Source organism: Spinacia oleracea, chromosome 3 (assembly GCF_020520425.1).
Source record: "Spinacia oleracea cultivar Varoflay chromosome 3, BTI_SOV_V1, whole genome shotgun sequence".
NCBI lineage: Eukaryota > Viridiplantae > Streptophyta > Magnoliopsida > Caryophyllales > Amaranthaceae > Spinacia > Spinacia oleracea.
In genome coordinates, this window is record NC_079489.1 from 52,334,295 (window position 1) to 52,406,383 (window position 72,089).

The 72,089-nt window shown below is 40.1% G+C and overlaps 2 protein-coding genes and 1 non-coding gene across 3 annotated transcripts; all 3 read left to right on the forward strand.

Annotated features, from left to right (window-relative positions):
* The first annotated feature begins 18,130 nt into the window (after positions 1-18,130).
* LOC130469690 (uncharacterized) lies at positions 18,131-29,598 on the forward strand. Its single transcript, XM_056839118.1, has 5 exons — positions 18,131-18,266; positions 19,573-19,702; positions 22,655-22,802; positions 28,963-29,182; positions 29,291-29,598. The coding sequence occupies exons 1-5, from the start codon at positions 18,131-18,133 to the stop codon at positions 29,512-29,514; spliced, it is 858 nt and encodes a 285-aa protein (XP_056695096.1). The 3' UTR covers positions 29,515-29,598.
* An 18,815-nt stretch (positions 29,599-48,413) lies between these two features.
* Positions 48,414-48,520, forward strand: LOC130471035 (small nucleolar RNA R71). Its single transcript, XR_008931729.1, has one exon. It is a non-coding gene; the product is annotated as a small nucleolar RNA R71 (small nucleolar RNA).
* Positions 48,521-67,188: 18,668 nt separating this feature from the next.
* LOC130469164 (uncharacterized) lies at positions 67,189-67,832 on the forward strand. The gene is made up of 2 exons (XM_056838123.1): positions 67,189-67,367; positions 67,449-67,832. The coding sequence occupies exons 1-2, from the start codon at positions 67,284-67,286 to the stop codon at positions 67,752-67,754; spliced, it is 390 nt and encodes a 129-aa protein (XP_056694101.1). The 5' UTR covers positions 67,189-67,283; the 3' UTR covers positions 67,755-67,832.
* Positions 67,833-72,089: the final 4,257 nt, after the last annotated feature.

Consider the following 72,089-nt stretch of genomic DNA (forward strand, 5'->3'; position numbering starts at 1 on the left):
TTATCCAAATGAGACACAAGGGTATTGTTTCTGCCACGAATTTTTGAGAACATAATGTTTGTTTGCTCGAAATGATGTCCTTTTGGAGATTCGTTTCCAAAATGACAAGTGGGAGAAAATAGACCTCGAAAGTCTTTGAGGCGAACAACAAACATAAACGGACATTCCGGAGGCTTTTCGAAGTGCTTTAGAAAATCCAAACACGTATTCTTTAAGGACTTTAGAAGTGGCTTTTAAAGAATAGACATCTCTTAGAAGACTTTACAAGTGCTTCAAGGAGAACAGAATATTCAAAGGACTTTCAAGTGGCTATTGATATTCTATCGTTTGATGTTCTATACCCTAGTAGGCATAGAGTTCAAGTCACTGAAACTATGAGATTCTTCTATTAGATAGTGAAGAAACATGGAGTTCAGGTCACTATGCAATTCTTCTATTAGATAGTGAAGAAACCTACAACTTACAGTCAAACTATTATCATGTAGATTAATGAGTTTGTGACTTGTAAGAAAGCTATGACGAAACCTAGATTCCCTAAAATGGTTAGAGACCGTATATAGACTTAATGTTTAATTGGTTAAAGGCCATAAAAACATATTCAATTTTTTGATGACAAAATTAAAATTTTGTTGATTTGCAAGAATAGTTTCACACCTATTGGTTGCAAGTTTGTTTTAAGGATAAAAACCATCAAACATGAAATTGTGTTCACACACAAAGCTAGGTTAGTTGCTAAAGGTTACAAGCAAATTCACGGTGTGGATTGTGTTAAAACCTCATGCAAAATCGTAATGCTTAAGTCTATAATTCAAGCATGATTGCATATTGGTACATATGGCAATTGGATTACAAAACGTATTCCTCAATCAAATGTTGGAATAAACTATGTACATGGTATGTCATAGGATTTGTGGATCCAAATAAATGCTTGAAAAGGAAAGCTAGTTTATGAAATCTAAGTACAGATTTAAGCAAGCAATTGAGAATTAGAAATGTATTTTGGTGAAGCTAATAAGTATTTTAGTTTCATAAAATGTACATGACTCTTATAGATATATAAGAAGTTTAGTGGGAGTACATAAAAACTTAATTGGTCCTATGTGTATCACACACATATCTCTCTATTGTGAAATAACATTCAAATGCTAATGACTTAGGTTGGAAATTATTCATCAATGATGGACCAAGGCGATACTTGGTACATACTGGGTATTAAGATCTATTTATAAAGATCTTATGATATTGTTTTGGATTAAGTAATGGCATTTACTAAATCAAACACGAAAGACTCCATTGGAAATATTCGACCCATATGAATAAATCTAAGTAAAGGATGTTTGAACTATGTATAAGCATTTACTAAGTTAAACATCAAAGAGTCTAAATGAGATTCTTAACCTATATTATATGTCAAAGAATTTAGCTGGAATTAGTATCTACTGAAACTAGATGAGCTAAAGTTACATGAATAGAATTCAATTGGGAATAATTCTGCAAAAGAATTTATCATGTATGATATAATATGAGGATCGCCAAAAACGTATCGTATGACTTTAGGCATGACGAACATATACCAATCTCTATTGATCTAAGTGAAGATCAACTAGATTGAGATCAAGAATACTTATGGTACTTGAAAAGGTACATAGGAATAGTTCCTGATTCAAGGAAATAAAGATATGCTAAATATTCATGCTACACGCATAAACACTGGTAAAGGATCAATCAAGATCCTTTTGGAGTTAACCATTGGCAAGGACGAGCTATAGATCATCGTGTTTTGAAATGGCAACATGGATTGGAGACCATGAGTTGTTGCGTGGGAAATTAAAATATTAATTTCTATGTTCTAAGATACAGCTGGAAAGTATTCCACATATCTGTGAACTGCTTGGATAAGTAAATCCAAACAAAGCATCACTAGCAACCTAAACAGTTGAAGTAAAATGACTTATTGCCTAAGAAGCAATAAAACAAAGTTATTTATATTAATGAGTTCTTCATTGAACTTGGGAAAATCACATGTTTGTTGACTTAATGGTTCTTCATTGCAAAATGCGTAGAACCACTATTGTAGCAAGAAAGACTAGATCACAAAATAAACATACTCAAAAGATCTTATCATCATATCTCGAAGAACATTCGATGAAAAAGGATATTAAGATTGGCAAAGCATGATAACTAAACCTATGCAACAAGTGAGAAGCAACACTCACATTGTAGCACTGGAAATCAAGCATAGCTTTGAATTCCATGAACTGTTCTAGAAGATGGGTTTGAGTCCCATGGTTGTAAAACATTGGGGTTGAACATTTATCATATATGAAATGTATTTTCATATTCCATTTAATCTTGGTTTAGTATTAAATGATGAGTCCCTTCAATTTGACGAAATATTCAAGATAGACGGTCAGGACCAGTCCTGTGACTAAGAAATGTCTATCAAGTGAACTTGAATGTCAAAAGTTGAAAATAGTCCCTGGTCGGAGTTTTCTATAAAGATGGACGCATAGAAAACGTTAGACGACTAGAATGCAAGATGACTAGTAGTTCTGTTTCTTGAACTATGTGGACATGGCAATGTCGTAATCATTTGCATAGATACTTACTTTGGGAAGACTAGTATCGGACAGACCTATGAAACTTTACTGTAAGAGATGAAAATCTGTCATAAGTAAATTTCATTAAAAATATTAGACACTAAATCCTCAATACCTGAGTGATTTGAGATTACTTGTTTGAGAACTGGTTACTTTGATGTTGACCAACCGTCGAACCGTAAAAGGAGGCTATAAAGGCAACGCTCAGGTAATCACCTATCAAACAAAGTCGAATCTCAAGATCGCAAGATTGGGATTGTCCTCCCATAAATCGGGATGAGTAGTTAAAAGTTGTACAAGGCCACTCAGAGAGCTAGAAACTGTAAAATGCATGGCCGTGCTCGGATGAATCATAGGCTATGATTATCTGTTTATTTTATCAGTTGAACTCTGAAACCGAGAAACACCTCTGGACATAATAAGGATGACGACTCTTACCTTATGTTCAAGAGCAAGCATCGAGCGACAAAGGAATTAGGAAATGCACACTTGTCCCTAAGGACAAGTGGGAGACTGAAGGAAATAGTGCCCTTGGTCCAAGAATGCATATAATATTAAGTCTAATAAATGCGGTTCAGTATTAATTAACAAGTTAATAATTCAGTGAGATCAAGTGAGCTGAATGCCTAGCTAGAGGCCGCTTCAGTTCAAGTGGAATTAATAATATTAATCCAAAACTTACTCTTGACTGAACCCGTAGGGTCACACAAATAGTACGTAAACGGATCAAGTATTTAATGGCATTAAATACTCCATCTATGGATATTCGAAATCGACGGATCTTGGTTTCAGAGGGAGCTGAGATCGTCACAAGCAAGAAATAAATACTCCGGAAACGATGATATTGCCGGAAACGGAAATATGGATCCTATCGGAAATATAAATATTATCCGAGTCGTAGATGTTGCCGGAAACGGAAACATGGTACGTATCGGAAAATATTAATGGAAATGGAAATATTGCCGGAGTCGGAAATATTGCCGGAAACGAAAATATTGTCTGAATCGGAAATATTATCGGAATCGGAAAATAATTCCGGAAACGGAAATATTAAATATTTGTTCGAAACGGAAATTAATTCCGGAATCGGAAATGTTAAATATTGTTCGTATCGGAAATGAAATCCGGAATCGGGAAATTAATCGGAAGCGCGTCGTACGAATTAGCATCGGACGAGCTTGCTAGACGAAGGCCCATGTAATCCCCCGTATATTTATAAAGCTTATTAATATAGTTTTACGAATAATTAATTATATTTAAATTATATTGGTGAATTTTAGTAATATATATACATATTTAATGAATATTTACTTATTGAAATGCATTTTAAATATTTTAAGAATTTTTGAAATCAAAAATAATTTTAGAATTTTATTTTGAAAAGAAATCGAATTACGAAAACGGATTGAATTTATAAAACGATCCTATTTAGTTTTGAATTCGAATCATAAAAACCAATTCTACTCCTAGCCCAATTGGGCAAAGCCCAAACCAATAAACCCAACAAATACTCCTTTCTCTCCTCTACTCTTACGTGAAACCAAAAGGAAAAAAAAAGAAAAAAAAAGAAACCCTCCTACTGCAATTCACGCACAACTCAGCCATCTCTCCCGCCTTCACTACTCGTCGTCGTCCCAGCCGCCGACCACCACGCACGGTAATCTCAGCCCTCTCCCTCCTCTTTCGATTCTCCTTCTTCCTCTGCTTTCGTACCTCCCCTTCCCCTCTGTTTTTCGTGCTTCCCTTAATCCTTTGCGTGTTCGCAGCAACCCCGTCCGCGCAGCAGCCACCGCACGCAACCACCGTGCCCAGCTCCTTGTCGCGCCGCCTTGCTGCACGTACGTCAACCACCACTGCCGCCCTACCGGCCAGCGCTCTTCCTCTCCTCTTTTCTTGGATTCCCATTTGCGCACCACCATTACAAACACGCGCAGCCACCGTTGCTGCCACCGCCGGCCACCTTGCGTCAGCCGACTATCTGCCTTGCTGCCGCCGTCCCTGACCGCCGGCCAGCCTCCCTCTCTCTCACTTTTGGTTATTTCCTTAAACCCTAAACTAATTAATGAATTTAATTACGTTTTAATAGTTTAATTATGTTTCTTGAATTTAAATTATAAGTTTTATGATTTGATTATGAATTTCAAGAATTATATGTTTGCATAATTAAATTATTAATTTTAGATTATATAAATGCATTGAAATATTGATTTTTAATTATTTAAAGTATGAATTTTAAGGTTTTTAATGATTTTAAATCATGGTAGGATGGTTAGGAATTATTAAAGTTATTGTTTTTATGCTTTCAAACATGTTAATTATGTTTTGGAGTAGTTTGAAAGTAGTTATATTGCTGGAAATTTAAAGTATGATGCTTTGAAGAGTTTTCAACGAATTTCACTAATTAATATAATAATTACGATGCTAGGAGATTAAATATTCAAGTTTCGATATTGGGAAATGTTCTAATTATGTTTAGGAAGGGTTTGAAGCTCCCTAATGTTGCTGAAAATTCAATATGAATTGATATGAGTCTATATTGGTTGTTGTTAGGTGGAGAATTCTCCGTAGGCGACTTTTGAATTATTAAAGTGGTCTTGCAGTTTGTGTACACAAGGTACGTACATACCTGTGTGCTTGGAATGTGTGCTAATTGTTGAAACCATGTTGAATTGTTGATGAACTTGGTTATGTTGATATCGTGGATGAACTTAGTCAGGTTGAAATTGCATGTTTAATACTGTTGGATGGACATGTTGAACCTATATTGCCCTTTGAGAATTATAACATGTTAGTATGGATGATTGATGCAAACATGTTTGATTGGGAACACTAGATTGCTTTGTATATGTTGATTCAGATCAGTTGATTGTTGTTCCCTTTTAGCTTTTCACTACTTTATGAGGGCCGAGGACCTTGTTTAGTAAGTTGAAACCTTATACCCATATAGAGGGGTTGATCAGTATTAAAGGAAAGGTTGGATTTAATTGGAATGAGTCTTGTTTGATACCTTTGTGATCACTTAATTCCAAGATAAAAACAGTTGTGAATAAATGTGGATTGTATGCCTTATGTGATTGTGGAGTCATAACAGGTTGTCAACTTGTAAATCATGTAAAGTGAAACTAAGTAGCAATAGCTTTAGACTGTGCACGTCTAAAGTGACGGACAAACAGGAGTTGGGGTTCATGGTGGTAGCCCATGGCCTTTATCTCGGACCGGATTGATCACCGTGTCCTATTTTTATTCAAACGTTCCTCGATATCGCAGGTCACTGAGGTTACGGAGTCGCGCCCGTACCTCATCTTCCTTAGTGAAGCCTCTAGGTAGAAAACTCGGTCCATTGCCTATTTCAATTAAAATAATATTATTGTTATAAAAGTCTAGTCCATTCTATCCTAGTCTAGTTAAGTATGGTCGTCAAATTATCATGTTTGTCTGCCCTTATTTATGTTCATTAGTATCATGTTAGGATGGTTCGTTTGATAGTATCATGTTAGGATTATTATTGCTTTTAGTATGTAGTACTCAGCTTTGCTGATTACGTGCTTTGTTTGTGTGTGTTGATCATGGCTATGCCTTATTGATCCTGTGATGACCCATCTTTGGTGAGCAGTCTCTAAGGATCAATAAGCGTTGCCCATCTACAGGTTTGAAGATGATGCATCATTGGGATCGGGATTAGAGAGCTTGTAGTTAGATTTGTTTTGTTAAGTGATTTGGTTTGTTAATTTGGATTTGAAATTTGTCATACTATTCGTATTTCCTTATTTCCGTTAATTGGTTTTGGACTTAATATGTAATCGATTATTTATAAACCTAAAAGTTAGTTTTATGTTTTCCGCTGCAAAATTCTGAATAAGCCGTTACGTTTTCACACGGGCGATAATGCCTTGATAATTCTCTATAGTTATATTTATAAAAGGTTATTTTAGAAAAAGGGAATTGTCGGGGTGTTACAAAGTGGTATCTAGAAGCTTATGGTTTTACTTCAATGATTTTTAGGCGCCTAAACTAGCTAGTTTCCTAAAACGAATTTCCTAGAATTGAGCTTCTACTTATTATATCATTAAAAATGCGTACTTCTTTTTGGGGGACCAAATTCTTTTTATTTTGTTTAAAAAGTATATTAATATTTCTTATTTAAGTTTGAAATTTATTTATTTATTCAAAACTTTACGTTTATGTGAATTAAGTACGTTCTTCTTTTCGAATTTAAATTAAATATATTCAAAAAAAACAAAAAAAAACAAGACCTTATTCTATTTATTCGTTATTATTTATTCGTTTAATAAAAATTTCTTTCTTATTAATCATTCTTGTTTTATTTTAAGCGTTTCAATGTTTACTTATTTTGATTTATTACGAGAGATGGGTAGTATAAGAAGGGCATATAAGATAGAATTACATGTGCATTAGTAGCTAGTTAATGCTAGCATAAGAAATTAATTGTTATGTACGTGCAAGTGTTTATTGTTTAAATGTTGTAATTATATGTGCATAATAGAAATTGTTTGCTTCCACCAAACTCATTGTGTTATCGAATTTTGATTATGATTTGGTTGGGAAGTCATTAGTGAGACCTGAAATTGTTTATTTCAGAAATAAAATATTTCTTTCTAAGTATACCAACATAGGATCTCTCGAGAAGGATTGATATAGTGATCACTGATATTTTTGTGAAGAAAGTGCTGTTTAGATGTGAATATCTTGCTAGGATTCAATAGCAACCCAATTGTACTAAGTGATCATGAGAATGAAATGGATTATGAGTTTGACATTAATAGTTACACCAGCTTTGAACGCACTATGCATCATATATTAAGAACAGGAGAGCCTGATAGTGATGAGGAAATCCTTCGTGAGTTTGAATCGTGCTAGAGGGCATACCAGAGTTGATACATATAATGTTGTTTTAAGGCCTGATAGTGATACTGAGCCAAAGGAGGGTGATCCTCGGTTTTAAAGACTGCGAAAATCCACAAGGACAAGAAAACAATCTTATTATTTTAATATTGAGGAAGATGATGAATTTAATACGAGATCTGTACTCTAGGATGCTATAAGGAATCAAAGGACAAGACCGATAATGTTCCCTCTAAGATTGTTTCATTATTTATTTATGTTGGGAATAATGTGGGATAAGTCGCCAAACGGTAGTTTAAATTTATTGCATAGCGCTTTTATTTCATTTTGGGGACAAGTACGTCATTGTGTTTTGGAAATTGTTATTAACATTCTTTTGAGGAATAAAAGTTTATTTTGAGGAATAGAAGTTTATTTCGAGGAACAGAAGTTTATTTTGAGGAATAAAAGTTTCTTTTGAAGAATTAAAGTTAAGTATTTAATTATCCAAGTGGTCAATCATTTAGTTTGGGCACGCGAAGAGGAATAATTTCTTTTATTATTATTCTTTGTGATGATTGCATTTGATTTGTTTCCCTCGATCGGATGTCCTTTATGTGAATGTCGATCGCGAATGATCGAGGAGAATTATTTTGCAATGATTGTTGCACCTTCGTAAATGATTTTATGTGAATATTGTTTATTGAGGCGATCTCTATGGTCAAATCAAATATTGCATGATATAGAATGGCATGTAAGTGATGTTTAGAACCTAAGATAGAGTATATTAATTCCAGGTCGTGTTATAGAATGGCCAACAATAATGATTTAGTTGTTGCTATTCGCCACTTGGCGGAAAAGCTGATCCAAGAGAGAACTGAGCGTCCCGATTCTGCTGAGGACATGTTGGAGAGACTAGCAAAAGTTAAGTCACCATACTTTAAGGGGGAAACTGATCTTACTTTTTAGAGAACTAGTTTAGAGTTTGAGAAATTGTTTGAGGCTGTGAACTGTCCTTAGAATATGAGAGTGGGTCAAGTTGTCATGTAGTTGAAAGATGGAGCTGATTTATGGTGGAGAGAGAATAGAGTTAGGCTTAGCACTGCTGAGAGATTCAATCAGGATTCAATTGTTACTGCCTTAAGGGAAAGTTTTACCCTACCTTTTATGAGAAAACAAAAAGTTTAGGAATTCATAAACCTTAGTATGGGGAGCATGACCATTGCCGATTACTATAGCAAATTTATAGCACTGTCGTGGTTTGCACCTGAGGTTGTAGCCACAGAGGAGATAAAGGCTCTGAGGTTTAAGCAAGGTTTGACTGAGGAGATCAAATTAGGATTAGGTGGGGAAACCTACACATCTTTGGATATTGTGTATGAGAAAGCTGTTCATATTTATGGTTTGCAGTCTAGAAGGGACAAGAAAAATATTATTCTTGGGGAGAAAAGAAAAGAGTTTAATGCTGGGGAAAACCAAGGGAATTTCAAGGGGAATATGAATGAAAATGGGAATGGGAATGGATATGGAAACTTTCAAGGAAGGAACAAACAGAGGCACAACAATAGGAACCAATCTGAGAGAGTGTATCAGTGTAAGATGTGCAATAACAACCATCTTGGTAGGAATTGTAAGGGAGAATTAATGAACTGTAACTATTGTCAGAAAAAGGGGCATAGGGAGTATGAGTGCTTTACTAAGCAGAAAAAGGAACAAAATGGTAATGAGAGTGGTAACCAGGTGAAGTCGGAATTTAACCAGTCAAGAAATTAGAGTTCGAAGCCTATAGGGTCGCAAGACAGCCAAGGAAACCTCCATAAGTCTGCTAATTAGAATAACAACCATAACAAGGCCCCGGGTAAACTGTATGTGATAAGTCGAAATGAAGCTGAACGACCTGTTGACTTAGTTTCTGTTACTTTCCTATTAACTCCGTGCTAGTTAGAAAGTTATTTGGTTCAGGGAAAGCTTATTCTTTTGTTTCGTCACCTCTTATTAAGAGTCCGAAGTTAGTAGATTTTGAGGTGATTGATTTACCCATTAGTATTCCTACTGTTGTAACCATAAGGTGTACCAAATTGTTTAAGAACTTGCCTTGTGAACTATTTTTCGGTTGTGTGAGCTAGATGTGAGTTAAGAAGTCGGAATGAAGATCGAGGATGTTCCAATTGTGAATGAATTCATGGATGTGTTTCCTAGTGAGATTGCAGGTATGCCACTTGCTAAGAGCCGTTGAGTCCCTATATACTTAGTTCCTAGAATGACGCATATATCTAGAACACCATATAGAATGACACCTCCTGAAATGAGCTAATTAAGACAAAGTTGCAAGAGTTGTTTGGTCAAGGAATATATATTAGGCCTAGTGCATCACCGTGGGGAGCTCCTGTGTTGTTTATTAAGGAGAAAGATAAGAGTATGGAATTATGCATCGAATTTAAGGAACTAAACACCATCAAGAACAAGTACCATTTTCCTAGGATAGATGACATGTTGGATTAATTGAATTAGGCGAGTGTGTTCTCGAAGACTGATTTGTGTTTGAAGTACCACCAATTGAGAATAGCTGATAAGGGCCTAAGACCTCATTAGGATTCGTATTGTCATTATGGGTTTAGAGAAATGCCTTTAGGGTTAACCAATGCACCTGCCATAGCATGGATTTGATGAATAAGATTTTCCACGAATTTCGAATTAATTAAGTTCGTTATTATGTTATTGATGATATCCTGATTTATTCAAGGAATGAGAAAGAGCATGACAAACACTTAAGGATTATTTGGAGACGCTTAGAAAGAATCTAGTTTTATTAAATGAAGTATACAAATCTTGAAGTCATGTGTGTATAAGTGGCACCGACGGAAAAGTGAAGGACTAAATTGATTGAAAACTATGTTACGTGAGGGAATAAATTTAAGAGAAGATTCGAGTGGTCCAGGATCGTTAGATATCATTTGGCGTCTTGAAAAGATGAAAAGAAATATATGAATTGGTGAAAGAGCTAGGAGTTGTGCCCAAAAGTTATACATCCATGAAAGGCATAATGAGGTTTGGTAAAAAAGAAAAGGTTGACCAGAAGGAGTCTCTGTAGATCCTGCTAAGATTAGAGCTGTGAGTGAGTGACCTACTCCAAAGAACGCGTCTGATATCTGAAGTTTTCTAGGCCTATTAGCCATTATAGGAGGTTGTGAAAAACTTTTGGAAGAAAGCAAAACCAATGACCAACTTGTTGAACAAGGAATCGAAATTCAATTGAAGTAAGAAATGTAAGGAAGCTTTCCAGATTGTAAAAGAGCGTTTGACCTCCGCACCTGTTGTCGCGTCAATTGAAACCTTATGAAACTAATTACCCTACCCACGAAAGTTAGTTGTTATTGTGTTCACTTTGAATGATTCAGAGACATTATCTTTATGGGGCACATTTGAGATCCTTACCGACCATAAAAGTTTGAATTTTTTTTGGCAAAAAGGTCTAGTGAATCTTGGGAATGACATTGAAAAGAGTTTTTCTTTCCACCCCGCAACCGATAGAAAGATTTAGATTCCTAACTGAATATATGTTGAGATCATGTGTTATGAACTTTAAGGGTAATTGGGAAGACCATCTAGATTTGATTGAATTTTCGTGCATCAATAGTTACCATGCGAGCATTACGATGTGACATGTTGAGGCATTGTGTGGAAAAGTGTAGAAGTCCAATTGTTGAAATGATTTGAGTGAAAATATAGTATTGAGAGGCAGAATTCGTTGAAGGAAATATATCCAGAGTTATTTTCTGAGGTGAGTTACGAGGGCGTAACTCGTTTTCTTTAAGAGGGGTAGAATGCGATAGAAATTCGCACTTTTTACGTATTTATTTGGCAATTTTATACATTTTAGGCTTATGTTTTAGCATCATATACATGTTGATGCAAGTAAATAGATTCTTCGCATAAGGAAAAGGTGTTCATGAGTAACATAAACAACTTTAAGTTGGCAAAAGAGTGCACAAGAGTGGCACAAGTATTTCTCTAGTAAGAATGAATTAAAGACTTTCGGAAAAAAAAATGTATGAGTTCTTGTGTCAAGTTTCGGGACGAAACTTCTTTTAAGAGGGGTAGATTGTAATCCCCCGTATATTTATAAAGCTTATTAATATAGTTTTACGAATAATTAATTATATTTAAATTATATTGGTGAATTTTAGTAATATATATACATATTTAATGAATATTTACTTATTGAAATGCATTTTAAATATTTTAAGAATTTTTGAAATCAAAAATAATTTTAGAATTTTATTTTGAAAAGAAATCGAATTACGAAAACGGATTGAATTTATAAAACGATCCTATTTAGTTTTGAATTCGAATCATAAAAACCAATTCTACTCCTAGCCCAATTGGGCAAAGCCCAAACCAATAAACCCAACAAATACTCCTTTCTCTCCTCTACTCTTACGTGAAACCAAAAGGAAAAAAAAGAAAAGAAACCCTCCTACTGCAATTCACGCACAACTCAGCCATCTCTCCCGCCTTCACTACTCGTCGTCGTCCCAGCCGCCGACCACCACGCACGGTAATCTCATCCCTCTCCCTCCTCTTTCGATTCTCCTTCTTCCTCTGCTTTCGTTCCTCCCCTTCCCCTCTGTTTTTCGTGCTTCCCTTGATCCTTTGCGTGTTCGCAGCAACCCCGTTCGCGCAGCAGCCACCGCACGCAACCACCGTGCCCAGCTCCTTGTCGCGCCGCCTTGCTGCACGTACGTCAACCACCACTGCCGCCCTACCGGCCAGCGCTCTTCCTCTCCTCTTTTCTTGGATTCCCATTTGCGCACCACCATTACAAACACGCGCAGCCACCGTTGCTGCCACCGCCGGCCACCTTGCGTCAGCCGACTATCTGCCTTGCTGCCGCCGTCCCTGACCGCCGGCCAGCCTCCCTCTCTCTCACTTTTGGTTATTTCCTTAAACCCTAAACTAATTAATGAATTTAATTACGTTTTAATAGTTTAATTATGTTTCTTGAATTTAAATTATAAGTTTTATGATTTGATTATGAATTTCAAGAATTATATGTTTGCATAATTAAATTATTAATTTTAGATTATATAAATGCATTGAAATATTGATTTTTAATTATTTAAAGTATGAATTTTAAGGTTTTTAATGATTTTAAATCATGGTAGGATGGTTAGGAATTATTAAAGTTATTTTTTTTATGCTTTCAAACATGTTAATTATGTTTTGGAGTAGTTTGAAAGTAGTTATATTGCTGGAAATTTAAAGTATGATGCTTTGAAGAGTTTTCAACGAATTTCACTAATTAATATAATAATTACAATGCTAGGAGATTAAATATTCAAGTTTCGATATTGGGAAATGTTCTAATTATATTTAGGAAGGGTTTGAAGCTCCCTAATGTTGCTGAAAATTCAATATGAATTGATATGAGTCTATATTGGTTGTTGTTAGGTGGAGAATTCTCCGTAGGCGACTTTTGAATTATTAAAGTGGTCTTGCAGTTTGTGTACACAAGGTACGTACATACCTGTGTGCTTGGAATGTGTGCTAATTGTTGAAACCATGTTGAATTGTTGATGAACTTGGTTATGTTGATATCGTTGATGAACTTAGTCAGGTTGAAATTGCATGTTTAATACTGTTGGATGGACATATTGAACCTATATTGCACTTTGAGAATTATAACATGTTAGTATGGATGATTGATGCAAACATGTTTGATTGGGAACACTAGATTGCTTTGTATATGTTGATTCAGATCAGTTGATTGTTGTTCCCTTTTAGCTTTTCACTACTTTATGAGGGCCGAGGACCTTGTTTAGTAAGTTGAAACCTTATACCCATATAGAGGGGTTGATCAGTATTAAAGGAAAGGTTGGATTTAATTGGAATGAGTCTTGTTTGATACCTTTGTGATCACTTAATTCCAAGATAAAAACAGTTGTGAATAAATGTGGATTGTATGCCTTATGTGATTGTGGAGTCATAACAGGTTGTCAACTTGTAAATCATGTAAAGTGAAACTAAGTAGCAATAGCTTTAGACTGTGCACGTCTAAAGTGACGGACAAACAGGAGTTGGGGGTTCATGGTGGTAGCCCATGGCCTTTATCTCGGACCGGATTGATCACCGTGTCCTATTTTTATTCAAACGTTCCTCGATATCGCAGGTCACTGAGGTTACGGAGTCGCGCCCGTACCTCATCTTCCTTAGTGAAGCCTCTAGCTAGAAAACTCGGTCCATTGCCTATTTCAATTAAAATAATATTATTGTTATAAAAGTCTAGTCCATTCTATCCTAGTCTAGTTAAGTATGGTCGTCAAATTATCATGTTTGTCTGCCCTTATTTATGTTCATTAGTATCATGTTAGGATGGTTCGTTTGATAGTATCATGTTAGGATTATTATTGCTTTTAGTATGTAGTACTCAGCTTTGCTGATTACGTGCTTTGTTTGTGTGTGTTGATCATGGCTATGCCTTATTGATCCTGTGATGACCCATCTTTGGTGAGCAGTCTCTAAGGATCAATAAGCGTTGCCCATCTATAGGTTTGAAGATGATGCATCATTGGGATCGGGATTAGAGAGCTTGTAGTTAGATTTGTTTTGTTAAGTGATTTGGTTTGTTAATTTGGATTTGAAATTTGTCATACTATTCGTATTTCCTTATTTCCGTTAATTGGTTTTGGACTTAATATGTAATCGATTATTTATAAACCTAAAAGTTAGTTTTATGTTTTCCGCTGCAAAATTCTGAATAAGCCGTTACGTTTTCACACGGGCGATAATGCCTTGATAATTCTCTATAGTTATATTTATAAAAGGTTATTTTAGAAAAAGGGAATTGTCGGGGTGTTACAGCCCAGCACGAAGCCAGGCCCACGTCCAGCAAGAGAAACGCGCGCCACAACGCACCAGCCAAGGCTGCGCCAGGCCCACCGCAAGGCAGGCCCAGCGCGCGCCCAAGGCTGCGGCAGCGTGTGGGCTTCGTGGCAGTGGGCTGTGAGTGCTCGTGGGCTGCGCGCGCGCGCATGGCGCCCCTCGTGGGCTGCTGTGCGTGCGTGTGTGTGTTTGTGTTCACATACGAAACCTAAAGCGTATAGGATTCATTTAATGATTAAATTCCTAATCCTAAAAGATAAATTAATTAAATAAGAGTTCTACTAGGATTCTAATTTAATTAATTCGTATCCTAGTAGGATTCCAATTCTCTTTCCATACCCCTATAAATATGTGGCCTGGGTTCACAATTTATAACGAGTTTTGAAGTATTCAAAGTGATTTTTGAGAGCAAAAATTCAGTCACATTCTTGCCCATAATTGCCGAAAATTATAGTACCTTAAAGGCGATTCTAGTTGGTCAATCTTAAGGCGGATCCGGACGTGTTGTGGACTATCTACGGAGGGACGACACTTGGAGTCCTAAAGACTTGTTCTTGTTCGGTTCGGGCGTAGCTAGGGAGGGCAAGCTACAAAGTGTATGCATCTGAATTATGCTAAATGATTATGTGTAAATAATATGTTTCCTGGCATTATGGTTTTTCCGCATGATTTATGTTTATTCATATGTATCATAACCTAACAACTGACTGCTTCATCAAAACGTATATTCCAGCTCCTTGATGCTTGCTTCAATCCATAAATGGATTTCTTAAGCTTGCATACCTTTTTAGCATTCTTTGGATCCTCAAAACCCATAGGCTGTGTCAATTATGAGAGGAGTCAATTCTGGCAGAATCCACATTCTTTCAGATGGTCAGCAAATTCATAGCTCAGATATTCACCGCCTCTATCAGACCGCAGTGCCTTAATCTTCTTGCCTAACTGATTCTCTACTTAACTCTGAAATTCATTGAATTTGTCAAAGGATTCAGACTTATGCTTCATTAGGTAGACATAACCATATCTACTGAAGTCATCAGTGAAAGTGATAAAGTAGCTGAAACCACCTCTAGCATTTGAACTCATTGGTCCACCCACATCTGTATGGATTAAACCCAATAGGTCAGTTGCTCTTTCTCCAACTTTAGAGAAAGGTTATGTTGCTTTTTTTCATTTTACCAAGTAAGCATGATTTGCATTTACCATAATCCTCTAAGGCAAATGGTTATAGAATTCCTTCCTTTTGAAGTCTTTCTATGCGTTTCATGTTAATATGACCTAATCGACAATGTCACAGATAGGTGAGATCTGAATCATTCTTTTTGGCCTTTTTGGTATTTATGTTATGATCTTGTTTGTCGTGATCTAGTAAATAAAGTCCATTGACTAATCTAGCAGAACCATAAAACATCTCTTTAAAATAAAACGAGCAACTATTGGCTTTTATTAAAAAGGTAAATCCCTTAGCATCTTAGCAAGAAACATAAATGATGTTTTTAGTAAGACTTGGAAGATGTAAACACTCTTCCAGTTCCAAAACTGGCCCAGAGGGCAACGACAAATAATATGTAACAACCCAGAAATTCTAAAAGAGAAAATAAGGAATTAAAGTGCTATTTATATTGACGGTGGAGAAAACACCGTCTTCTGGGTTTGTCACTACTAAAATAAAGAAGGGGTTTAAACACTAAATTGTTAAACCAACAAAATAAAAAAAAATGTAATTAAAATAAATATTTCAAATGAGGTTCAACATAGCATCAAAACAAAAGTAGAAAGTTTAAAATAAAATAAACTCCATTTGTTTTATTCTCACTCGAAGCCCATGACTAAGCCCAAATAAGCTAGGAAAAAAACATGTAAAATAAACAACGAATTTCCACAATCAGTGGGGAGTAACTAACTTCTCTCTGTAGACACCTACATTTGTCCCCATTCCCGAAAGGGAAGGTTCGATGATGAAAGCGTAAATCTCCACTTGACAACGCATCTCCTATAAAATAACGAATCTCAATTCCCCTTTTCATTTCACCCGAAACCTGCTATTTATGGAAACCTGCTAAAAATAGTAACTGCCGTAATGGGTAGTTGTTAAAAGTGGCAAGTCATAAAAGATAGAAACCTGTCAGAATTAGGTGTTGCACTCCAACATAAATCCTAAATGAGATAGAAATTGCGAGAGAATCCTATTCCTAATACGATTCGAAAGAGTCACGTATTAATTAAAATCCTAACGAGCTTAGAGTTCGTAACGGGCCCAGACCCATCCCGTCACAAGGTTAATACGCACTAAAAGACTCAATTAAATCTCAAATACTCTGGATTCTAGGAATCCGAATCTGACTAAGAAAAACAGCCCAGATCCTATTTTCAACGCCTGGCTCTGGGCGCCGAAATCTTCGGCGCCCAGGCCTGGGCGCTGAAAGTACCTGGGACGTGTTTTTTCCTAATTCCTCGAGGATTAGAGTTCTACAATTCTATCTTTCCACGAACTCTTTTCTATAAATATAGCCCAAGTTCGATGTGAAATCACAACAAGACACAATTCATATTCTGAGTATTGACTCCAACCCGTAGCCTAAGTGTTGAGCCAATATGGTTTTGATGATGACAAACTAACGTAATCAACTAACGTGGTTTTCAAGTTGTATGTGTGCAAGGATCATTAATGAATAGTTGTGCCCAAGTCATCAATAATAAAGCTTACTGGAAGTTGATGATTGTGAGATGCTTATAACAAAGAAGCATAAAATCCAGAGCTGGAATTGCAGAGCAGTTCCTAAGGATAAACTCTAGAGAAGCTGGGAGTTTTAAAGTTCATGCGGAAGAACTAGAACTCCAGATGAGCTAGAGGAATCCCGATAGAGATGGCTGTTCCCAAAGAAGGTTGTTCCCGAAGACGGCTGTTCCCAAAGACGTCTGTTCCCAAAGACGGTTGTTCCCAAAGACGGCTGTTCCCAAAGACGGTTGTTCCTAAAGACGGCTGTTCCTAAAGATGGATGTTCCTAGAGATGGCTGTTCCTAAAGATGGCTGTTCCTAAAGATGCTTGTTCCTGAGGATCAACCATTGTTCCCGAGGAGCACTTGTTCCCGAGGAACAACCAACATGCGGAGCACTTGTTCCCGAGGAACAACCAACATGCGGAGCAGCATGAAACATGAAGACAAGAAACAAGAGTTTATTTTCTAGGATTCATGTGAGTATGTGGAAACGTGAAAGGTAATGGAACAAGGTATTAAAAGGAACTCGTGGAACTCGTGTCTAGGAACTTGGTATGCATCCCAAGTATAATGTCAATATGCATTAATCTAATTGTCAGTAAGTTTAGAATATAAACGTGATTTAGGATAGTTTATTTAAGAGTTTTAATTTGATTAAAAGTCCTTAAATAAATAGGTAATTGACTAAGTCTAGGATTCTTAATAAGATAAATATGTTTTATATTTTGGAATTAATTAGTTAATTAATTAGAGTCTTGTTAAGTTGGGTATCTTGGAATTAACTAATTAATTAATTAGAGTCCTACTAATTTGGGTATCCTAGGTTAGTCAAATATTAATATACGTTTATCAGTAGATTAATTAGGTAGGTTCCTATTAACTTAGGAATCCTATGAAATCAGTTATTAAATCACGTTTAATATAACACGTTAAATATAACTGACATATTAGTTATTGATGTTAGGATCACGCCTAGAAACTAGGATGCATTACTTGGTATTAGCTTGTTCCCCAAGTACATTATATCCACGTTCATATACCACGTTCTCATCAACTATAGAGGTCATGGGTACATGCCTAGGAACATGGGAATATGGCTGATAGTTGAAGAGATTATGGGGAAAGCAGTTAGGAGTTCCAACACTATAAAAGAGGATCTTAGCATTCATTCCAAGGTGTCTGACTTCTCAGTCATTCCACAGAGTCTGGTTTACGTGGAAGGTAATTAAAGAAAATATATTTGTTCCACGTTTATGAGTCAGTTCCTGAGTTCTAAGTTCCTTCAGTTCCTACACTAAAGTTCTTGTTCCTTTACAGTTCTTCTACGCTTCTCATATATTGTAACAGGTTTGGGTTAGGAACTTGAGTGAGTTCCTATTGTATTTGGAAAGGCTTTGATTGAAGTCTTGAGAGAGTTAAACACAACTAAGCGTGAATGTTATACTCTTTGTATGGGATCCTAAGTTCACGGGGAACTTGGGTTGATAGAGTTTCCAATTAAGTTAGTAACAGGGTCGTTCGCTTGATGAATGAGAGCTCGTCGTTAAAATCCCCCGTGGTCGTGGTTTTGTCTTCTTGATAATTTTCAAGAAGATTTCCACGCTAAATTCTCTCTTGCATTATTTTCTATACTTGCTTTTAAGTTTCTTTTATAATTCCGCAAAAAGTTAGAAGCAAGTTCCAAATTACAATTCACCCCCCCCTCTTGTACGTGTTCCATCCGAATAACAGTTGGTATCAGAGCCGGAACTCGCTGATAAGCAGGCAACCCTGCTGAGTTAAGTTCCTGGAAGGAGGAACAATTACAAGAAACTTGACGAAAGGAACTCGGTCCTACATATTCAAAGGAACAAGGGAGATCTGAATTTCATTGTCAAATAAAGGCCAGTCAAGGTGTAACAGACAATCTTCTAAGGTAAATATATCTTCCTTTAGACTTTATTTATGTGCATACATTAATTTATTGCTTGTTCCTTGCATTGTTTCTAATGGAACTACTGTTTTATTTTGATTTAAAATCGAATTTGAAAAATCTAAAATCTATTTTTAATAGCCGATTTTTCAATTTATTTTTAAAACTCCAGTATATTTAAATTAGTTCAAGGAAACGACTTTTGAGAAAATGCACACAAGAATCTGTGGAACTTGAAATTTTTAATTTTTCGGCAACGTTATACACTGCTAATTTTTTTTTTTTTTTTTTTTTGCCTAAGAATTATTATTTTATATGCTTCATGAATATATTGAATATCATTTATATGAATGCATATTGTATCTTGGTAGTAGTAGTTGTTTTAATTATATTTTTAACAGTCATTACTAACAAGAAGGGACCCAAATCATGTTGGGTTCCCTTGCCTAAGGAATTGGTACAGGAACAAACAAAGGTGCACACTAATCTGTCAGAAACTTGACGCACCAGTTTCTTCCTTGTTCCTGCAAGTTCAAGTTCAACATGGAGGAACTCGCTGGTTCATTGATGACCCGTGACTTATGCTTAGGAACTCATGATGGTGCGGCATTTTAGATGGCATATTACATCAGCACCTTAAATGGGAATATAGATCAAAATCCGAAGAGGAACTTTCGGACAAAGGAACACTTCAAGATTCACAACTATGTTTAATGAAAAATTTTGACTTTAAGTCGAATCTGAGGTATGTTTATTTCAACAGTCTGTTATTTGTTTCAATACGGAACCCAAGAAAAGTAGTGTTCCTTGATTTAATAACTAGACTATATGAATGCTTAAGTGAGGGGGAACAACGCATGGCACTAGTTGTTCCTAGTGATTCATTAGCAATATATTTTATTCTCTCACTAAAAGGCTTCTTAATAATGTAGGAAAATCTTATATAAGTTTGAAATTCGTTGAATTTTCTTTGAATTTCCCTTAAGACTCATTGAATTGTGTATTATAGGTGTAGAGTTTATGTGAATAGTCTTCCTTATAAAATTGACACTACAATTTTTCTATGTCTTGTACGTAGTCATGAGCTAGAATTGAATTAAGGACTCACTGATGTCTTTGTAATATTACCCTTAGTTTCCAAACTGCTTATGCGTTAATAAAAAGGAAAAAGAAGCAAAAAGTGAAGTTCCATTTCCTTATGGAACAAAATAAGGCTTTTTCATTCGATCCATGTGCACTATTAAGAATGTCCAAATCCTGTAATGTGTGATAATTTCTTTCTTCCATGATATCCACCAATTAAACTCTTGTTCCTCACAAAAATATTTCCTACACTTTTCCTACCGTATCTCTACAACATATTAGAGATCCAAATCAATTAATATCACACATTGATTTATTTTCTTTTCATAAACATTTTAAAAAATTCATCACTGTATAAAAATTCTATACTAAATATTCCTCCTTTGTCACTTACATGATGTAGCAATTGTTGAGGGGGAACTAATGAGGAAGGTGATTAATAGAGATGTAATTTTGAAAGGTAAAATTAAAGGAGATGAAAAAAAAAGGAAGGCAGAAGAAAAATGAAAAAAAAAAAGAAAAAAGAAAAAGAAAAAGAGGGGAACAAAAGGAGAGCTATGTGAAGGAAGAAATAGAAGGGATAAGAAGTTCCTACAAGCAGTTAAGTTTCCAAGTTGAAAAACAAATGAAGGTTTCAGTATCTCAAAGAATTATCTTTAAAAAATATCAAGTTCTTTAATGATTCACAAGGGAACTTACACCATAAACGTAAGTTCCTACAAAAATTATCGAATGAAGGAACTATCAAAAAGCTTCAAATAAACTATATGAAGAAGAAAAGGACACTATGTACTGCTAAAGAAGAATAGAAAAAGAAAGAGAAGGAACAACAATGTATTTTATGAGGAGGAACTTCAGTTGAAATTGTGAGAAAAAGGGAGGCATGCTTGAGAAACAAGTGACAAAGGAATAAATCTATTCATCCCACTAGCCTGCTTATCTCTTCATAAATTTTTCCATCAATTATCTATTTTCTTTGGAACTCATTGGACATTTGACTTATTCTTATTAATGTGTTGCACTTTGGTGAAAATGAGATTATACTGTTGACAACTACACTTTAGCTTCTTTGACTGATTTATTGATGTATGCGTGAGGATGGCTAATATTACTAGATTGACGTTTGAGCAAATTAATACTTTCTTTTGCCTCATGTTTGACCATTAACTATATGTTCTTGGTGGTGTGGTGTCAATGTACATCTAGAAGATTGTTTATAAATCCTTGAAACGAAGTACACTTTTTGATGATGTCAAAGGGGGAAGAGAAAAGGCAAAGATACTTATTTCCTACTTTTATAAGATGATTAATAGTTATTTATGTTTTATTCTCTACTAAATAATGATCTTGCTACTAAGTTTCTGTTAGTTTTATTATTACTTTGCCTTGGTTTGTCATCACCAAAAAGGGGGAAATTGTTGAGCCAATATGGTTTTGATGATGACAAACTAACGTAATCAACTAACGTGGTTTTCAAGTTGTATGTGTGCAAGGATCATTAATGAATAGTTGTGCCCAAGTCATCAATAATAAAGCTTACTGGAAGTTGATGATTGTGAGATGCTTATAACAAAGAAGCATAAAATCCAGAGCTGGAATTGCAGAGCAGTTCCTAAGGATAAACTCTAGAGAAGCTGGGAGTTTTAAAGTTCATGCGGAAGAACTAGAACTCCAGATGAGCTAGAGGAATCCCGATAGAGATGGCTGTTCCCAAAGAAGGTTGTTCCCGAAGACGGCTGTTCCCAAAGACGTCTGTTCCCAAAGACGGTTGTTCCCAAAGACGGCTGTTCCCAAAGACGGTTGTTCCTAAAGACGGCTGTTCCTAAAGATGGATGTTCCTAGAGATGGCTGTTCCTAAAGATGGCTGTTCCTAAAGATGCTTGTTCCTGAGGATCAACCATTGTTCCCGAGGAGCACTTGTTCCCGAGGAACAACCAACATGCGGAGCACTTGTTCCCGAGGAACAACCAACATGCGGAGCAGCATGAAACATGAAGACAAGAAACAAGAGTTTATTTTCTAGGATTCATGTGAGTATGTGGAAACGTGAAAGGTAATGGAACAAGGTATTAAAAGGAACTCGTGGAACTCGTGTCTAGGAACTTGGTATGCATCCCAAGTATAATGTCAATATGCATTAATCTAATTGTCAGTAAGTTTAGAATATAAACGTGATTTAGGATAGTTTATTTAAGAGTTTTAATTTGATTAAAAGTCCTTAAATAAATAGGTAATTGACTAAGTCTAGGATTCTTAATAAGATAAATATGTTTTATATTTTGGAATTAATTAGTTAATTAATTAGAGTCTTGTTAAGTTGGGTATCTTGGAATTAACTAATTAATTAATTAGAGTCCTACTAATTTGGGTATCCTAGGTTAGTCAAATATTAATATACGTTTATCAGTAGATTAATTAGGTAGGTTCCTATTAACTTAGGAATCCTATGAAATCAGTTATTAAATCACGTTTAATATAACACGTTAAATATAACTGACATATTAGTTATTGATGTTAGGATCACGCCTAGAAACTAGGATGCATTACTTGGTATTAGCTTGTTCCCCAAGTACATTATATCCACGTTCATATACCACGTTCTCATCAACTATAGAGGTCATGGGTACATGCCTAGGAACATGGGAATATGGCTGATAGTTGAAGAGATTATGGGGAAAGCAGTTAGGAGTTCCAACACTATAAAAGAGGATCTTAGCATTCATTCCAAGGTGTCTGACTTCTCAGTCATTCCACAGAGTCTGGTTTACGTGGAAGGTAATTAAAGAAAATATATTTGTTCCACGTTTATGAGTCAGTTCCTGAGTTCTAAGTTCCTTCAGTTCCTACACTAAAGTTCTTGTTCCTTTACAGTTCTTCTACGCTTCTCATATATTGTAACAGGTTTGGGTTAGGAACTTGAGTGAGTTCCTATTGTATTTGGAAAGGCTTTGATTGAAGTCTTGAGAGAGTTAAACACAACTAAGCGTGAATGTTATACTCTTTGTATGGGATCCTAAGTTCACGGGGAACTTGGGTTGATAGAGTTTCCAATTAAGTTAGTAACAGGGTCGTTCGCTTGATGAATGAGAGCTCGTCGTTAAAATCCCCCGTGGTCGTGGTTTTGTCTTCTTGATAATTTTCAAGAAGATTTCCACGCTAAATTCTCTCTTGCATTATTTTCTATACTTGCTTTTAAGTTTCTTTTATAATTCCGCAAAAAGTTAGAAGCAAGTTCCAAATTACAATTCACCCCCCCCTCTTGTACGTGTTCCATCCGAATAACACTAAGCCTTACGCTGCGAAATTGTTCACGCGTTCTGTCGCAATCGATCCATAAATCGAACAGAACGTATCCTGTCCCATAATTTGAGATTCGTTAAATAAAAAGGAGAAATAGCAAAGTCAAAGTGGTTAGTTTCCTGAGAACCGTGACGCACCTCTCAAGGGTGCGTCGTAATGTGTCCCTTTTCGATGATTTAATTGCTTTCCTCGCCCTTTTTATGAACTGTTAAACTAACTAAATCTGATTGTTCTATCACGCCTAACAAATATAATATTTTTGGGAAATTGGATTATCATGCTAGGTCCCTTAATGCTATTTAAATTAGATAATCGCGATCGATCTAGTATTATATGTTGCATATTGCTAAAATCAACTCAGATTAGTTTAATAGTTAACGCATGTCCCTTCAATTATTTATGCTGAGCTAGTAAGGATATCCTGCCTCTGGAGTTATCGAAGAGCGAGTACTCCTCTCGGTAGTTACAGTCCCCCGAACCCTCAATCTCTACCTTGCGGGTGTATGTTGAGAGATCCCCACACAAGGGATCACAAGGGAACCTACGGCCGTCGTGGTCAAACATAATTGCACTCCCTTTATGTCACGATAACCGGGTTTTGTTAGTTTTTCTCATTGTCGTTAAAAACTGAATGGCGACTCCTATATTACTAGTCAATTGGGTGTAAACTCATAGGAAATCCAATTACACTTGATTGAATAAAAAGAATCGTCACACCCACGAGGGATTAGGTCACGCATTAGCCTCGTGCTTTTTCGACCCCCTCACAGTGGCGACTCCACTGGGGATAGTGAAGGAAATACTCGTGCTTGTAGGTAATCAAAATAGCCGAAGGGTGAAACGATCCTACCCCGCGTTTATTTCCCCATCAAGTTGGGACGACCTGAAAATCAGCATATTAATGTGAACGGGCAGAACAACATAACGAATCTCGGCTCCCTCGGGAGTTGGGACTAAGGATACCTTTTTTCGCCAATAGGAGGGTGCATACGCCGCGCATGTTGCCCACTCGGTACTTGTGCAGGTAGTACACCTATCCCGAACCCAATCGCTCGCTCATTAGGTCCCTCTCGCCTGCATGCCCCCTTGGCTTGCACTTGCGGGTTGGCCTCTTGAGCGAAATTCGTCTGTTGAAGACACTACCTTGACCGGGGCATGTGTTGGATCTACGATAGAAGCGGTACCAAGCCAGGCGCAAATAACTACCCATAGAAACCTATCATAAACTACATGACATGTTATTATCGCCTCATAATGAATGTTAGTTATGTGTAGCGAAATATGTGATTGTGTGTGACAAACTATCCCAGAAAACCAACGACCTTAAAAATTGTCCAAACATTCATAGACTAATTTTCCAAAGGGTTATACCGAAATACGTGTTCCGCAAACCCGAACGATCGCCAAAAAAATAAGCGACGCTCGGGATGGCCTGTAACGGATCCCACAACGCTGTAACGCGTAAAGGACGTTATTAGGCAAGAACGCAAAATCGAAGTCGCATACACAAAAAGTAGACGCAAACAGAAAACGAGAACCAGCCAGGGACGCATTTTCAACGCCCCTGGCTGGGCGCCGAAATTTCTCACGCCCTACCCTGGGCGCTGAAGTTGCTGCCTGGCCTTTTGGTCAGGCACAACAGCCTCACTGCCCACGCGTGAAGAAAATACGTAGCAAAAAAAAACTTTTCGTGAAAAAAATTTCTACGAGGGCGTATGAAAAAGCACTCGATTCTAAAAGCGACTCATAAAAAAGAATAACTCTTTGCGTTGTTGTTAGGCCTCCTACGACGACAATGCTCAGCACCAAAACCGAACATGCTAATTGAAATAACCTTGAATGTCACATGGGCAAAGTATTCAAAAAATAATGTTCAAATGAAGTTTTCAGGAAAAATAATGTTCGAATAAAAAAAATCCGAGTCTAGACTAGGCTATGCCAAAGTACAATCTAAATCCTAAGTTTTAGTTGTCTTATCCATAGAATCGGTCCTAATGCTTGGTGTCGTTCTGCAAGTAAAAAGGTTAAATCATATTGAGTCTCCCTTCCTAACATTTAAATCAATAAGCACCCATATGTAATTGTCATCCCTTGCTAAGAATCTACGGTCTCAATACTCTCTCTCACCAATAAAAAGAATACATTATAGTATTTGCAAAATGGAAACAGTCACATTCTGAAAATCATTGGCAAGAAAAAATTAATGGAAACAGTCACATTCTGAAAATACATCATAGTCGCACAACCCCCAAAGTGAACCTAAGGTGTCAATACCATTGGCAAGAAAAAATTAATGGCCTCAAGGCGTATGATCACATTGGGTCACGACCATCATAGTCCTCTCGAGCCACTCGCTCCTTGAAATACTCCTAAGTACGGACTAAAAGATTTTCCATGAATGCAACATGACAAACCATGAAAATACCCAAATCGGCATGCCATAAGGCTACCATTGGGGTAAAGCAATACACACTAAGAGAGAAGCCGCACTAATGATTCTAGCCTTGCAAAAATAAAAATTCGATCTCCCCAATTAACTACCTTGCCAACATTAAGCAAAATGGCGCACGACAAATGAACACCCAAGGGTTAAAATCTGAAGAGTCAACCAACGAAAGTTATGGTCCAATTAGCCTAAGTCTGAGAATCGCTTAGTCAAGTATTATAGGCTTACGCCACGTCATTATTTTGAGTCTAGGCCACCTCCTTGTATTCATACACGGGTTATAATCAGAAAAGTTAATGAAAGTTCGAGTCTAAATCACAACTTCCAATTAAATCCCGAAAACTGGAATCTGAAAAGAAGCAAAAAAAATTATTTTCGATGTAATTCTTTCGTTAAATTTCAATAAGGTAAAAATAACATTTTGAATCTACGCTATTTGCACATTTTAAGAAACGACTAAATACGCTTGCAAAGTAAGACAATTTAAAAGGTCCTCCCTAGGCCTACTAAAATTAAAGGTCCACCCTAGGCCCACTAAAATTAAAGGTCCACTATAGGCCTACCAAACGAGGCTCACTCAGTCTCGCCTCGTGACTCAAAGACCACAACCATCTACCTTTTAGCCCAAACAAAAAAAATTGATTGGAGGATTTATGTTGGGGAGAAATCCCAAGCAAAAAGAGAAAAAGAGAAAGAGAAAAGGGAGAGCGAAAAGAGCCATGAAATACTTAGCCCGTACCTCCCAAAGTGCGAAATCTACCCAAGTAAACGAAGGAAAAGAAATGAGTCAACCAATCCAAATCATAAAATTCTACGATGTCTACCCTTTCCAATCCTTATGCTCTTAGACGCCTTCGCTCTGGGGTCCCTGTTCAGCTCATTTAACCCATCCATGTTCTCATAAACCAAGAAACCATTACCTCAACTCTTGTTTTTGAACTTGTTATCAACCGCAAACCACGCACGGCCATTGACACGTGCGCCATACCCATTATTTCCAAAGCCCAAAACCTGTTCTTACACCACCATTATCATAATGACCATATAACTTGTGTGGATACATCCTGTTGATATACCCTTGAGCCGTCCCCATACTACTCATTGGCCTTGATTGATGTAAACTCGTGACACTAGCTTGAGGCTGCAAATTGTGAGTCCTAGCAGATATAATCCTCATGCTTGACCAATGCCTATACAAATTATCCTATCTTATTCAACCCATCTTTCAAACCGTCTTGAGTCACGAGTAAAAAAGAAAACAAATGAAAATTGCAAAAATAAATAATAAAATGTGAATAATAAAAAAGAAACTTTGCAAAAGCGCCTCTAAAGTTAGTCTAAAAAGAAAAACGAAGCACCTAGCGCACCAAAAAGATCCGCTCAGAAGTCATTTTCAGCGCCCACAGCTGGGCGCCGAAATCTTTAGCGCCCCAGCCGGGGCGCTGAATCTCTCTGCTTGCTAAAATTTGTCCAGAAGTGCTCGTCATTTTATCCGCACATACACGGAACAATAACGAACACTTGGGGGGTACAACACGTATTCAGACATACGTACCACCAAAAAATACATGTACTCAAAAAAATATATAAAACAAATTTTTGGCTTACGGTGACAGGCTAAAGTCGTATTACCTAATCAAAAATAACCTAAGGTCCACTAGCTAGGTAGCAAGGGAAGTCAGGATCGAATCCACAGGGAAACAGGCACTAGTGGAAAAAGGCTTATTTGCATCCCCGCATTTGCCACGCCATTCTGAACATGTGATGCAAATAACAAATTTTAGCATAAAATTTACTCATTTGCGTCGCAGCTTTGTTAAACTGCGAGGCAAATGACTCTAGGATGCCCCCCAGAGTCATTTGCATCGCAGATTTACAAAGCTGCGAGGCAAATGACTCAATCAAGTGCATCGCAGATTTACAAATCTGCGTGGCAAATGACTCTAGGAGCATCCTAGAGTCATTTGCCACGCAGATTTGTAAATCTGCGATGCAATGCGTGTCCACCTAGGAATGTACTTTCTCGCTTTGACCCAGCACACCACACCAACACCGCAAACTTTCCGCCTCTTCTATCTTTCTCTCTCATCTATTCTTTTAGAATCTCCATTGTTGGTACTCCAACACCTCTTCATCTCTCCTCCAACAACACAATATCAACCTTATTTTTCGACATCTCCTCTCACCAAAGTTGTCACAAATATAGTCAATTGGGTTTCTCTGAAAATTCAAGATCTGCGATGTCAAGAAGAGGCAAACCCTAGGTGTCGGCGCCGCGAAGAAGGCTAAGAAACATGCCGAACTGCCGCGAAAAAGGCTAAGAAACGCCGAATACGCCGAACTGCCTCTAAGAAACATGCTAAACTACCGCGAAGAGGCAAACTCTAGGTGTCGGTGCCGCGAAAATGTCAATACGATTGGTTTGCATTTTCCGGCGGGTCATATTGCTTGGTTTTTGAAGGGTAAGAAACACGCTGGGTCATATTGCTTGATTTCCAAATTCAATTAGTTTTGCACATTTTAAAAAAAATCTTATGAATCTAGGGTTTAATTATTTTGGTTAATGTGTGAATTTGAGTATCTTTTTGCCCAATTGTTTGGATTGTTAATTTGAGTATCTTGATTTCCATGTTCAATTAATTTTCTCTGGTTTTTTTCATTTGAATTTAGGGTTTAGTTATGTTGGTTAGTTTGTGAATTCAAGTATTTTTTTTTCAATTTTTTATGAGTTTCGCTTTGAATTTGATGATAAATTAAGTGATTGATTTGAATTTGATGATAAATTAAGTGTTGAATTGAATTTGATGTAATGTGACCTTTTTAGGATTTTGATTTCAGATGTTGTAGTTTGTTATTGATTATGTCGAATCTGTTTAGGATTTTGATTTTGATTTTAGGATTTTGATTTCAGATGAATCTAAATTTTGATTGTTTGAACCCTAGATTTTGATTTTGATTTTAAGATTTTGATTATGTCGAACTCTTAAAAGAGATTCATTAACTAGCTAAGACAGTATCATGAAACATATAGTCCATCCTGTTGAAAAAATTCAGTAAGATTTACCTTTGGATTTTTTTCTTTGTCTACCATGATTGCTAGGCAACCCTGCAGTAGAAGCAAGAACTTAATAGACACACATATGCCACATATATGACAGAAAAAACAACTAATTTAGTCTTTTGGAACCTCGAAGAAATCTTCGCTGACATCTTACAGTCTGAACTCAGCCCATAGAACAGTAGAGGATGTAGAACTTGGACCAGACTGGGACCAGAAAGCCAACAGCCTGCTGCGTAAACATTTTGGGTACTCCGGGTTGAAAAGTTTTCAAATGGAAGCTCTTGGTGCTTGGTTTTCTCAGCAAGACTGTCTTGTTCTTGCAGCAACAGGGTCTGGTATTTATTTTCTGATTCTTATTCTCCCTTTTCTGTGCATTTCTTCTTGAATCCTTTGTACAATGTATATACTGTGTCAATGTTTTTGAGGCTTTAATGTTTCTACAGGGAAATCTCTGTGCTTTCAGCTACCTGCGCTTTTGACAGGGAAGGTCGTGGTCGTGATTTCTCCATTGATAAGCTTGATGCATGACCAGTGCTTAAAGCTATCAAAACATGGCATCTCTGCATGTTTCCTTGGATCAGGACAACCAGATAACACCGTTGAGAAGAAAGCAATGAACGGCATGTATTCCGTTGTATACGTTTGCCTCGAAACACTGCTTAGGTGAACACATTTGTACATCATCTGGTATTGCTTGTAGTTTGAATTGTTTCTAAATGCCCTGCTGTTGTCACTTGGGACTGTATGATGTCAGCTTTATTTGCCATCGATGAAGTACATTGTGTTTCAAAATGGGGACATGACTTTAGACCTGATTACAGGTTTCACCCTTGCTCACCTTGGATGTCTTATGTTTGAAATGTTCAGTTGCTTATCCAATGATACATGTTTTTCACATTGCCATTTTGTGCATACAATAAATAACAGCTCGTGTGTTTGATTATTGTGAGGTCTAAGTTCAAATTTTAATGTTCTGTTGTTGATTCCCCAATTCTTGCTAGCGTTTATTACTTTTTCTGAAATGTTCCCATATAATTGAGGTTTAATTATTGTTTCCTTATATGAATATAATTGTTCTGAATGCAATTCAAACTGCAAATGGTAGCAAGACTAGCAGACTATTATACCTCCTGTTGAGAGTAGGTTTGGGGTTATGCAACTCTAATGTTTTTCTTTTCTTAATAAGGGTGAATATGTATTGCCTTTGTTGCTAAGAATGTGATTGTTCTGCTATTTTGTTTGTTTTCTTTGGGCTGATTACATTATGAGCAATGTCGATATTTAGCTAGTTTATTGTAATATTTACTTAAACTTTTATGTTTAAAGTGTAGTTAGGTTATCAACATGTTGGTTGGTCTATGGTGAATTTGCCCTTTATTGGGTTGTAAACTGTTTTGACAGGTATATATTAATGTATTATAACATTCCCGGTATTGGGGAGGGTCAAATTACAAAGGAAATATTGTCAAAATTTTCACCTAGTTTACTTTTATTTTTATGCTCTGAATATACTAGTACTGAAAGCTGCTTATTTTATTTAATCTATGGATTAAATAAAATCAGCAGCTCATTTTTTTTAAGAATATCCAAAAGTCATTTGCGTCGCACTTTAGCTAATCTGCGACGCAAATGACATTTTTTTTAACATATTGAAAAGTCATTTGCGTCGCACATTTAGCTAATGTGCGTTGCAAATGACATTTTTTTTAACATATTGAAAAGTCATTTGCGTCGCACATTTAGCTAATGTGCGTTGCAAATGACATTTTTTTTAACATATTGAAAAGTCATTTGCGTCGCACATTTAGCTAATGTGCGTTGCAAATGACTTTTCAGCACCATGCCTGAAAAGTTATTTGCGTCGCACATTAGCTAATTGTGCGACGCAAATAAGGTTCATTTGCGTCGCACAAATGTGCGACGCAAATGACTTTTAGTCATTTGCGTCGAGAGCTTTTGCCACGCACGATGTGCGACGCAAATGTGCTTAAAAGTGCGATGCAAATGACCCTTTTTCCACTAGTGAGGCGTTCTTTCTACTATCAATTAATTAATCTAGACTATTGTGAACAAAGTTGGTTGATGGTTTGTGTACTAAGACTAAGAACGAATATTAAACGAGAATGAATCAATATATTAAGGAATCTAGGGTATAGGTTTGCCAACAAATAATAATCCAGGACATTGAACAATCACGATAATCAACAAAGTAATTAATTAGATTAGCATGCTCTCTCAAGTCGATACTAATCATAGACTTAGAATTAACGGGCTCTCGCTACGTATTAACTCTAATTCTACCTATTGACATAAGCCTAAACATCAAATTGCATCTCTCAAATCTTAATTTGACATTGCATAACTACCACAATTAAACCTGCGCAAATCTAATTGTATAGTGAAATAAACCAATCAATAGGAATCAATTACAATGCCAACAATCATAATCATTCAATCATCCCTTCATATTATTCATGGATCCCCAACCCTAGAAATTAAACTACTCAAGCATGTTGACAATTAACAAAGCAATAATCATAATTAAAAGCATTATTAAAGCAAGACAATGAATTGAAATAAGAATTAATACCTATTTGAAGAACAAGGGAATTGAAAGCTTGAAGTTTTATTGAGAATTAAACTAAGTGTTTTTGCATAAACTAGAGAGAAAATTAGGCTAAGGAAATAATACTAAGCTTCAATACTAGAAAAATAAAAGTATTCTCTAAAAACAATTAAGGCTTGCTTATATAGTTTGCCCAAAATAAAGCCCAAAAAGCGGAAAGAAAACTCGCGCATAAGTGCTGAGGGTTGGCGTCGCCCGATCGGGCGTCGCTTCGCCCGATCGGGCGATCCACTCGATAGTCGGCCCGATCGGGCCAAAATCCGCCCGATCGGGCGGTTTGTGAACTCTCCATACAGCCTCCAGATTGACCACCCGATGCGGATCGGGCGAGCTGCGCCCGATCGGGCGCGCGTTGATGATTCCAGATTGCTTATAATTCCGCCCGATGGTTGCATTTCGCCCTCAGCTTCCAGGGCGATTTGCAATCTTCAATGTAGCTCGCCCATATCACTGAGTCTAACTCCCGGGGCTCAACCATAAGCATCCAAGGCTCCCGAAAGTCGACGATGGAGGTCCCGAACTTCTCGGACCCATATAGTGGCCTAGATCAACAATGAAACGGGTCTAAAACGACCAATTTCTCATAATCAAACCTGAAACTCAAGGCACACTCAATAACACACATTAGTACTAGAAACGGCTCCTAAGAGCACGTTTGACACATAAAAGTACTAAGGGACGGGGGTAAAAATACTATATAAAACATGCATATCAAACCTCCCCAAGCTAGATCCTTGCTTCTCCCTAAGCAAGGAAATCATCGATGAACACAAACCAACTTCACCCCCGACATAATTCAAAATGAAAAACATAATTCGAGGAAAAATCCAACAAGCATGCATCAATGTTAACCAATCAAATTCATTCAACCGCCAATCCACCTCAACAATCGTCACGCAAAGCGAACCACAAGTGTACAATGGAATTCAAGACTAGTGCTCACACACTCATCACTCATTTATGTGGCAGATAAAAAATGTACCCGTTCGCTCCCCTCCCAACATATATGTGTACAATGCCCTCCCAAACTCACAACACTCGTGTGTCTAGAAAAACATGCACTCAACCTAGTAGTCGACTCGGAATGTGTCATGTCATAACTTGCATTGATAAACAACTACTTTCACATTAATATGACTCTATGCACAAAGGTCGGAAGGTCTTCAAAGCTTGTAATGATAGGCTTAGGTAGGGGCGCGGTAAATTTGGGTAAAATGTGAGCTTAAAGCCTTGGCTTTGGGGAGCATAAATCCTAGCAAAACCATGATCAACCACAAATGATGACCACAACTCTCCCACTCAACACATGATGAAACAACAAACAAACCACACTATACTTTCTTGCCTTTCTTTCACAATTAAAATCAATCACTCATAAAGATACGAAATTACAATACTTGAGTGAAACAATGCTTTGAATTTTCTTGAGAATACGATTTTTCCTTCTTTTTTTTTTCTTGCTGAATCTCATTTTTTTTTTTGGAACCTTCACACGATTTTTTTTTTATTCTCCTCATCTCATTCATTTTTCATTTCATTTTTTTCAACAACAATCATGATAAGAAGAACTTCCCTTTTCAATACTCAATATGCTCAAAATGTACCACACTACAACTCCCTCACCTCACTACTATTAGCTCCCCCAAGCTAGGCTTGGGACTAGTAACCAATGGGGAATTTACGGGCTTGTAATGTGGTTAGTCACCGAATAAATGGCACAAGCACAACATGGGTAGAAAAAGAGGGAACAAACGTATCTAATTTCATCTGAAGGCTACCTAAATAGAAAAATGCCTTCGTCCTCCACAATGTGCATGTATATGAGTCATAAAACATTACTAATAGTTGCAAACTAATACTCAAAATCAATGGCACACCAGGAAGCTATCACACATCCTAACCAAGTCAACTAGTCAAGCACCAAGTCCACAAGTAGTTAGTCGGAGTTGACTCATGTTTAGGCATCAAAACAATCGAACATCAAATCATGGCTAACACATCTACATTGCTTGTCATCAAATACCAAGAATCAAAACAATTTTCAATCAAAGGGGCACAGGGAAGCATGATATTGTATTCATCGGAACGTATTTTTGTATTTTTTTTTCAAAGCAATAAACTAATCTAGAAAGCATTAAACACACCAAAATAAAGAATTGCGAAAAGAAAAACATACCTACAATGTACAAACATACCTCCGTACTGGGTGGGTGTGAAGGTGCCCATAGAACCCGGAGCTCCATATCCCTCTGCGGGATAGGTATACCAGGTAGGGTGCTCGTAATCTGGGGCAATATAGCCCTGCCTGGCATACTGATCATAAAATGGGAACATGGTCCTCTAGTGATCAGCTGCGAACTCCCGGAACCCGAGCTCAAGTCTGCTCAACCTCTCATCAATGGACCCCTGCTCCTCATGTACTACCGGGCCACTCTGGGGCCTCCCCGTGTCTCGACGCCCCCTCCTGAAGTAGGTGCGAGGCTCTGGCTGGTACTGATGGGGCTCTGGCTGAGGGTCAGGCTGAGGCTGGGGGTTAGGCTGAGGCTCTTGCTCAAATCCAACAAATAGATAATGAGCCTGACCGGGTCTGAAACTAGTGCGGCCCTGAGGGTCAGGCAAGGTGAAAAGCCTGTTTTCCTCGAACATCCAGTACATGGCTCCCGGCCTAAATCACCCATGCTCCCCCTGTAGCCTACGGAGTCCAGCAAAATAAGCCAAATCAAGCAAGTTGCTACCCAGAACTGGAATCTGGTTAGCCTCAGTAAAGTTGGCCGTGGCCATGGCTATGTGGGTGATCAACCCACCAATGGTAATTTTGGTAGTATGTGTGGAAGTGGCTATGGAGTAAAATTGAGAGGCCATGTGATGTGCAAGGTTCATTTTGTAGCTCTCCTCTCCTTCTGAAACGTAGCCACCTAGGATCTCTAGCTCCGTACTCCTTATGTTCTGGGTCTCATCCCTACCAAAGATTGTAAATCCTAGGAACCTGTAAAAGACAATGGGTACCGGGTGTTGTATCTTGGAAGCATGCAAATGTTGCATACTCCCGGGATTATCATTGCCCGTAAGCTTTCCCCACATGGTGCAGTTGTTATGGGTCTCCTTAGGTTTCCTACTATATGTGGTAGATAATCCAAAAATCCTACCAAAATCAGATAAGCTCATGGTGTAGGTTCTATTCATCACACGAAATTGAACCGATGACACGGTTCGATAACCATCCCTACGCACATTAAAACTACTCAAGAATTCTAGAGTCAACCGTCTAAATGTGAGACGGAGCATACTATACATGTTACTCATACCAACACCAACAAAAACCCGTTTTACATCACGCTCAATTCCCATTTCATGCAAGGATTTTTGACATATAAAGCGAGTAGGGATTACCTCCCTCAATTTGAGGTGCATGAATCGTGCTCGTTGCTCCTCCGTAATAAAGATGACATCCGGAAAATCCGTGTCGGGCTCGAATTGCGGCGGTGGAGGTGGTGGTGTCGGTTCCCGAGCTCGGCTCGTGGAAGCCTCATGTTGATTTCTTGGTACCCTCGTGCATTTCCTTTGTGGTCGGTTTGCCATTGATGAAAAATCTGAATTTTTGAGTTTTTGAGCTTTTTGGGTGAATTTGGGGATTTTTTGGGGATGAGAGAAAACTCAAATCGGTTAGGTGTAGGTTGTAGAGGATGATGAGAGGATGATTTTGATGAAAGAATTGTTGAATTTGGTGGAGATTTGAGGGAGATATGGTGGTTTGAAGTTTTTGGAAGTTGGGGTTTAATGGAGGAAGTGAGAAAAAGTTAGGTTGAAGATGAAGAGGAAGTGAAGAAAGATTGGGGAAACCGTGAGTTTATCGCTGAAATCGCGTCTCGCCCGATCGGGCGACTTTCCGCCCGATCGGGCGGGATGCGATCCTTTTCTTTTCATGCGTGCGCGCCCGATCGGGCGCACCTCGCCCGATCCGGATCGGGCGATTTGCGAATGCTCATTTTCTTGACTTTTTCCTGCCCAGAATCATCCTTGACTTTTCCTCAAAAATTTCATCAACCGCCCGATCGGGCGAAATAATTTCGCCCGATCGGGCATACCACTCGCCCTATGCGTCCGATCGGGCAGAAAATTGCCCGACTCGGGTATTCCACTCGTCAGACCGCCCGATCGGGCATGCTGCGCCCGATCGGGCAAAAATAAGCTGCATTAATTTCATCTATACGCGCCCGATCGGGCGCTCCTCGCCCGATTCGGATCGGGCGGTTCGCAGCGTGCTTGGCCTTGTACGTAATTTCACTTTCTTGAACTTGGAGCTTTAGGCCTGCACATTATTAAACACCCAAACAACGTAATGCCTTCTTCTCGCCTCACTAACACCAAAAACAATACTTAAACACACGTAGGTATGGAAAATACCAACTAAACACACAAAAATTAGAATCAAAAATCAAACTTATACTACTAAAGCAATAAATGGATAATGAAATAGTCATCCCCTATTAGATTGAAGTAATGTCCCCATTACACAATATCCGTTTTTGCGCAGACAATCGACATGAAAGGGATGAGAGCCACGACAGCTCATCGAATGGGGGCACCAAAGATGGTGCCATCTGGTGTCACATCGATTGCCTTGGATGAGCTATGTGGTGCGGGAAGTGACAGACCACGACCCCGATCATGAATACGGTGTCCACCGTTTACTGAACTTTCGGCCTTTTGGGTCGCGGCATCATCAGCCCGTCCCTTCTTTCGAACCCATGCCGAAGAGTTCATACTCCGATCACCTCCACCTGCAAAACAATTTGAAACATGTGCTTTTTTCGAGGAGTTATTAGAGTTAGTATGAGTCAATTTGGTATTAAAATAATCATTAGAAACATTGACTTCAAAACATGACTCCTCTACCATAGGGCTCTTAGCAACATGGGTTAAATTGAAAGTAACCTTATCATCCCCCACATTTAAGGTCAGCTTGCCATTCTTGACATCTATGATTGCCCCCGCAGTGTGTAGGAAAGGCCGACCTAAAATAATAGGAATTTGCCTATTCTCTTCCATGTCTAAAACAACAAAATCAACAGGAATAAAGAATTTACCTACTCTAACAGGCACATCTTCTAAAACACCTAGGGGGTATTTTACAGATCTATCAGCCATTTGCAGAGTTATGTTGGTAACTTTTAAATCACCCATGTTCAACTTAGTACATACAGACAGGGGCATGACACTAACACTGGTACCTAAATCACATAAGGCTTTGTCAATAAAAAGGTTGCCAATATTACACGGGATAGAGAAACTCCCGGGGTCCTTCAACTTGGGTGGAGACTTATTTTGTAGTAAGGCACTGCACTCTTCAGTAAATGCAACAGTCTCCACCTCACTAAATTCTCTCTTCCTAGTCAAGATGTCTTTCATGTATTTAGCATATGCAGGTACTTGAGTAATCAATTCAGTGAAAGGGACCGTTACCTGCAGATTCTTTACCACTTCTAAGAACTTACCAAACTGCTTGTCTAGCTTGTTCTTTAGCTGACGATGAGGGAAGGGAAGTTTGATAGGTGGAACTTTTATCTCAACTTTCTTCTCAACCCTTGTGTCAGCTTCCTTATCCTTGACCACCTTCTCACTTTCTCTTGGCACAGCACCGCTAACATATACTTCAACCCCTTCCTCTATAGTCATAGGTGGCCCATCATACTCATATCCACTCCGCAAAGTGACAGCATTTACAAACTCTCTGGTCACAGGTTGTGAAGGGAGTTGACCTTTGGGTCTCTCTGCAAGAGCGGTAGCCATTTGTGCCAACTGTTTATCCATGATCTTGTTATGAGCAGTGAGGGCATCGATTTTGGCATCCTTTTCGCTCAGAGATCTCTGCAATTCCAACATCATATTCCTCATCTCTACAAGCATGGGATCAGGTTGTGTGGGTTGAGGTTGTGGAGGGAAGCCAGGTGGTCCACTAGGCTGCGAGTTGTAGTTACTCCGCGGTTGGTAGGGTTGTTGTGGTGGTGGAGGGTGTTGAATCTGGTGGGGGTTCTGAACATTAGTACTCCTATATGATAATAGGGGGTTGTTTTTATACCCCTCATTGTATGAGTTGGAATACGGATTGTTCTGCTTATAGGACTGGAATGCATTGCATTGTTCGATGGAGCTCCGGCATTCCTGTGCATAATGGCCTTGCATCCCACAACTATTACAAACATTAGCAGATTGGGCACTCATTGCAGCGACACTAGCATGTTGGGCAGATTGGGAGGATGCGATCTGTATATTATCTAGCTTGTGATGTAGGGCAGTTAGTTGAGCAGTAAGCTGTTCAATAGAATTCATCTCATGCTTAACACCCCGGTCGACAAAACCTCTAGGATTTCCATATTGGGCACTATGGATGGCCATTTCCTCAATCACCTCTAAAGCTCTAGGCACCTCTGTGAGGGGGTCGAAAAAGCGCGAGGCTAATGCGTGACCTTGTCCCTCGTGGGTGTGACGATTCTTTTTATTCAATCAAGTGTAATTGGATTTCCTGTGAGTATACACCCAATTGACTAGTAATATAGGAGTCGCCATTCAGTTTTTAACGACAATGAGAAAAACTGACAAAACCCGGTTATCGTGACATAAAGGGAGTGCAATTATGTTTGACCACGACGGCCGTAGGTTCCCTTGTGATCCCTGGTGTGGGGATCTCTCAATATACACCCGCAAGGTAGAGATTGAGGGTTCAGGGGACTGTAACTACCGAGAGGAGTACTTCGCTCGTCGATAACTCCAGAGGCAGGATATCCTTACTAGCTCAGCATAAATAATTGAAGGGACATGCGTTAACTATTAAACTAATCTGAGTTGATTTTAGCGATATGCAACATATAATACTAATTCGATCGTGATTATCTGATTTAAATAGAATTAAGGGACCTAGCATGATAATCCGATTTCTCAAAAATATTATATTTGTTAGGCGTGATAGAACAATCAGGTTTGGTTAGTTTAACAGTTCATAAAAAGGGCGAGGAAAGCAGTTAAATCATCGAAAAGGGACACATTACGACGCACCCTTGAGAGGTGTGTCACGGTTCTCAGAAAACTAACCACTTTGACTTTGCTATTTCTCCTTTTTATTTAACGAATCTCTATTATGGGACAGGATGCGTTCTGTTCGATTTATGGATCGATTGCGACAGAACGCGTGAACAGTTTCGCAGCGAGAGGCTTAGGCTAAGGGTTGGAGTCAATACTCAGAATATAATTGTGTGTTGTTGTGTGTTCTTTCACGTCGAATTTAGGGGCCTATTTATAGGGAAGAGTTCGTGGAAAGATAGAATTGCAGAGTTCTAATCCACAAAGAATTAGGAAAAAACACGTACCCAGGTATTTTCAGAGCCAGGCGTTGAAAATAGGGTATGGGCTGTTTTTCTTTAGTCAGATTCGGATTCCTGAAATCCGTAGAGTTTGAGATTAATTCGAGTCTTTTAGCGCGTATCAATTTTATGACGGAATGCGTCTGGGCCCGTTACGAACTCTAGGCTCGTTAGAATTTTAATTAATACGTAACTCTAATTTCTAAATCATATTAGGAATAGGATCCTCGCAGTTTTCTATCTCATTTAGGATTTATGTTGGAATGCAACACCTAATTCTGAGAGGTTTCTATCTTTTATGACTTGCCACTTTTAGAATCTACCTTTTACGGCAGTTACTATTTTTAGCAGGTTTCTATAAATAGCAGGTTTCGGGTGAAATGAAAAAGGGAATTGAGATTCGTTTATTTTATAGGAGATGCGTTGTCAAGTGGAGATTTATGTTTTCATCATCGAACCTTCCCTTTCGGGAATGGGGACAAATGTAGGTGTCTACAGTTAGCCCCCACTTTGACTGAGTCTTGGAGTAAGACGATGGTCAAAGTATTAGACGGAGTGCGTCATACAAGCCATGGTGACCTGTTTTGGCGAGGGTCTCACGAGCCCCCGAGTGATAACATTTGACTTAAGGGTCATCACTTGAAGTGTCGACATATCCCTCACGTGTCATTGGGATTTGTCAACTGATAGTATAGAAAATTCCTCACTTTGTCATTGGAAGGATCTAAAGGTGCGTAGAAACTCCCTCACTTTGTCATTGGGAGTAGCTACAGATGTTTTCGAAATTAAAGCTGTAAAGTGTAATTGGGCCTGGCCAAGCCCAATCACGAGGTAAAACGTTTTTAAAGATTCTCATTTTCAGGCTAGCTAAACGAGAAAACCCCCTTGTTTTTATAGGACGTAAAACGAAGGAAAATCCAGCACATCGTTCTTTTTTGGAAAAACGGAAAACCAATCCTTTAATTTTTGGAAAAAGGGAAAACCAATCCTTTAATTTTTAGAAAAAGGGAAAACCGAAAAAGGTTATCGCTGCAGCGACTAAGGACCTGCGCGGTTAGTGACGCAGACCCCGCCCGCTGAAGGTGGGCGAGCCTGTCCGCTGAGGGTGGACGCCCCGTCCGATAGAAGTGGACGAATCTGTTTTGATGTTTTGAAAATAAGGACCTACGCGGTTTGTGACGTAGACCCCGCCCGCTGATGATGGGCGAGCCTGTCCGCTGAGGGTGGACGCCCCGTCCGATAGAAGTGGACGAATCTGTTTTGAAATTTTATTTTATTTTTTTTGAAAATAAGGACCTACGTGGTTTGCGCCGTAGACCCCGCCGGCTGAAGATGGCGAGCCTATTTTAAATTTGAAGACTTTATTTTTCGAAAACTGAGGACTTGCGCGGCTAGTGACGCAGACCCCGCCCGCTGAGGGTGGGCGAGCCCATTTTGAATTTCTTATTTTGCCTATGTAGAAGGGCTTTTGTGATTACAAACTGTTGGTGGGTCGTAATATTTCCTGATTAGATGTGTCCTATAAGTGGGTCCACACTGTGTATATTTTTGTTTAACAATATATTTCTTTGAGATATCCAAACATGATATGGTGTATGGCGCAGTCCGGGAATGTGATTTTGATCGCGCGCTCCTCGTTGGAGTCTATTTTGCGCGAGCCCCCAAGCACTGGGGCTCGTCGGGTGTTTTTCGCATCTTGTAATCATGTTTGGGGTCATGCTCGTATGTGCGAGCGACCTTTGTAGTGGTGTGCTACTTTGACAAAGCCGTGAGGTGCGACTTTCAGTGAAGAAATCGACAATTTTAAAGCCGAATGAATATGGCAGGGCCCAATAGAAGTTAGGGCTGCGTTTTGGGTCTGGAATCATTTTCGGCGCCCAGGTCTGGGCGTTAAAGATTTAGGCGCCCAGCGCTGGGCGCTGAAAATAATTTCTGGCGAGGTTTCTTGATGACATAGTTGGCCTCTTATTCATTCGCTTATTTCACTTGGAAGTTCTATGTATTCTCTCTTTTTTTCTTTTTTTCTTTGTTTTTAGAACGTGATGATTTTCTTGAGAAGCCGTAGCCGATTGGTGGACTACGGTGCTTGTTGCTTTGGGGCGATTATTTTAAGGAACTGTTGCTCTTAAGGCGTACAGTTATTGCGATAGTTGGGCGAGTCTATATGGCCCAAGGAACGTACCTTGAGGTGTAAGACTTTGATCGCTCTTATATTTTTTGAACGTGTTCGTGAATGATGATATGTATGTGCGAACGAGCGTTCATAGAATGGCCGTTGTGTGCAGCCCATTAATCAGATTGCTTGAATTGTTTCATTTTTTTTTTTTGAGCAACGATGATTTTGAATATTTTGCTTAGAAGCTTGATAGGGTTCAGGCCCATTCATGAAGTGGGCTCAAACATCGTGCCCTTTCGATTGTTCAAACATTTGCTTCGAGATTTTTTTTATTTTTTTATTTTGCTATGGTTGTTTCGTAGCTTGGAGCCCCCAAGTATGCATGTTGGGATGCTTCCTTTTGGCGTACGATTTTTGTAGGTTCTTTCGAGAAAGATGTCTTGGGGTTCCGCTCGTGTAGGTGCGAGCTATCCCTTCCGTGGTAGGTAATATTTTGCTACCTTTAATCCTTAATGTAGAAGTCGTGTGGCTTGCATTTTGAATTTGGGCGATAAGTAGTCTTTGCCTCTTTTACACGTGCTCTTGGTCGTGCCTACATTAGTGCAACATGCCTTACTCTGCTTTTAGACTTGTACCGTGGGACGGTTGAACTTATGGTGCGACGTAGCTTGTGTGGCCTAACGACGTGTCTTAGAACATTCTTCCAGGTGTTGGGATATCATTTGCATTGGAGTATTTCATCATGCCTTGTTCAGGTGTTCGAATAAGTGTAGCACCTTCTGCGTGGGTTTGCACGGCTTATTACTTCGTTCGATGCGAGGATTCATAGGTGTTTCTTTCTTGTTTTTATATCAGGGCAAGATTTAGCAAGCAGAGATATTCAGCGCCCAGGCTGGGGTGTTAAAGATATCGGTGCCCAGCTCTGGGCGTTGAAAATGATTTCTGGGCAGAACTTTGACAGTTTTTTTTTGATTTTTTTTTTCGCTTTTGCTTTGGAACGATGTAGACTGTGTAACGGGCGCTTTATAGGGCGAGCGTTATGTGCAGTGGTTTGATCGGAGTTTTTCAGTTACCCTTGTTAGTGGGGTGACTTTATATATTTTAAGTAGCGCTTAGAATTTGGGGAGGGGTTGTAGCCATTCTAAGGTTCATTTTACACGATTAAAGCTTAGGACTGTGCCCCTATGATGTATGTACAGCATTAGCATCGAGAATTTGGGATAAAATCGTCATTTCGAGCATTTTTAGAGTGTTTTTCTCAAGCCTCCAACTGTAGCTACGGGATTGGCTTGGTGCTATAATGCCTTGCATACGTTTTTGTGCATTCATGGTGACATGGAGCGTGAATAGTTTGAACCAGACTCGTTTAGTGCGAGGTACGTTCGAGTAGTGATCTTCTACTTCTTTTGTAAATGTCGTATTGTGCGACATTGCCATGGTCAAGGTAGTCACATGTTGAAGTGTGCCTTAACCAAAAGCTAGGTGCCTTTCTTTACCCATAATCATATTTAGAAATCTTTTGACTCACTTGCAACATCGGGATAAACGCATACTTAAATTAAACCAACGACTCTTTATTATGTTCGAAGAAGTCTTTGAAAATTATTTGGAAGTTATTTAAAATCCGAATCCTACTGTGTACAATCCGAGGTGTCCTAAGCAAGTTGATTTATAGAAGGGTTCGTACAGGATTACACGAGTGAATCAAAATACTGTTACGATTTTTGGAATGCTGTCTAAGGATTTGTTGGAAGCCAGGGTGCAGGGGTCAAGATATACTTGTGCCCGTTTGGCATATGCTTTAGGCTTTTAAGGCCATCTTTTCCAGAATTGCGGGAATATAAACCGTTTTCAAATTGACTTAGATTTACTCGGTGTATGTCTGTATAAAAGGTCAAGGTATACTTAGTTCTTTCCCTAGCTCTTTCATTTCAATTTTTAGCCCCCAATTGCTATTATGTCTTCCCATTAAGGATGCTTTCAGATTTCGATTTTAGATGCCCGTGTCATATGTCGGAGTAGGGTGAGCCTTGGTTAAGTGCCAAGTCCTATTGACAATGTCTGATTTTTTTTCAAAGGAGATTAGCAAGCATTCGAATTACCATGAACGGGTGCCCTGAGTTCGAAGGAACGATGGGGCGACGCCGTAGAACAATCCACTTTATTGCAAGCTTACTGCCCTTATTACTTGTTGGCGATCATGACTGTGTCTAGTGGCGAAAGAAGGTCTTTAAGCGAACGACTATGTCTAGTGGTAAAAGAAGGTCTTTAAGTGAGTTAGTTCGCTTTAGGGAGGGTGAAGTCGAGTACTTTAGAGGTCATGGACGCTTGCGCTAGCCCCCATTCAATCGAGGCAAAGCGATCTTTTTGAGTCTTGGCTAAGTTCCTAGGAGTGTGAGTGCTCCTTCTGGCAAGGGTACGTGCCCTTTATTATTTTTCGATGTGTGCTCATTTTGGCATCTTGACGACTTGGATTCTTTCTTTGACTTAAATTTTTCTTTCGACTTGGATTGCAAGTAGTTAAATTTCAATAAGGGACTCTATTTCTTATTCTTTTTATTCTATAGGCTCTAACATTTTTGCAAATTGGTTGGACCGAATCATGGATTGCCTACGTATCCTCCTTAAATAGATTTAATTTGGAATCAGGTCTTGTGTAGTTCTTATCCTAGAAAATGGTTTCTTAGAATGCCGATTTTAAACAAGTACGTTCTGAGGTGGAAACATATTATTTGAAATGGTAGAATAAGTGAAGTTTATTATTATTTTAATCTGCTGCTTTGCCGTAAGCCAAAAATTTGTTTTATATTTTTTTTTGAGTACGTTTTTTGGTGGTACGTATATCTGAATACGTGTTGTACCCCCCAAGTGTTCGTTATTGTTCCGTGTATGTGCGGATAAAATGACGAGCACTTCTGGACAAATTTTAGCAAGCAGGGAGATTCGGCGCCCAGGCTTGGGCGCTAAAGATTTCGGCGCCCAGCTCTGGGCGCTGAAAATGGTTTCTGGGCGGATATTTTTTTGGTGCACTAAATGCTTCTTTTTCTTTTTAGATTAACTTTAGAGGCGCTTTTGCAAAGTTTCTTTTTTATTATTCACATTTTATTATTTTTTTTGCACTTTTCATTTGTTTCCTTTTTTTTTGTTTGTGACTCAAGACGGCTTGAAAGATGGGTTGAATGAGATAGGAGAATTTGTATAGGTGTTGGTCAAGCATGAGGATTATATCTGCTAGGGCTCACAATTTGCAGCTTCGTGCTAGTGTCACGAGTTTACATCAACCAAGGCCAATGAGCAGCATGGGGACGGCTCAAGGGTATATCAACAGGATGTATCCACACAAGTTATATGGTCATTATGCTAATGGTGGTATAAGAGCAGGTTTTGGAAATAAGGGGTATGACGCACGTGTCAATGGCCGTGCGTGGTTTGCGGTTGACAACGAGTTCAAGAACAAGAGTCGAGGTAATGGTTTCTTGGGTCATGGCAATGAGAACATGGATAGGTTAAAATGAGCTGAACAGGGACCCCAGAGCGAAGGCGTCTAAGAGCATAAGGATTGGAAAGGGTAGACATCGTAGAATTTTATGATTTGGATTGGTTGACTCAATTCTTTTCCTTCGTTTACTTAGGTAAATGTTGCACTACGGGATAAGTATTCCCTGGCTTGCTCTTTTCGCTCTCCCTTTTCTCTTTCTATTTTTTTCTTTCTTTTTTTCTTGGGATTCCTCCCCAACATAAATTCTTCAATTTTTAATTTGGGCTAAAAGGTAGATGGTTGTGGTCTTTGAGTCACGAAGCGAGACTGAGTGAGCCTCGTTTGGTAGGCCTATAGTGGACCTTTAAATTTTCTTACTTTGCAAGCGCATTTAGTCGTTTCTTAAAATATGCAAATAGCGTAGATTCAAAATGTTGTTTTTACCTTATTGAATTTTAACGAAAGAATTACATCGAAAATAATTTTTTGTTTCTTTTCAGATTCCAGTTTCTGGGATTTAATTGGAAGTTGTGATTTAGACTCAAACTTTCATTAATCTTTCTGATTATAACCCGTGTATGAATACAAGGAGGTGGCCTAGACTCAAAATAATGACGTGGCGTAAGCCTATAATACTTGACCAAGCAACTCTCAGACTTAGGCTAATTGGACCATAACTTTCGTTGGTTGACACTTTAGATTTTAACCCTTGGGTGTTCATTTGTCATGCGCCATTTTGTTTAATGTTGGCAAGGTAGTTAATTGGGGAGATCGAATTTTTATTTTTGCAAGACTAGAATCATTAGTGCGGCTTCTCTCTTAGTGTGTATTGCTTTACCACAATGGTAGCCCTATTGGTATGCCGATTTGGGTATTTTCATGGTTGGTCATGTTGCATTCATGGAAAATCTTTTAGTCCGTACTTAATAGTATTTCAAGGAGTGAGTGACTCGAGAGGACTATGATAGTCGTGACCCAATGTGATTATAAGCCTTGAGGCCATTAATTTTTCTTGCCAATGGTATTGACACCTTAGGTTCACTTTGGGGTTGTGCGACTATGGGGGATGATTTCCAGAATGTGACTGTTTCCATTTTGCAAATACTATAGCATATTCTTTTTATTGGTGAGAGAGTATTGAGGCCGTGGATTCTTAGCAAGGGATGACAATTACATATGGGTGCTTATTGATTTAAATGTTAGGAGGGGAGACTCAATATGGTTTAACCTTTTAACTTGCAGAACGACACCAAGCATTGGGACCGATTCTATGGATAAGACAACTAAGACTTAGGATTTAGATTGTACTTTGGCATAGCCTAGTCTAGACTCGGATTTTTTTTTTATTTGAACATTTTTTTTTCTTTGGAAACTTTATTCGAACATCATTTTTTGAATACTTTGCCCATGTGACATTCGAGGTCATTTAATTAGCATGCTCGGTTTTGGTGCCTAACATCGTCGTCGTAGGAGGTCTAACAACGACACAAAGAGTTTTTTTTTATAAGTCGCTTTTAGAATCGAGCGCTTTTCATACGCCCTCGTAGCAATTTTTCACGAAAAGTTTTTTTTGCTACGTATTTTCTTCATGCGTGGGCACCGAGGCTGTTGTGCCTGACCAGAAGGCCAGGCAGCAACTTCAGCGCCCAGCAGCGGGCGTTAGAAATATTGGCGCCCAGACAGGGGCGCTGAAAATGCGTCCCTGACTGGTGCTCGATTTCCGTTTGCGTATATTTTTTGTTTATGCGACTTAATTTTGCGTGCTTGCCTAATAACGTCCTTTACGCGTTGTGCAGCGTTTGTGGGATTCGTTACAGGCCATCCCGAGCGTCGCTTATTTTGTGGAGATCGTTCGGGCTTTCGGAACACGTACTTTGGTATAACTCTTTGGCCAATTGGTTCATGAATGTTTGGGAAATTTTTAAGGTCGTTGGTTTTCTAGCATTATTTGTCTAGCATTATTCGTACGCACAATCATAACATAGTCACATAGTTCGGTACACATAACTACATTACAAACATGGATTTGAAAATTAAATATGTCATGTAGTTTATGATAGGCTTCTATGGGTAGTATTTGCGCCTGGCTTGGTACCGCTTCTATCGTAGATCCAACACATGCCCCGGTCGAGGTAGTGTCTTCAACAGACGAATTTCGCTCAAGAGGCCAACCCGCAAGTGCAAGCCAAGGGGGCATGCAGGCGAGAGGGACCTAATGAGAGAGCGATTGGGTTCGGGATAGGTGTACTACCTGCACAAGTACCGAGTGGGCAACATGCGCGGCAGATGCACCCCCCTATTGGCGAAAAAAGGTATCCTTAGTCCCAACTCCCGAGGGAGCCGAGATTCGTTATGCGGTTCTGCCCGTTCACATTAATATGCTGATTTTCAGGTCGTCCCAACTTGATGGGGAAATAAACGTGGGGTAGGATCGTTTCACCCTTCGGCTATTTTGATTACCTACAAGCACGAGTATTTCCTTCACTATCCCCAGCAGAGTCGCCACTGTGAGGGGGTCGAAAAAGCGCGAGGCTAATGCGTGACCTTGTCCCTCGTGGGTGTGACGATTCTTTTTATTCAATCAAGTGTAATTGGATTTCCTGTGAGTATACACCTAATTGACTAGTAATATAGGAGTCGCCATTCAGTTTTTAACGACAATGAGAAAAACTGACAAAACCCGGTTATCGTGACATAAAGGGAGTGCAATTATGTTTGACCACGACGGCCGTAGGTTCCCTTGTGATCCCTGGTGTGGGGATCTCTCAATATACACCCGCAAGGTGGAGATTGAGGGTTCGGGGGACTGTAACTACCGAGAGGAGTAATTCGCTCGTCGATAACTCCAGAGGCAGGATATCCTTACTAGCTCAGCATAAATAATTGAAGGGACATGCGTTAACTATTAAACTAATCTGAGTTGATTTTAGTGATATGCAACATATAATACTAATTCGATCGTGATTATCTGATTTAAATAGCATTAAGAGACCTAGCAAACTATATAAGCAGTTAAATCATCGAAAAGGGACACATTACGATGCACCCTTGAGAGGTGCGTCACGGTTCTCAGAAAACTAACCACTTTGACTTTGCTATTTCTCCTTTTTATTTAACAAATTTCAATTATGGGACAGGATGCGTTCTGTTCGATTTATGGATCGATTGCGACAGAATGCGTGAACAGTTTCGCAGCGAGAGGCTTAGGCTAAGGGTTGGAGTCAATACTCAGAATATAATTGTGTGTTGTTGTGTGTTCTTTCACGTCGAATTTAGGGGCCTATTTATAGGGAAAAGTTCGTGGAAAGACAGAATTGCAGAGTTCTAATCCACAAAGAATTAGGAAAAAACACGTACCCAGGTATTTTCAGCGCCCAGGCCTGGGCGCCGAAGATTTCGGCGCCCAGAGCCAGGCGTTGAAAATAGGGTCTGGGCTGTTTTTCTTTAGTCAGATTCGGATTCCTGAAATCTGTAGAGTTTGAGATTAATTCGAGTCTTTTAGCGCGTATTAATTTTATGACGGAATGCGTCTGGGCCCGTTACGAACTCTAGGCTCGTTAGGATTTTAATTAATACGTAACTCTAATTTATGAATCATATTAGGAATAGGATCCTCGCAGTTTTCTATCTCATTTAGGATTTATGTTGGAATGCAACACCTAATTCTGATAGGTTTCTATCTTTTATGATTTGCCACTTTTAGAAGCTACCTTTTACGACAGTTACTATTTTTAGCAGGTTTCCATAAATAGCAGGTTTTGGGTGAAATGAAATGGGGAATCGAGATTCGTTTATTTTATAGGAGATGCGTTGTCAAGTGGAGTTCTTATGCTTTCATCATCGAACCTTTCCCTTGCGGGAACGGGGACAAAAGTAGGTGTCTACAACCTCCAGTTGCATAAATCTCCCATTGGCAGCTGAATCCAAAAGACACCTAGACTCATTACCCAGACCATTATAGAACTGCTGAACCAGGAACCAATCCTCCAAACCATGGTGTGGGCATTCTCTTTGCAAGTCCTTCAATCTTTCCCAAACCTCGAACAAACTCTCATCCGCTTGTTGAGAGATACCTAATATTTGTCCCCTTAGACGGGTTGTCTTCTCAGGTGGGAAATATTTAACATAGAACGCAAGGGCCAAGGAATTCCAATCGGTGATTTTCATAGCTGCGCGGTTGAGACTGTTAATCCATAGCTTTGCCTTCCCACTCAATGAAAATGGAAAGAGTATCTCCATGGTCTGCTCCGGTGTTAAATTCTTCTGCTTAATGGTGGCACAATACTGAATGAAAGACTGAATATGGAGATTGGAATCTTCACCCTTTTCCTCACCGAATTGGTGTCTCTCGATCATGTTTATCAGCTGGGGTTCGATCTTGAAATTCTCGACCACAATGGAAGGCATGATTGCTTTGGGAAGCATAGACAGACTTGGTTTAGAATAGTCTGTAAGCCTTGGCACAAGTGGGGGTGGCGGTGGTGGTGCTTGGTCACCCATCTCTGAATCTGTATGGAATAGATTGCTAATCAGATAGTCGGATTCAGAGTCAGAATGGCCTCTCAACTGTTCAACGAATCTACGTCGTCTACGGAAAGTCCGTTCAGGTTCAGGATCGAACGAAGTCAGATCGCTGGTATGGACAGTCCTGGGCATAAACAAGCAAAAACTAGAAAACAGTCGTGAGATCCGATCTCAAGGAACGGGAGTCCCTTGAGAAGTAACAAACAATACTTTAGAAAAATAATTAATAACAGAAAATAAAACCGTATCCCCGGCAACGGCGCCAAAATTTGACAGGCTAAAGTCGTATTACCTAATAAAAAATAACCTAAGGTCCACTAGCTAGGTAGCAAGGGAAGTCAGGATCGAATCCACAGGGAAACATGCGTTCTTTCTACTATCAATTAATTAATCTAGACTATTGTGAACAAAGTTGGTTGATGGTTTGTGTACTAAGACTACGAACGAATATTAAACGAGAATGAATCAATATATTAAGGAATCTAGGGTATAGGTTTGCCAACAAATAATAATCCAGGACATTGAACAATCACGATAATCAAAAAAGTAATTAATTAGATTAGCATGCTCTCTCAAGTCGATACTAATCATAGACTTAGAATTAACGGGCTCTCGCTACGTATTAACTCTAATTCTACCTATTGACACAACCCTAAACATCAAATTGCATCTCTCGAATCTTAATTTGACATTGCATAACTACCACAATTAAACCTGCGCAAATCTAATTGTATAGGAAATAAACCAATCAATAGGAATCAATTACAATGCCAACAATCATAATCATTCAATCATCCCTTCATATTATTCATGGATCCCCAACCCTAGAAATTAAACTACTCAAGCATGTTGACAATTAACAAAGCAATAATCATAATTGAAAGCATTATTAAAGCAAGACAATGAGTTGAAATAAGAATTAATACCTATTTGAAGAACAAGGGAATTGAAAGCTTGAAGTTTTATTGAGAATTAAACTAAGTGTTTTTGCATAAACTAGAGAGAAAATTAGGCTAAGGAAATAATACTAAGCTTCAATACTAGAAAAATAAAAGTATTCTCTAAAAACAATTAAGGCTTGCTTATATAGTTTGCCCAAAATAAAGCCCAAAAAACGGAAAGAAAACTCGCGCATAAGTGCTGAGGGTTGGCGTCGCCCGATCGGGCGTCGCTTCGCCCGATCGGGCGATCCACTCGATAGTCGGCCCGATCGGGCCAAAATCCGCCCGATCGGGCGGTTTGTGAACTCTCCATACAGCCTCCAGATTGACCGCCCGATGCGGATCGGGCGAGCTGCGCCCGATCGGGCGCGCGTTGATGATTCCAGATTGCTTATAATTCCGCCCGATGGTTGCATTTCGCCCTCAGCTTCCAGGGCGATTTGCAATCTTCAATGTAGCTCGCCCATATCACTGAGTCTAACTCCCGGGGCTCAACCATAAGCATCCAAGGCTCCCGAAAGTCGACGATGGAGGTCCCGAACTTCTCGGACTCATATAGTGGCCTAGATCATCAATGAAACGGGTCTAAAACGACCAATTTCTCATAATCAAACCTGAAACTCAAGGCACACTCAATAACACACATTAGTACTAGAAACGGCTCCTAAGAGCACGTTTAACACATAAAAGTACTAAGGGACGGGGGTAAAAATACTATATAAAACATGCATATCATACGGCAAAGCAGTAGATTAAAATAATAATAAACTTCACTTATTCTACCGTTTCAAATAATATGTTTCCACCTTAGAACGTACTTGTTTAAAATCGGCATTCTAAAAAACCATTTTCTAGGCTAAGAACTACGCAAGACCTGATTCCAAATTAAATCTATTTAAGGCGGATACGTAGGCAATCCATGATTCGGTCCAACCAATTTACAAAAATATTAAAGCCTATAGAAAAACAAGAATAAAAAATAGAAGTCCCTTATTGAAATTTAATTACCTGCAATCCAAGTCGAAAGAAAAAATTTAAGTCAAAGGAAGAATTCAAGTCATCAAGATGCCAAAACAAGCACACATCGAAAAATAATAAGGGCACGTACCCTTGCCAGAAGGAGCACTCACACTCCTAGGCACTTAGCCAAGACTCAAAAGATCGCTTTGCCTCAATTGAATGGGGGCTAGCGCAAGCGTCCATGACCTCTAAAGTACTCGACTTGACCCTCCCTAAAGCGAACTAGCTCACTTAAAGACTTTCTTTCACCACTAGACATAGTCGTTCGCTTAAAGACCTTCTTTCACCACTAGACACAGTCATAATCGCCAACAAGTAGTAAAGGCAGTAAGCTTGCAATAAAGAGGATTGTTCTACGGCATCGCCCCATCGTTCATTCGAACTCAGGGCACCCGTTCATGGTAATTCAAATGTTTGCGAATCCCCTTTGAAAAAAAACAGACATTGTCAATAGGACTTGGCGCTTAACCAAGGCTCACCCTACTCAGACATATGACACGGGCATCTAAAATCGAAATCTAAAAGCATCATTAATGGGAAGACATAATAGCAACTGGGGGCTAAAAGTTGAAATGAAAAAACTAGGGAAAGAACTAAGTACACCTTGACCTTTTGTACAGACATACACCAAGTAAATCTAAGTCAGTTTGAGAGCGGTTTATATTCACGCAATTCTGGAAAAGATGGCCCTAAAAGCCCAAAGCATGTACCACACGGGCACAAGTAATATCTTGACGCCTGCACCCTGGCTTCCAGCAAATCCTTAGACAGCAATCCAAAAATCGTAACAGTATTTTGATTCACTCATGTGATCCTGTACGAACCCTTCTATAAGCCAACTTGCTTAGGACACCTCGGATTGTACACAGTAGGATTCGGATTTTAAATAACTTCCAAATAATTTTCAAAGACTTCTTCGAACATAATAAAGAGTCGTTGGTTTAATTTAAGAATGCGTTTATCCCGATGTTGCAAGTGAGTCAAAAAGATTTCTAAATATGATTATGGGTAAAGAAAGGCACCTAGCTTTTGGTCAAGGCATACTTCAACATGTGACTACCTTGACCATGACAATGTCGCATAATACGACATTTACAAGAGAAGTAGCAGATCACTACTCGAACGTACCTCGCACTAAACGAGTCTGGTTCAAACTATTCATGATCCATGTCACCATGAATGCATAAAAACGTATGCAAGACATTATAGCACCAAGCCAATCCCGTAGCTACAGTTGGAGGCTTGAGAAAAACACTCTAAAAACGCTCGAAATGACGATTTCATCGCAAATTCTCGACGCTAATGCTATACATATGTCATAGGGGCACAATCCTAAGCATTAATTGTGAAAAACAAACCTTAGAATGGCTACAACCCCTCCCAAATTCTAAAGCACTACTTAGAATATATAAAGTCACCCCACTATCAAGGGTAACTGAAAATCGCGAGTCACCAAAACTCCGATCAAACCACTGCACATAACGCTCGCCCTATAAAGCGCCTGTTACACAGTCTACCTCGTTCCAAAGCAAAAGCGAAAGAAAAAATCAAGGATAAGAACCGTCAAAATATGCCCAGAAATCATTTTCAACGCCCAGAGCTGGGCGCCGATATCTTTAACGCCCCAGCCTGGGCGCTGAATCTTTCTGCTAGCCAAGTTTTACCCAGATATAAAAATAAGAAAGAAACACCTATGAATCCTCGCATCGAACGAAGTAATAAGCCGTGCAAACCCACGCAGAAGGTGCTACACTTGTTCAAACACCTGAATGAGGCATGATGAAGTACTCCAATGCAAAAATAATAATGATATCCCAACGCCTGGAGGAATATTCTAAGACACGCCGTTAGGCCACACAAGCCTACGCGGCACCATAAGTTCAACCATCCCACGGTACAAGTCTAAAGAAAGAGAGTAAGGCATATTGCACTAACACGGGCACGACCAAGAGCACGTGTAAAAGAGGCAAAGACTACTTATCGCCCAAATTCAAAATGCAAGCCACACGACTTCTACATTAAGGATTAAAGGTAGCAAAATATTACCTACCACGAAAGGGATAGCTCGCACCTACACGAGCGGAACCCCAAGGCATATTTCTCGAAAGAACCTACAAAAACCGTACGCCAAAAGGAAGCATCCCAACATGCATACTTGGGGGCTCCAAGCTACGAAACAACCATAATAAAAAAAAGGTCTCGAAGCAAATGTTTGAACAATCGAAAGGGCACGATGTTTGAGCCCACTTCATGAATGGGCCTGAACCCTAGCAAGCTTCTAAGCAAACTATTCAAAATCAGTCATTGCTCAAAAAATGATTCAAGCAAACTGATTAATGGACCGCACGCAACGACCATTCTATGAACGCTCGTTCGCACATACATATCATCATTCTAAGTACCGAACATTCACGAACGCGTTCAAAAGAAAAAAAATATATACAAGAGCGATCAAAATCTTACGCCTCAAGGTATGTTCCTCGGGCCAAATAGACTCGCCCAACTATTGCAATAACTGTATGCCTTAAGAGCAACAGTTCCTTAAAATAATCGCCCCAAAGCGACAAGCACCGTAGTCCACCAATCGGCTACGGCTTCTCAGGAAAATCATCACGTTCTAAAAATAAAGAAAAAAACAAAAGAAAAGAGAATACATAGAACTTCCAAGTGAAATAAACGAATGAAGGAGAGGCCAACTGTGTCATCAAAAGACCAGCCCAAACAACATTTTCAACGCCCCACCTGGGCGTGAATTATTTCAACGCCCAGGCCTGGGCGCCGAAAATGAACCCAGGCACAAAAAAGGCCCTAACTTCTATTGGGCCCTGCCGCATCCATTCGACTCGAAAATTGCCGATTTCCTTACTGAAAGTTGCACCTCACGACTTTGTCAAGAGTAGCACACCACTACAAAGATCGCTCGCACTTACGAGCACAATCCCAAACACGATCAAGGACATTACAAAATGCGTGTCCCCAAGGAACCTCTTCAACAAGAAATAACCGTCAAGCACGAATGCTTGGGGGCTCGAAAGAAAATATATATTTCAAAAGAGAGAAAATATATTATGCAAAGTAAAAAACAATATTCCCAAACTACGGTGTACGAAGTCTCGTGTTTGGATGTCTCAAAAGATAAAACCGGTTTACGACCTCAAGACAAGGGTCGCCGTTGATACTTATACATAGTCCCCTAATCAAGGAACCCAGTAGTGGCAAAATTGAGCCGAAAAGACTAGCTCAAAACCATGAAAGATGATGACCGCAAGACAAAGGTCCGTCTGAACACGTTGTCAGCCCACGTTCAGGTTACAACTAAATTCGAGCATCCCTCGAAAGAATTCGCTCTTGCAAGAATGAATAAAAATAAATTCTCAAAAGAAATCTCAAAGAACAAAAGAAATGGGAACTTGCCCATCTTCAGTTGGCAAGATCGCGTCACAAACCGCGCGAGTTCCCAAATCGAAAAAACGAGTTCAGGGATGTCCACCCTTAGCGGACAGGGCTCGCCCACCTTCAGCGGGCGGGGTCTGCGTCACTAGCCGCGCAGGTCCTCAGTTTTCCAAAAATGAAGTTTTCAAAATTCAAAATGAAACAGGCTCGCCATCTTCAGCCAGCGGGGTCTACGGCGCAAACCACGTAGGTCCTTATTTTCAAAAAAATAAACACAAAACAAATTTCAAAATAGATTCGTCCTCTTCTATCGGACGGGGTGTCCACCCTTAGCGGACAGGTTCGCCATCTTTAGCCGGCGGGGTCTACGTCACAAGCCGCGTAGGTCCTTATTTTCAAATATTCAAAAACAAGATTCGTCCACTTTTTCGGACGGGGCGTCCACCCTTAGCGGACAGGTTCGCCATCTTTAGCCGGCGGGGTCTACGTCACAAGCCGCGTAGGTCCTTATTTTCAAATATTCAAAAACAAGATTCGTCCACTTTTTCGGACGGGGCGTCCACCCTTAGCGGACAGGCTCGCCATCTTTAGCCGGCGGGGTCTACGTCACAAGTCGCGTAGGTCCTTAGTCGCTGCAGCGATAACTTTTTCTGGTTTTCCCTTTTCAAAAAATTAAAAGGATTGGTTTTCCGTTTTTTCCAAAAAAGAGCGACGTGCTGGATTTTCCTTCGTTTTACGTCCCATAAAAACAAGGGGGTTTTCTCGTTTAACTAGCCCTGAAAATGAGAATCTTTAAAAACATTTTTTGCCTCGTGGTTGGGCTTGGCCAGGCCCAATTACACTTTATAGATTTGATTTTGAAAACATCTGTAGCTACTTCCAATGACAAAGTGAGGGAGTTTCTACACTTCTTTAGATCCTTCCAATGACAAAGTGAGGAAGTTTCTATACTACCGTTGACAAATCCCAATGACACGTGAGGGATATGTCGACGCTTCAAGTGATGACCCTTAAGTCAAATGTTATCACTCGGGGGCTCGTGAGACCCTCGCCAAAACAGGTCACTATGGCTTGTGCAACGCACTCCGTCTAATACTTTGACCATCGTCTTACTCCAAGACTCAGTCAAAGTGGGGGCTAACTGTTGACACCTACATTTGTCCCCATTCCCGAAAGGGAAGGTTCGATGATGAAAGCGTAAATCTCCACTTGACAACGCATCTCCTATAAAATAACGAATCTCAATTCCCCTTTTCATTTCACCCGAAACCTGCTATTTATGGAAACCTGCTAAAAATAGTAACTGCCGTAATGGGTAGTTGTTAAAAGTGGCAAGTCATAAAAGATAGAAACCTGTCAGAATTAGGTGTTGCACTCCAACATAAATCCTAAATGAGATAGAAATTGCGAGAGAATCCTATTCCTAATACGATTCGAAAGAGTCACGTATTAATTAAAATCCTAACGAGCTTAGAGTTCGTAACGGGCCCAGACCCATCACGTCACAAGGTTAATACGCACTAAAAGACTCAATTAAATCTCAAATACTCCGGATTCTAGGAATCCGAATCTGACTAAGAAAAACAGCCCAGATCCTATTTTCAACGCCTGGCTCTGGGCGCCGAAATCTTCGGCGCCCAGGCCTGGGCGCTGAAAATACATGGGACGTGTTTTTTCCTAATTCCTCGAGGATTAGAGTTCTACAATTCTATCTTTCCAAGAACTCTTTTCTATGAATATAGCCCAAGTTCGACGTGAAATCACAACAAGACACAATTCATATTCTGAGTATTGACTCCAACCCTTAGCCTAAGCCTCACGCTGCGAAATTTTTCACGCGTTCTGTCGCAATCGATCCATAAATCGAACAGAACGTATCCTGTCCCATAATTTGAGATTCGTTAAATAAAAAGGAGAAATAGCAAAGTCAAAGTGGTTAGTTTCCTGAGAACCGTGACGCACCTCTCAAGGGTGCGTCGTAATGTGTCCCTTTTCGATGATTTAATTGCTTTCCTCGCCCTTTTTATGAACTGTTAAACTAACTAAATCTGATTGTTCTATCACGCCTAACAAATATAATATTTTTGGGAAATTGGATTATCATGCTAGGTCCCTTAATGCTATTTAAATCAGATAGTCGCGATCGATCTAGTATTATATGTTGCATATTGCTAAAATCAACTCAGATTAGTTTAATAGTTAACGCATGTCCCTTCAATTATTTATGCTGAGCTAGTAAGGATATCCTGCCTCTGGAGTTATCGAAGAGCGAGTACTCCTCTCGGTAGTTACAGTCCCCCGAACCCTCAATCTCTACCTTACGGGTGTATGTTGAGAGATCCCCACACCAGGGATCACAAGGGAACCTACGGCCGTCGTGGTCAAACATAATTGCACTCCCTTTATGTCACGATAACCGGGTTTTGTCAGTTTTTCTCATTGTTGTTAAAAACTGAATGGCGACTCCTATATTACTAGTCAATTGGGTGTATACTCACAGGAAATCCAATTACACTTGATTGAATAAAAAGAATCGTCACACCCACGAGGGACAAGGTCACGCATTAGCCTCGCGCTTTTTCGACCCCCTCACAGTCTCCCATCTAAAGTGAAACCAATTAAATAGAAATAATAATAGTCATAGAATATAGATAACACAAAATGAAATAGGAATACATCTTTAACCTTTAAAAGTTAGAGCTAAATTACTGTAGCTTATGAACAGTAGTTGCATGTGTCAGCTCCCACGTGTGAGTTCATTTTTATTTTTTCATTTTTTTCATCCCCATCTGTCCTTTTATCGTTTCTCTTTTATTTCCCAATCTCTCCTCTCTGTATTATGTAGTCATCACTCCTCTATTCCTTCACTTTTACTCTCATCTAAAGAAACCGCTTAATCACATGATGATTGTTAAGATTTTCTCCCAGATTCACATTTTTGACAGCTCAAAAATGGCATTTGCATCTTGTTCCGGTATGGATTGGGAACGGTTGGAGAGGTCTTGCGGGTTGTGTGGTGCTGTTATCCAGATGAACTCCTGCGCAGATAACAAAGGTGAACTAGCCTCGGAGGTGATTCGAGGATCCCCCCTCCGATGCTTAAGTCAGATATGATATGGGATAAGTGTTTAGGATTAAGTGAAAATGATTGGGATTGCGTACCTTTCGTAATAAATGAGGCCCATATATATAGGCGCGGGTCGGGTGTACGGATCAATATGGGTCCTACCCGATTGATAGCGACCCGTTGACTCTTTGATTGGTCACATGCCATCTTCCTACCAGCCTTCCTGGGAAGCTAGTAAGAATTAAGACTGCTGGTAGGAGTATTTGCATGTAGACCCTTTCTGGATGAGGGTGCTATCGGCCTGCTGGTAGCATACCCGTACAACTAGCCCCCTCAGAGTGCGTACATCCGACTGGACTGATGTGCTTGCTCTGAAAAAAAGGAATCTCTCCCTACAACTAGCCCCCGAAATCGCGTCTTTTTGCGAAATGTGAAGGTGTGTTGATTATGCTTTGAATGCTGACTAGCCCCTTCATAATGAATGCTACCTGAACGTTTTGCGAAAACACGCAGATAAAGAAAATCCTTAGGATGATAGCCCCCTTGATTTTTTATGCTGACTAGCCCCCTCGAGATTTTTGATGCTGACTAGCCCCCTTGAGATTTTTGATTCTCACTAGCCCCCTTGAGATTTTTGATGCTGACTAGCCCCCTCGAGATTTTTGATGCTGACTAGCCCCCTTGAGATTTTTGATGCTGACTAGCCCCCTTGAGAATTTTTCAACGAAGTTTAGAATTTGAAAAAGCGTTTTGAATTTGTACCGCTTAATTTTGCTCCACGTGTGTTGCATCTGTACTTATTGTGACGCGTGTCGCACCGTCATTTTATTTTTACGGCCTAGATTTGTCCTGTCTGTTCAACTTCTTTTAAACATCAAATCACTCGTGCTTCCGTTCGACTATTTAACTTTCCCTTCCTAAACTTTCAAACTTCTTTCACTCTTTCTTTTTCAAACTATCTCTCTCTTTTTTCCGATCTTTCTTCCTTCCTTTTGAAATTGCGTATACCTGCTTACATAATTTTTTCCGCCGCTGTTCTGCTTGCTTCTGACAAGGTTGGTGTCTGCGGAAGTGGTTTTTCTCGCTTCTGGGTTGCGAATTACCTGCTGCTTTTGAAGGTATAATCTTATTTCTTTTTTATTTCCTCCCTTCGCATAAGTTTGGTGTTGTATTTAGGTATAATGTCGAGTGAGCAAGATAGTGAGAATGAGTTGAGTGGGGTGGGGTATGATGATGCTGACCTTGCCTCCGTATCTGAGGGTGTCAACTTTGAGGACGATGACAAACCGTCTACATCTGATTATTTTGAACCCTCCTACCGGGATGCCGCTTTTGAGTTACAGGCTCATGTGCGTAAACAGGTACGAGCCGATATTCGTCGTGATTTGAACTTAATAGATAATTCCAAAACAGTCCCGGCAGTGGATGTTCCCTCTATTGCCCTTGACTACCATCATCGCTCTTGGACGCAATTTATGGACCCTGCCGGTTCCGGACATGGTGATTATGGGACTAATTTTGGCAATGTTGTTGTGTATTTTAACCAGGGGGGTAGTTTGTGAGGACTTCAATTCCGTGTGCATCGAAATAGGGTCTCAGTTTTCTGGCCGCAATAAGCACTGCCTGAAGGAAATATGTCCTTCACCCAAGGTGCATTAAGTCTAATACCAAGGTTCAGATTAATTGCGAATAATTAATTGAGTGAGATCAAGTGATCGGAACAGCTAGTTGGAGCAATGCTTCCGATCAGTGAGTTCTAATGAATATTAATGTCGCAACTTACTCTTGACTGACCCTACAAGGCCACACCAATGACATGTAACAAATCACCGGATTAAATGAATCGAAAATTCATTTAATATCTTTTCGGGAATTAGTTGGAAAACGTATTATACGATACGACCTTGCATCAGAATCGTATATCGTATCGCGAATATTCGTAAGCTAGGCGAAATGAATAAATCGTATCGTACGACGGTGATTCGTCGTATACGAAACAATAAATAATATATCAGAAATATATTAATTGCGGATACGAGGAGGCAACGCTGGCAGCCCAACGAGCCAAGGCGCGCAAGCGCGCAAGGCCCACTGGGCGTAGCAGCGAGCCAGCGTGCAAGGCCTATGCCTTGGTTGGGCGCGCACGCATGTGAGGAGTAGCAGCAGCAGCGCACACAGCGCGGCCCAAGGCCCAACGCCTGTGTGGTGCGCGCGTATGGGCTTGCTGTCTGGTTCTTGCCCTTGTGGCTTGGCCGGATAGTATTATAACCTAAGGGGTTATAATATTATTCTACACAAGTTTTCCTAACCTAATACACAATTCAGCCACACACATCAAACCCTAAGGAGGAGAGAGAAACCCTAATTCTCTCTCAGCCTCCATGGATGTGTTCTTCCCAAAAGCACAAACTCTTGAATGATTGTCTAAGCTACGATTATCAAGACGGATCTGAACATGTCGGTGAACCAAGTAGAGGAACGACAAGTGGAGTTCTTTGTTCGTGTTCGTTGACTTATTATTGTGGAAAACACGCTTCGAATGTAAGTTTGCTTAATATGTGCTTTATACATGTTTCCTGGCTTTGGGGATTGTTTCCGCACATGTTATTATGTTTAACTGTATTCCCCTACAGTGGTATCATGAGCCTTATGTATTCAAAGCATGAATTAGCATGATTTAATTGTTTTTGCATCTGTCGAAAATTTTGGAATTTTTGTTGGTTTTTCGGAATTTTTACGAATTATTGGATGAATTGCGTAATAATCAGGTCCGAAATAAAAAATGTTCGGTTTTTCGAGTTTTAAAACCCTAATTTGATTGAAAACGATTTTCTAAGATCAATTCATGAGAACGGAATTGCAAAAACAGGCCTCAAAGTGTCGTTTTTTGGGCGTTTTTGTTATTTTTTCATTAAAAATTAAAAGTGTCGAACAGTAATTCAATTAAAAGGTCGACCTAAACTACTCGGAATTGCTTGAAATTTTGAAACAATATTGCTGGGTATATTCTTGATCTATGGTAAAAATTTCAGATTTTTCCGATAAGTATAAACCCTAATTTTGCCTTTCCCCAATTCGTAAAATTTGAAACCCTAATTGAATTTTAATTAATTTTTGTTTAATAATTCGGTTAATTGGGAAAGGGGATATAATTTCATGGGTCAGTGGATAATTTTAAAAATTATTGGATTAAAATATTTAATGGTTTCGTTAATTTTAATCGCACTTAAACCAAATTATTAAAAATCTGAAATTTAATTGTTTATGAACGATTTAAAGCTTCGTATTTTATTAATTAAAAGTTCAAACTTTAATGTTGATTCGTTCATTCTTAAAAGTTTGAATATTGTTAGCCCTTTGATTTAATATTTTACGAAATTGGATTGTCGTTGGAATTTATTAAATCGTTAAAAATCGTTGTTTTTCGAAAATAAAAATCGTAACTTTTTGAAAAATAAAATTAATGCAAGTTCGTGAAATTAAATTTAATTTTAATTGAGTTGGTCCGTATCACGAACCAAAGGCACGAATACAAGTGTGGTGGACGTATGGCTCGTCGAGCCATACGGGCTGCTATGCTTAGGCCGAGCCGCATGCGACACGGGCAGCAGCAAGCATGCTGCGTGCCTCGTGCGCGCTGGGCGAGGAAAGGGGCAGGCGTATGCTTGCAAGGGGCTGCGACGAAGCAAGGCACAAGGCCATGCGACGTCCAGCGCACGAAGGCACAACGACGCAGCGCAGGGGCAGCGACAGCTGCGGGCACGTGCGCGAGCGAAGGCCTGGGGGTGTGCGAGCTTGCTCGTGCTCCTCATGGGCCACACGCAAGGGATTGGGCTGGGCGCAAGCCAAGTCCAACTACGTAATCGGAATTTTTCCTTGAAAATTGTTTATTTCGTTGGGCTTCGTATATTTGCATTAATTTGGGCTAACGGGATATTTAATTTAATATTTTATTTGCTTGGGCCGGGCCGCGAGTTTTAATTTAATATTTCATAATTAATTATCCGGAATAATTATTGGTTTGAGTGGGAGCCACTAACTGAAATTAAAATGAAATAATTATTTTAATTATTTTCGTAGGTCGCATTATTTTAATTAAATTCAATTTTAATTAGAATAAAGTCTAAGGATTAATAATTTGGAAATTGATTAATCTTTTAGGACGCGTTTATGTGAACGTGAATTTTAATTAATTCACGTAAATACTCGCATATTTACATGGGCCATTCGTTTTAGCACACGAATGGGTGAATGCATAGAATATATATTTTATGTAATGCAGGTACTCCAAGTGACTAGTATGGCCATTTAGGATAGTTAAATACGGTCTGCGTACCGTTCTATCTTTGAATGTAAAGTTTTAAATATGGTCTGCGTACTATGGAAATTTTGATGTAATTTATTATTTTCAAGTATTTCTAAGTTTATAACTTTAAGTTAGCATTTGAACGAAGATTCAAGACGATGCCAAGCTAACAAGGAGGTGATGAAGATTGGATGCTTCAAGACAAGATGTTTTGGGCCATACTAGATCACCATTTCTTTATGCAATTTAATATATATATATATATATATTATGCGTGAATGTATGAATGTATGTATGCTTTGCATGAACAGATTGTTTCATATGAATCGATTAGATTAAGTTCACTAAATAATCGAACCAACATAGAAACAACTAGGTCCAAGTAATATTGAGTTTAAAAATTTCCTTCCAAATCAAGCACTTACAAAAATCTAAGGATCTAAGATAGTAGGTTTACGCTAAAGCGAGGTGCTATTTTAGTTGACTTAGGTGGTAAGGCGTCCTAAAGGAGCACGTTGATTGTGGTTTCAACTCAAACAACAATGGCATTATGTTGTGGCAATGAGATAAATTATGGCATTGTGAGGGGGTCGAAAAAGCACGAGGCTAATGCGTGACCTCGTCCCTCGTGGGTGTGACGATTCTTTTATTCAATCAAGTGTAATTGGATTTCCTGTGAGTATACACCCAATTGGCTAGTAATATAGGAGTCGACATTCAGTTTTTAACGACAATGAGAAAAACTGACAAAACCCGGTTATCGTGACATAAAGGGAGTGCAATTATGTTTGACCACGACGGCCGTAGGTTCCCTTGTGATCCCTGGTGTGGGATCTCTCAACATACACCCGCAAGGTAGAGATTGAGGGTTCGGGGGACTGTAACTACCGAGAGGAGTACTTCGCTCGTCGATAACTCCAGAGGCAGGATATCCTTACTAGCTCAGCATAAATAATTGAAGGGACATGCGTTAACTATTAAACTAATCTGAGTTGATTTTGGAAATATGCAACATATAATACTAGATCGATCGTGATTATCTGATTTAAATAGTATTAAGGGACCTAGCATGATAATCCAATTTCCCAAAAATATTATATTTGTTAGGCGTGATAGAACAATCAGATTTAGTTAGTTTAACAGTTCATAAAAAAGGGCGAGGAAAGCAATTAAATCATCGAGTAGGGGCACATTACGACGCACCCTTGAGAGGTGCGTCACGGTTCTCAGAAAACTAACCACTTTGACTTTGCTATTTCTCCTTTTTATTTAACGAATCTCAAATTATGGGACAGGATACGTTCTGTTCGATTTATGGATCGATTGCGACAGAACGCGTGAACAATTTCGCAGCGTGAGGCTTAGGCTAAGGGTTGGAGTCAATACTCAGAATATGAATCCGTAGTGTTTGAGACTTAATCGAGTCTTTTAGTGCGTATCAATTTCATGACGGAATGCGTCTGGGACCGTTACGAACTCTAGGCTCGTTAGGATTTTAATTAATACGTAACTCTTATTTCCGAATCATATTAGGAATAGGATTCTCGCAGTTTTCTACTCATTTAGGATTTATGTTGGAGTGCAACACCTAATTCTGACAGGTTTCTATCTTTTATGACTTGCCACTTTTAGAATCTACCTTTTACCGCAGTTACTATTTTTAGCAGGTTTCTATAAATAGCAGGTTTCGGGTGAAATGAAAAAGGGAATTGAGATTCGTTTATTTTATAGGAGATGCGTTGTCAAGTGGAGATTTATGTTTTCATCATCGAACCTTCCCTTTCGGGAATGGGGACAAATGTAGGTGTCTACAGTTAGCCCCCACTTTGACTGAGTCTTGGAGTAAGACGATGGTCAAAGTATTAGACGGAGTGCGTCATACAAGCCATGGTGACCTGTTTTGGCGAGGGTCTCACGAGCCCCCGAGTGATAACATTTGACTTAAGGGTCATCACTTGAAGTGTCGACATATCCCTCACGTGTCATTGGGATTTGTCAACTGATAGTATAGAAACTTCCTCACTTTGTCATTGGAAGGATCTAAAGGTGCGTAGAAACTCCCTCACTTTGTCATTGGGAGTAGCTACAGATGTTTTCGAAATCAAAGCTATAAAGTGTAATTGGGCCTGGCCAAGCCCAACCACGAAGTAAAAATGTTTTTAAAGATTCTCATTTTCAGGGCTAGCTAAACGAGAAAACCCCCTTGTTTTTATGGGACGTAAGACGAAGGAAAATCCAGCACATCGCTCTTTTTTGGAAAAAACGGAAAACCAATCCTTTTAATTTTTGGAAAAGGGAAAACCAGAAAAAGTTATTGCTGCAGCGACTAAGGACCTGCGCGGTTAGTGGCGCAGACCCCGCCGACTAAAGATGGCGAGCCTGTCCGCTAAGGGTGGACACCCCGTCCGATAGAAGTGGACGAATCTGTTTTTGAAATTTGAAAATAAGGACCTATGCGGCTTGTGACGTAGACCCCGCCGGCTAAAGATGACGAACCTGTCCGCTAAGGGTGGACACCCCGTCCGATAGAAGTGGACGAATCTGTTTTTGAAATTTGAAAATAAGGACCTACGCGGCTTGTGACGTAGACCCCGCCGGCTAAAGATGGCGAACCTGTCCGCTAAGGGTGGACACCCCGTCCGATAGAAGTGGACGAATCTATTTTGTAATTTGTTTTGTGTTTTTTTTTGAAAATAAGGACCTACGTGGTTTGCGCCGTAGACCCCGCCGGCTGAAGATGGCGAGCCTATTTCATTTTGTTTTTTGAAGATTCTATTTTTCGAAAACTGAGGACCTGCTCGGCTAGTGTCGCAGACCCCGCCCGCTGAGGGTGGGCGAGCCCATTTTCAATTTCTTATTTTGCCTACGTAGAAGGGCTTTTGTGATTACAACCTGTTGGTGGGTCGCAATATTTCCTGATCAGTTGTGTCCTATAAGTGGGTCCACACTGTGTATATTTTTAACGATATTGCAAAATACCGTTCTTGGGAAGGAAATATCAAGATAACAGATATTTTACACAAAATAGGGGATTGTGCGTGCCCGACAGCGAATATTCGTTGTCTGGGAAGCATTTTCAGCGCCCAGCTCTGGGCGCGAGAATTTCTAACGCCCAGAGCTGGGCGTTGAAAATGCGAAAGGGGAGACGGGTCTTTAAATTCGCGGACCGTCTCCTTCCTTTCCCATTTCCACCATTTTCGCTCAAGCTCCTCATCTCTTTCAACTGATTTCTTGCTCGTTTCTTCACTTTTCTTTACGAATTCTACTCCAAATCACTTCCTAATCTTCCCAATGTAAGTAATCTTCAGTAATTTTGAGCTTTTTTGTCAATTTCAATATTTTTGTCAAGTATTTTTATGCATGAAATTGATTTGGGGGTTTTTGATTTTGTGCCCCGTTCCTTCAATTAGATAGTTGGAAATGTTCCTCATAACATGTTAATTAGTTTGTGCATGTTAATTTTCGCAAGTATGTTGATTTTTGTTGAATTTGGGCATTTTCATGCTAGCCCCCAAGTATACCTACGACTCTAGTGTTTTCTTGCAATGTAGGTGTTCTTGGTATATTGCTTGCGTTCCTCATAATTCATGAATGACAAATTATGGAAGAATTTTCATTTTGTTGGAGTTAATTAAAAAAGTTTCACTTAGGGAATTTTTTGCTCGATATGAACTTAGTATCATGCCTTAGGGAACAAAAAATTGCATGACTCCATTTTATGAGCGGAATGCACTCCTTTAGTGATTGGTGTCAGTGCCAATTTTGTTAAAGGTATAATGCCTTATTGTATTATTGATCAGCATGCCTGACGAGTCGTCACCTCCTTCTGGTGGCCACGAGGAGCATGGCATGACGCGTCAGTCTACTGGCGCGGGTCCCCTATGGGTGGGCCCTGAGCTCTACGACGGCCGTGATCTGCATTACGACCTAGAGCACCACGTGACTTCCCGCCTTCACGCGAGGAGAGAGACTACGGTTCGCGGCTACGGCGCAGCGACGAGTGAGATTGTTTTTAGCTTCCTGAGCTCGGACGCCCAGGCATTGGTGAGGGCGAGCTCACTGTTTCCGGTGGTCGAGACCTTCTGGGAGATACTGGGGCTTAACATCTCCCTGTCCTTTCTGCGGTCGTTCATGAGGTGGTGGTGGGATACCACCAACACATTCCATTTTCCTTGGGGCGAGATGACGATCACTCCCGAGGACTACACGACTTTGACGGGCTTGACCTTTACAGGGAACCCCGTTCGTTTGAGGTCGGATGGCCCATCGCCGACTGTTGCTGAGGGTACCAGGCTCCTGGGCTCGTGGATGGGTAGGAGATTGCCTTCGTACCAGCCCCGTGGGATACCTTTCGCTGACCTGATGTGGGCCTTAGAGCATGGGGTAGAGGAGTCGCCTTCGAGACAGGCTCGGCTGTTCTACCTCCATTTTATTACTTCCACTTTTCTATCGGGTCCGATTGACACCTTTGACCCGAGGTGGATAGGCATGGTGGAGGATGTGTCTACACTGGGTGACTATCGCTGGGGCGATTTGGGCTATGCGACGCTCGTCGGCTAGATGAGTTTGGCGGTGCGCGACTCGGACCCGAGTAGACGTCACTTTGTGATTACATTAGCGGGAGTGCCGCGTTTGATCGAGGTATGTGCCTAGACTTTCTTTTGTTTTCTCGCTTTTACCAGGCCTCTTTTTTTTTGATGTTTTATTGTCTTTTCTTTTTGCAGCTGTGGGCCTTTGAGCACTTACCTTGGTTGGCTCCCCGAAAAGGGCAGAGGCCTTTGGAGTTCCCTGCCGGTCGCCGTTGGGGTTGGAAGAAGAAGCTGACAGTGCGTCCACCGCCCGATACCGTGTGGGATCTTATTCGGGACGGGAACCCTGAGCATGTACAGAATTTTTATCCTCTATCTCGTATTTCGTCATTCTTTTTATTTTCTATGTGCGAGATCTGACCGTGTTTGTACAAAAACAGGTTGTTTGGACCCCATGGCTCTCTTTTAGGGGTACTCATGCTTCGGTCAGGGATAGTTATGCCCTGAGCCAGATGCGGGTTTTGTTCGTTGGCCGCCGGGACCCTGTCTGGTACCTGGGAGAGCGGGTACGTATGCAGACGGTCGGGGCTTTTTCGGTGCCTAGGCCTCCGCCTGCGACCATGTTGTCTACTCGCTCGATAGGCGAGTCGTGGAGGGTCCACTCGAGGATTGGCGTGCCGGCGACGGAGTTGGTGATAGAGGGAGCTAGCTATCATCAGTTTATCCTGGATTCTCTTCGTCTCCCGGAGCCTGGCGCTGTAAGTTGCCCTCTCTTTTCGTATTGATTTTAGTGTTTTCATGCTTGTGCCCATGTGTTTATGTCTACTGTGTTTTGTGCAGGAGTGTCATGACCCTTCGTTGGGGGGATGGGTGCTTCCCGATGCTCGGATCTCGTATACCGGAGAGAGTGGATCCGAGATTGTGGAGACTTTCCCGGAAGACCGGGTTTTCCATGCTCCGCTCCCTGGGGGAGTACAGGCGGTATGCACCTTTTATTTGTGCACTCTTCTTATATCTTTCTTTTTTTCTTTTGTTACTAACATTCCTGTTTCAGGTTCCGGCCCATACGGCCAACGCGATGGTGGGGGTGATCAACCGGTTGAAGTCCGCGTTGGTTCGAGCCCGATCTGCACTTTCTTGCAGGAGCCCCCACTCTACTCGGGTAATGTGCCCCCTTTTTCTTTTGATCTGTACCTTTTGTTTGGCTTTCTGTTACTCACTCTCTTTTTGTCTTTTCTTGTAGACGGGTGCTGGACGAGCCGGGGCCGACGACGCGGGTCCCTCGGGCAAGGGACACGGTCGTGAGAGAGAGAGGGCACGGCACTCGCCCCTACGGCATCGCCGTTCCGACGCGGGGGTGAGTTCTTCCGGGGAGAGGTCCGAGCCGGAGCGTAGGCGACGTTCCGTGTCGGTGGCCCGAGAGCCTAGCCCCGAGTTGCAGTCACAACCTCATTTTTGGGGTGATTCTGGCTGGGGACCCTCATACCACGGGGAGTGGAGTGGATGGACCGGCGAGGCTTGGAGACATGGAGCCGATGACGAGTCTTAGGCTTACCTCCTGTTTTGTACATATTCATTCTTGTATTCCGCATGTATATATATTTTTTTGCGATTTTTGGTGCAAGAATGTTTTGAGCCTTCCGTGGGCTTTGCTTTAACATATTATAGTAATATTAGCTTTCTAAACCAACGACGAATTTTGAAAAGGGAAAGAATTTCGTAAAAATAATGAGTTCATACAAGAGTGCACACATATTTTTAGACTAACCGACTACTTGGGGTACGTATTACATATGCATGTTCACTATTTTTTTGTTTTTTGCCGACTCGTGCCATACTCCTTTGTTGGGCTTGTCCCTGAAAATTCTTGTGGCTTTGTTTTTCATTCTATTTGGTCTTGCCCGTGCATGGGTTAGGGTATAGTGCCCTTTGCAATATCTTTTCTTCTTGATGCGTTGCATGACTTTATTATTTTTTAATTTTTATTGGACCGAATCCTTGATAAGGATTGCCTACGTATCTTGTCAGAATCAGGTCGTGCGTAGTTCTAGCTTTTGAATTTTTTTTTGAAAGGGTGTTCATTACACGTCTGCTTCCCCCCCCAAGTGTTCGTGGTTCTTTTGATGGTTCGGAAAAGGAGTACGAACACTTGCAGAAGCGGGAGGATAGGTGGCAAGAGAGAATGACGCCCATACAAGGGGGTAGGAAATATCGGCGCCCAGGCCTGGGCGTAAAAAATAACAGCGCCCAGTCCTGGGCGTTAAAACATCGTCCTTCGCCTTTTTTCTACTATTATCGAGTTTTATGCCGTTTGCTTAGAGTAATGTGCAGAATGCTTGCTTATGAGTCTTAACGTGTTTTATTAGATGCCTTAACTCCGGACTGAATTTTATTAAATATAGTACTTTTTCAATTGGTCTAAGTTCGTGAGGTTAGCGAATTCCGCCCCATCTATGTCAGCTAGTTGGACTGCTCCGCCAGGTAGGATGGTCTTTACAAAATATGGTCCTGTTCAGTTAGGCCGGAATTTTCCTCGAGGGTCCTTAGTAGGTGCGCGAACATCTTTTAATACAAAATCGCCTTTTTTGATATTTCGAGGTTCGACTCTTTTGTTGAATTGCCTTGCGATGCGCTTTTGATACACTTGCACGTGATGTAAACCTCTCAACCTCTGTTCGTCTAAAAGGACGAGCTCGTCGTACCTAGCTTGAACCCAATCAGCTTCGGGTAGCTTGCTTTCTAGGACGATCCGGAGGGAGGGGATTTCCAACTCGATCGGTTGAACTGCTTCCATTCCGTATACCAAGGAGTAGGGTGTTACTCCAATGGAGGTGCGGATTGAGGTTCGATAGCCCCATAATGCGAAGTGTAATTTGTTGGGCCAATCCTTATAATTTTCGGCCATTTTTTCGATTATGACTTTAATATTTTTGTTGGCCGCCTCTACCGCGCCGTTCATTTGCGGCCTGTAGGGAGAGCATTTATGGTGTTTGACATGATATTTTTCGAGCAGGTCTTGGACTTCGGCCCTAAAGTGGGAACCTTGGTCACTTATGATTTCATGTGGAACCCCGTATCGACAGAATATGTTCTTTTCTAGGAATCGAGCGACATGTTTGGCCATTAAATTTGCATAGGAGACTGCCTCTACCCATTTAGTGAAGTAATCAATTGCGACTAAAACGTACTCGTGCCCCCCTACGCCTGTTGGTGTTACCTTGCCGATTATATCTATACCCCAGGTGGAAAAGAGCCATGGAGAAGTGAAGGTGTATAGTTCCGAGGGAGGCAAATGGTTAAGGTTACTGAAGATTTAGCATTTTGGGCAAGTTTTTACAAAGTGGTGACAATCGGTTTCCATAGTGGTCCAATAGTACCCTGAGCGGGATATTTTTCGGGATAGCATTTTTCCGTTCATATGGGGTCCGCACACGCCGTTATGGTATTCTTCCATTAGTCTTTGGGCTTGGTTTTGGTGGACACAAAGTAACTTGATTTTATTCGGGGTGTATTTGTACAGTTCTCCCAGAATCATGCTATATTGTGAAGCGAGGAGGCGTAGGGCCTTTTTTGCTCGCAGGGAGGTGTTTGGGGGGAATTCCCCACTTGTTTGTAACGACGGATGTCCGTGTACCATGGTTCTTCTTCGGTGTTTTCAGGTTCGGAGTCTATGGCACAGCAATAAGCCGGCTCTTTCCTTCGCTCGACCCGAAGGGTCATTCCGTCCCATTCATTCGGGATGTTGAGCATTGAAGCTAGCTTCGCTAGTGCATCCGCGAATTGGTTGTCGTCTCTTGGTAAGTACGTATACTCGATTTTTTCAAATTGCTCGACTATTTGGTCTAAGTGAGCTTGATATTTTGAGAGACTAGTGCTTCGGACCTTCCATCTTTTGGATATATGGTTGATTATTAGGGAAGAATCCCCGAAGACTTGTAGATATTTGACTCCGAGGCTAACTGCGGCCTCTAGCCCAACTAAGCAGGCCTCGTATTCGGCGGCGTTGTTTGTGGCCTCGAAGCCAAGTTTGACGGAAATTGGTATATGGGCCCCTTCGGGACTGACTAGGAGAACTTCGACGCCGCATCCTTTCTGGTTGGACGCGCCATCGAAGTATAGTGTCCAATAGTCGTCTCGTATCATCAGAAGTTCCTCGTCGGGGAGGAGGTAAGCTTCCGTGGTTTCCTCATTCGTGGCATGCTCGGCCAGGAATTCGGCTACCGCTCTTCCTTTGATTGTTTTTTCTGGCATGAATTTTAGGTCGAATTCTGAGAGCATGACTAGCCACCTGGACAGGCGACCATTTAGGGCGGGCTTTTCGAACATGTATTTTAAGGGGTCTAGTTGTGACACTATATGAACAGTGTGGGCCAATAGGTAATGTCTGAGTTTTTTGGATGCCCAGACGAGGGTGAGGCAGGTTTTCTCAAGTTCTTTGTATCTCGTCTCGTACTGTATGAACTTCTTGCTCAAAGAGTAAATGGCTCGCTCGGATCCATGTACACACTGTGAGAGCATAGCTCCCGCTGTAGTATTCGTGACGGCTAGGTATAGGCGTAAAGGGATTCCAGGCAAAGGCGGGGAGAGGACGGGTGGTTTGCTTAGGTATTCTTTGATTTTATCGAAGGCAGTTTGGCATTGTTCATCCCATTCGACTTTTTCTTCTTTTCTTAATTTTTTGAATATTGGCTCACAAGTCATAGTAAGCTTGGAAATGAACCTACTAATGTATTGCAGCTTTCCTAGGAAGCCCCTTATCTGTTTTTCAGTTTTTGGTGGGGGAATTTCGGTAATGGCTTTGATCTTAGATGGGCCAATCTCGATTCCTCGCGTACTAACAACATATCCTAGCAATTTTCCCGAGGTTACCCTGAACATACATTTTTGTGGATTTAGTTTCATGTTATATTTCAAGATTCGGGTGAAGAACTTTTTAAGTGCCGGGAGGTGACCGTGCCGGTCTTTAGATTTGATGATCATGTCGTCCACATAGACCTCGATTTCTTTGTGTATCATGTCATGGAGTAACGTGGTGGCTGTTCTTTGATAGGTGGCCCCCGCGTTTTTCAAACCAAAAGGCATTACAGTGTAACAATATGTACCCCAAGGGGTAATGAAAGTTGTTTTTTCCATGTCTTCTTCTGCCATGAGTATTTGGTTATATCCGGCGTACCCGTTCATAAAGGAGAGGAGCGCGTGCTCTGCGGTGTTGTCTACTAGTATGTCAATGTGAGGTAGAGGGAAGTCATCTTTAGGACTGGCTTTGTTGAGGTCTCGAAAGTCTACGCACATTCGCACTCGTCCATCTTTTTTAGCTACGGGGACAATATTGGCCACCCATTCTGGGTAGTTGGAGACTTTTATAAAGCCGGCGTCTAATTGTTTAGTGACTTCTTCTTTTATTTTCAAGGCTATCTTTGGTTTGAGCCGCCGTAGCTTTTGTTTTACTGGCGTCATTTTGGGATTTAGCGGAATTTTATGCTCAGCGATTTCTCGATCTATTCCTGGCATGTCTTTGGAGGACCAAGCAAAGACACCCTCGAATTCCCGCAAAGTGGAGATTAGATCGGCCTTTTCAGTGGGAGTTAAGGTGAGGCCAATTTTAATGATTTTAGGATTTTCTTCTGTTCCAATATTTACCGATTCTGTGTCCTCAATTATAGGAGTTTTGAGTTCTTGTTCACTTACAGCTTTTATTAGTTCGGTATATTCCTCTTCTGGCTCTTTTTCGTGCTCATTAGTGGCGAGACATTCTGCATTATTACTCGGATTTTTAAGCGACATATACTCAAAAGTTTTTTTTATCTTATTAAAGTCATGAAGCATTACATCAAAAAGATCTCCCGGAGTAGAGATTTCCGGGTCTAAACTATTTTTGGGAGGG

Bases quoted from the DNA above. Each gene is read 5' to 3' on its own strand.
- LOC130469690 (XM_056839118.1), top strand. From the start codon at position 18,131: ATGGGAATATGGCTGATAGTTGAAGAGATTATGGGGAAAGCAGTTAGG. The intron at 18,267-19,572 runs GTAATTAAAGAA...GCGGCATTTTAG, and splicing joins GAGTCTGGTTTACGTGGAAG to ATGGCATATTACATCAGCAC. The intron at 29,183-29,290 runs GTATTTATTTTC...ATGTTTCTACAG, and splicing joins TCTTGCAGCAACAGGGTCTG to GGAAATCTCTGTGCTTTCAG.
- LOC130469164 (XM_056838123.1), top strand. From the start codon at position 67,284: ATGGTGGGGGTGATCAACCGGTTGAAGTCCGCGTTGGTTCGAGCCCGA. The intron at 67,368-67,448 runs GTAATGTGCCCC...CTTTTCTTGTAG, and splicing joins GGAGCCCCCACTCTACTCGG to ACGGGTGCTGGACGAGCCGG.